Consider the following 53,842-nt stretch of genomic DNA (forward strand, 5'->3'; position numbering starts at 1 on the left):
CCCATTCTTGCCATGTTTTGAGTCGATGGTTTCCATCATCCCAGAAAATAAGCATCTTCCCAACCATGTGTTGCCATCCTTCTGCCTGCTCTAGTATCGTGTCAATCTCTACTGACAACGATAGGTTGTGAATCGATTACACTTCGACAGTCGAATGGAAAGGGCTCTTAGCAAGGGAATCCCTCAAAGACAATGAACGCTACCATTGTCAACTGGTATGTGCTCTCTTCCATGCTTTTAATTAACCCTTCGATGAAATCCTCATTCGTAGGGATTGTCAGGTTTGCAACAAGGAGGTGACAAAGAGGCACTCTAGGAAGGCAGTTATGATTATCAACCAAGTGGTCCTCCACCTAATTCGTGGAGATGTGTCGATCAACCACTTGGTCGAAACTCTCCTTTATGGACTCCTCTTCTAGAGAGAGAGAGAGAGAGAGAGAGAGAGAGAGAGAGAGAGAGAGAGAGAGAGAGAGAGAGGAGAGAGGGAGAGAGGAGGGAGAGGGAGAGAGAGAGAGAGAGAGAGAGAGAGAGAGAGAGAGAGAGAGAGAGAGAGTGTATGTGTGAGAGAGAGAGAAGGGGGGAGAGAGGAGAGAGGGAGAGAGGAGGGAGAGGAAGAGAGAGGGAGAGAGAGAGAGAGAGAGAGAGAGAGAGAGAGAGAGAGAGAGGAGAGGGAGAGAGAGGAGGGAGGGGAGAGGGAGGGAGGAGGGAGGAAGAGGGAGAGGGAGGGAGGAGGGAGGAGGGAGGGAGAGGGAGAGGGAGAGGGAGAGGGAGGGAGGGAGGTGAGACGCAGAGAGACACAAAGAGAGAAGATGGAGGAGAGAGAGAGGGAGAGGGAGAGGGAGAGAGGAAGAGAGAGAGAGAGAGAGAGAGAGTTACTTGTGCCTCTAGAGGAAGCCTCTAATCATGAGAGGGAGGAGTTCTATATAAGTGAGGACTCACTTTCAGCCAATTACTTCGCAATAGTTAATGCTTCATTAAACTCAAACCCACAACCAATAGCCATCTTAGATAGCCCGCCCAGAGGACTTCCAGCTCAGTTTAATGTGGTATATTTATGCAACCCCTTACAAGATAACAATAAAAATGGTGCATCAGACTTGTCCACTATTGCAAGAGGAGATGGTAAGAGCATTTTGGAATACTTTAGAGCATGAAGAAGGGAAACACATTAACAAAGATTTTGTTAAATGTCAAATAGGATATCAAGGCTGTGGAGATTCCTAGGCAATATTATCGTGATATTGCATTTGAGTTCTCACCAACCATAGGAACACATTCAGGAGTATACTCCATGAAACATAAGTATGATCCTCACTGGTGGTCAAAGCCGCAAACGTTTGAAAAGTGTGAATGAAATTTGCCTGTCTTTAAAGAACCACAGGGTGTCAAATACATCACATTTTACTAGAAGCATGCTAAAGGCACCGGCTGGAGAGGAGTGCAGCAATGCATTTGGAAAGCTCTTTTGCCATCACTGCTCAGTGTCGGCATGTGCATTGCTACATGCAATTGCTACATCTATTATGTGATGCCCTCCAATGAGACAATGAGTTGATTAATGATGCACATTAGTTTCCATTGACATAATGTACGGGCAGGCAAATCAAAGGCACTAACTGAAAGGACAAAGCAAATGGTGTCCAGGGTGCTAGGAGTAGATTGTAATGCTAGGGAAAAAAAGGTACAAATGTGTGTAGCTAAAGAAATCGTAATGGAAATGCTAGTGCAAGAAGGTGGTTCCTCACATTTCATTGGGGAATAAGAGTTCATCAACATTGCAGAGGAGATGGGACTACTAGTGGAAGGCATATGGTAGGCTAATTTGTTTGGGAAATTATGTTTTTGTAAAAGAGTTATTAAAGTCTAGATAAGTAAAGTGTGAAATTTGAAGGTGGTTCCTCACATTTCATTGGGGAATAAGAGTTCATCAACATTACAGAGGAGATGGGACTACTAGTGGAAGGCATATGGTAGCCTAATTTGTTTGGGAAATTATGTTTTTGTAAAAGAGTTATTAAAATCTAGATAAGTAAAGTGTGAAATTTGAACAATTTGATTTTTAGGTTTCGGAGGTCACTGCAGCCTGGCATGGGCTTCAGAGGAGAGCTTTGGCTTGGATGCACTTCTAAAGCTAAAGTGAGAGTGCACTTATGACTTCTTCCACGGAATCAAGTTCCCGGGACAAGGGTCCTCAGGTGAGAAGTGCTTTGTTTTCAAGATTTCCACCATTGGACCCACTTTCAGGGTTGGATTTGGTGAATCAAATGCAACGGATCGGCTCTGGTGACTTGCAACATACATGGATATAGTTCGACCACACTCCATGAACATCAGATTGGGTGACCATGGCTTGTCATGTGTATGATCCAAGGTAGCATATTATGAATGTAGAGTGTCAGAGCTAGTCAAGTGTGTTACATCCCCTATAGTTTTCACGTAACATGCAAGATCTTCTAACAATTATAACATGTGAAATAAAAGAGGAAGATATGGAGGGTCAATGTTTGTTCTAGGAATGCATTAATGAAGTGATGGCAAACCATGGTTGTGAAAGAGCAGATTTATTTAGTTTCATGGCGCAGACGAGGCTCGGGCTAACTGGAATGTAGTTTGACATGTGTTCAATGGTGGGAAAAATAACATCTTAACAAATACGGAGAGGTCTTGTCTATTTCATTGGGAGCAAAGCATGGTTGCCCACACAACAAAGTATGTGTGCATTATATCTCAAGGACTGAACAAAGTGCATGGATCCTACGAGTAAAGTTGCATCAGTGGAGGCTCGATTGATAGGTCAATGGTGGCGCAATGGTCATGTGATGGATAAGAATATGTCAGCAATGGACTCTTAGTTGAGTTGGTGGGAGGTGCACATAACACATTGGGGTTCAGTCATGACAATAATAAAGAGAAGCAATGATGGTTCAAATACCCCAATAATAAACCTAGCAGAAAGCAAGCATGGAAGTTGGCTTGCAGGGGAAGGATGTAGATGCAAGATTTCTCTTTACGATGTATATACTATCGATATGGCAAATGCAATTTTGCAAAGCACTAAGGCAGTCTCTTACTCTCAAGGCAAGCACATAGGGAGAGGACCAAGGTTGGAGAAACTAAAAGAACGGTTGTCTACAAGCCTAGCCCAAGTGATTCGAACAGTTAATTGGGCAACTGAAGGAACACCCATGTATAAGGCACCTACCTCTCTCACCGGTGAGACAAAGAAAGTGCACGTCACAAGAGATCAGCCCTGTTGTGGTCATTGATATTGATGATGAGGCCACATATTGACCATAATATAACACACATGCACGAGATCACAAGTATGCTGGGAGGTCACGAAAGATCATTTTTAAAGAGCACGATACAAGCAGTACTCCAGAAAGAACAGCGAAAGCCATAGACTCTAGTGTCATTGAGTGCAAGGTGAATGAAGCAATGTGGGAAATCCAAAGAACATGCATTAGCACAGCAAGGTCACATGCAACGAAACGCCTCGTGGGGGTAAGAGATGTGGACAACACTTAGCCGAATCTGCGAAGGGTGTGCCTACACCATCTTTTGAAGGCTATCGCAAGCACCCTAATGGTCTCATTAGACAATGGATGTGGTTCTACATTGACCACTTGCTTCATTGCTATATTGTGGACACTAACATACACCCAAAGCCCAATCCACCACCCAAGATATGGCCGGTTTTTATAGGAACCAACCTCATAGACAAGAAGGTATATTCATTATGGGGGAAGGTGGATACCAAGTGGAGAGCAAGAATGCAGAAGGTGTTACACCTACCCCACCGAGTAGCAGTGGGGCTTCAATGTTCTTTACAACTGCAACTTCCAAAGAACTACCATATGGGTCCACTACTAACACATAGTGTTATGCCCACCCCACGAGTAGCGGTGGGACTTCAATGTTCTTTACAATTGGAACTTCCAAATAACCACCATATGGGTTCGCTACTAACACATAGTGTTACGCGCCCACCCCATCGAGTAGCGGTGGGGCTTCAATGTTCTTTACAATTGGAACTTCCAAATAACCACCATATGGGTCCACTACTACTAGCATAGAGGCTCATGGCTCAGGCATGCGAAACGGCATAAAAGTTAAGAACTGCATATCGATATCAGAGGAATTGACAAGAAAAAATAAAGGCCGCTTTGAAAATGAAAGGTACGGTGGTAGAAGAAGTGCAAAGGTTGGAGCACAAGTATGAAGTTTTCAAGATTGCATGCACAAGGATGATGCACACGTGGGAAAATATGACATGCATGTGAAAGACAAACCATGTTGTACATGTCCAGATTTTGCCGATAGAGAATCCAAGAGAAGAAGCTGTATCTTGCATGCAAGCTCTTGTACCTCATTTATTTGTGTGTGCGCCCACCATATGGGTCCACTACTAACATAGAGGATGGTGGCTCAGGCATGCAAAATGGCATAAAAGTCAAGTACTGCATATCGATATTAGAGGATTCGGTTTTTAAAAAAAAGGCCACTTTGAAAATGATAGGTACGGTGGTAGAAGAAGTGTAGAGGGTGGAGCACAAGTATGAAGTTTTCAAGATTGAATGCACGGGGATGATGCACACGTGGGAAAATATGATGTGCATGTGAAAGACAAACCATGTTGTACATGTCCAGATTTTGCAGATAGAGAATCCAAGAAGAAGCCGTATCTTGCATGCAAACACTTGTACTTCATTTATTTATGTGTGCTAGACTTGAGCCAGAACAAGAATATGTTTAACCACCAACCTATCCTATTGAACCTTGAGCTTTATAATGCCTTGTCTCATAGGAGAACCTACCCTAAGACAATAGAATGCATGGATTATCAGTTGACCTGTAGTATTTTGGGATTTTTGTAACCTCTGTGGAAGCAACCTCATTGTAGAGGGTTCGATTGTGCAATATCGTTCTCCCCCCTTCCCTCCCTCTTCCCCTCTCGCCTATGGGTTGTGCATTTTTAAGCAGGTATGGTATTGTAGTGGGTGGTCACGTATTGATGAATGGTATTCACGCTACGAGCATTCAATGGTTTGAAATCTTACAGAAATGAGAGGGGAATGGTGAGCTAGAGAGAGAAGAGAGAGGATCAAGGTGCTCCGCAAAACACACGACCCCTTATCTGAAATTGCATGTATATAAAAAAAATCCAATACATACTAGCTCTTCCCCAAAAAAGTACAAAAGATGCCTTTATTATTGTGGTGTAGAAATTCAAGGAAAGATGCCTTTATTATTCACATTAAAAAAGACAAAATGTGTTTTTAATTTTGTTTGTTGCAAAAGTAGAGTACACCTCTCCCACTACTATAAATATAGAGATAAGCTCCAAAGCACTTTGTTAATTACCATTGTTAATTAGTAGAGTACACCACCCTAAACCATCGTTTGTATTGTTTGTGATGGCCTCATCAAATATTAGCATTGAAGTTGTTGCTGCTGCGCGTATCCAGAGAGAGGCCACCAATGTGGAGGTCAAGAAGAAGACGATAGATGATGTAGAAATTTGAGGAAATATGTCTTTATTATTGACATTAAAAAAGACAAAATGTGTTTTTTATTTTGTTTGTAAAGTAGGGTACACCTCTCCCACTACTATAAATATAAAGATAATCTCCAAAGCACTTTGTTAAGCCCCATTGCCACCAAGCCTTGTTGATAGAGTGCACCACCTTAAACCCACCTTCGTATTGTTTGTGATGGCCTCATCAAATATATTAGCATTGAAGTTGTTGCTCTGCGTGTATCCAAAGGGAGGCCATCAATGTGGAGGTCAAGAAGAAGATGATAGATGGTGCACAAGCATGGAAAGGTCTCACATTCTTTCCACTTTCTGGTAATGATGATGCTATTTCTCAAGTGATGGCCAAAGTGGTGGGCTTAATTGCGATATGGCGGGCCCATGGTTTTATTCATGAATTGTCTGAGCATGTCTTGCTAGAGGAAGTACGGAAGGGTACGGACGCTATTCGCTTACTTTGTGCCTTCACCCCAATCATAGTAGTAAAGATGATGCTTTTCACATTTATGTTTTTGAAGTTGTACGTGAATGAACTTGATTTTATTTTCAGTTTGAAGCAATAATCTCAATGTAGAGGATGTGATGTATCATGTTTTTCTATTTTCACTCCCTCTGGCTATCTCTCACCCTCTCCTCTTAAATAATTATGTCATGAAACTCTCTCCAACTCTCTTCGCCCCTCTCTCTCTCTCTCTCTTGATGGAGGGAAGGAGGGTATCTTTTTGTAATCTACTCACCTGATTCCCAAAAAGCGCTCGCTAGAAAATTCTCACCATAAAAATCCCCCACTCTACTCATCCATGAGAAGATGAATATTGCGGGAGGTTCATCCTCAGAAAATGCACGTGAATAATGCCTTCTACTTAGATACAGGTAGAGGTAGAGGCAAGTTGTCATCTACAAAGACGAGGTGGTGGTCGGTTTGGAAATGAAAATCAACCGTAGCAAAAAAACAGCAAGCAAATTAATCTCATACAAATGACAAAGGCCACTCTAGAGATAGGGGGAGCCAGAGGGGCCAAGGTACTTGGTTAAAGAAATCAAAGTGAAAATAGCATGGAGTGTTATTACTGTGGCAAACCATAGCACATTACAAAGGACTACTATAAAAAATAGAATGATATTAAAAATGGTAAGCTACGTAGCAAGGCAACTATGCATCATCAAGTAGATAGGGTGATGACAAAAGTGAGTAGCTATTTGTGATGCAACACATGCTCAATTTCATAAGATAGGAGATATGTCGGGATTAGGAGATATTTGGTATGTGGATTCTGCCACTTTTGACCACATAACCAATCATAGTGAGTGGTTTAAAGATATGCAGAAAATAAAAAGTGTAGAAATAGGTGAAGATACTACATACCCCATTATGCATGTTGGTATTGGTTATGTAGGATAGCAAAATGAAGTACTTGGCATATGTGCTTCATGTTTCGAAAAACCTAGTTTCTATTTGATAGATGGTTTAGCAGGGTTTATGTATATTTACATGACCAATGCGCTTATGCCATATGTCAATATCTGCAACAATGACACATATCTTGTGCTGCGCAAACATGGTTGCCTTCCTCATGCATGTTAACATAAATATCCAATTCATTTTTGCTACCCTTTGTAACCAAGTGGCACCGATTTTTGAAGTCTTCCATAAAGCACCCTTGAGGATTGAACCTCATTGCAAGAGGCTGAAGTCTATGAATGCCCAAAATATTATTACAGGTTTGAAGACCATATTAGGGAGTTTGGAAAAATCCCATTACTTTGGGAATTTTCTTTTCAGTCTAGTTTTTGGTGTATCTTGAGCATACTAATTCCAAAGTTGTCGGAGAATGTCGATTTAGAACCTACTCTTTAAGAGCTTTCCAATGATATGTCACATGAGGGGGATTTGAAAAAGATTTACCATGCCCCCATTTTTGGATCTTGCAAAATGGGAGTTGGGATTTTTCCAAACATCGTAATATGGTCTTTTTGCCAAAGTTTAATGTTGATGATATGCATTAAGTATGTGAAGCATGCCAGCTTGGTAAGTAGGCCAAATATACTTTCCCACATGAAAAGCACGTTAGTGCAAGGCCATTGAATGATATATATTCGGATGTATGGGGACCGACCCAGATTGCAACAATTATAGGTTATAGGTATTATGTTATATTCATTAATAATCACACTAGATAAGTGTGGTTAATTTCCTAAAGGAGAAAAGCGAGGTGTTTGCTTACTTTTAGAGATTTAAAGCCTTGGTCGAGAAGGAAAAATCTATGCAAATAAAATGCCTGAGTTCAAATGGTGGGGAAGAGTATTTTTCTAATGAGTTCAGTTATTTTATGAGAAAGTAGGGAATCAAAAGATAGTTTATATATAGGTACAATTTGTAAAATAGAATGGCATTTTAGAAAGAAAAAATAGGCACACTGCAGAAGTGGCAAATGCCTTGATGTCTAAAAAGAATATGCCTTAATATTTTTTGGGCTAAAGCAGGCCACTGTTCGTTTTATAATGAACAGAACTCCCACTACTTCTGTTCATGGGTGGCATGACACCCGAACGTACGTTTATAGGCATAAAACCAGATGTGTCTCACTTGAAAGTATTTGGATGTATTGCATATGTGCATGTTCGTGAATGATGAAGTGAGAACAAAGTTGGATCTAAAGGCATAGAAATGCATCTTTATTAGTTTTCTTTTAGAGTAGAAATATTATAGATGTTATAATCCTACCACTCATGAGATACAAGTAAGCAAAGATGTTATCTTTGATGAGATGAGTAGCTGGAATGCACCAATGAAGGTAACTAAAGATGTAGATGTTAGGAGTAATGATGGTGTCCCACATGTAAAGTAGCAACCATTCACATAACATGTGCTTAGTAGACTTGAAGAGTCCTCCAGCAGTGGATCTAATGTTAGTCCATGGTTAGGCAAGTTGAGGATAGATGTAGGTACACATGTATCATGTAAAGGGAAGGAAAAGATAGATCGCTCATATGTTAGTGGCTCCAAGGAGAGCTTCGCATTGTGTTAGTGGTGGTTACTTCTAGCTCTTATGTCTGATTTGTAGTAGATTACTCAGATGTTAGTGGCTCCAAGGAGAGCTTGGCATTGTGTCAGTGGTGGTTACTCCTAGTATAAGGAGAACCAGGGTTGTTTTGAGGACACATGGCAGTGATCCAGGTGTATTCAAGTCTATGAGGGTTAGATACTCTATTTATAGGTTGAGATATGATGGATATATAGCCTATCATTATGCTTACATGGTCAAAGCAATACAAGAGTTGGAGCACTTGGAAATAAAAAATGGGAAAATATCGTGGATGAGGAGATGGCAACATTGGATGCAAATGTAACATTGGAGTTAGTGCCTTTGCCTAAGGAAATAAAGGTATTTGGATGTAAGCGAGTCTATAAGGTTAAGCATAACTCAGATAGATCAATGTGCGTAGGTATAAAGCAAGATTGGTTGCCAAGGGTCATGGGCAGACCTATGACATTGACTATGATGAGACATTTAGCTCGGTTGCAAGAATGGCAACAACTATGAGAGCTGTCATTGGTATGGCTATACCGAGCGAAGGGTTGGTCTTTACATCAAATGGATGTAAAGAATGCTTTTTGCATCAAAATGGATGTAAAGAATGCTTTCGTGCATGGTGATTTACAAGAAATATATGTGATGTAGCTATGGGTTATGAGAGTGATGTATACCAAAATTTTATGTGCAGGATACGTAAGCCTTGTAGAGCTTGAAGCAGACACCTAGAGCATGGTCACACAAGATCACGAAGTATCTTGTTATCATTGAATTTCATATATCCAATGTAGATTTTTCATTTTATGTAAAGGGATCATGCTATTAGTCATTTATGTGGATGACTTAATTATCACTAGTGAATATGATGATGACATACATGATGTCAATATGCTTTTGAAGTAGAAGTTTAAGATAAAGAATTTGGGTGAGCTATAATATTTCTTAGGTATAGAGGTGGTGAGATTACCTCATGGCATTTTGTTGTGTCACCTCCTGGCATATAGAGGCAGTATTGCTTGGATATATTGTCCAAGTATGGTCGTATGACAAGCTGTAAGCCTGTTTCAGTGCATTAGAGCAAACCACTAAGCTTTCTACAGATACATGTGATCTTTTAGAGAACCCCACTATGTACAGGCACATAGTGATAGCTTGATCTACATGACCATTACTAAATACATAATGGTAGCTTGATCTACATGACCATTACTAGGCTAGACTTGCCTACGCTGTTGGACTTATGAGTTTGTTTATGTAGGTTCCCAGGAAGCCACACTTGGATGTGGGCTAGATGGATTCTCAAGTGCATAAAATCTCGGGGGTATACTACTAAGACACCCTATGTATCACGTGTGTTTAAGGGGTTTAAAAAAACCCCTTACTTGTGAATTTTTCATGAATAAAATGACCCCTTTTCTTTTATAGACTTATGGGGTTTTTTTTTCAAAACTGATTTAAAAAATCCCTTTTGTAAATGTATTTCCATAAATTTATCTTAAAATTTTGAATTAAAAAATCTGAACCCCTTGAGCATAAAGTCCAGAGTTGATTATAGACTTTTCTATGAGGCTAGCACAGAGATAGAGTTACATGGGTACAAAGATGCTGATTGGGCTGGTAGCGTCGCCCACAGCATCATAGTAACAAGAAACAATCGACAATTGTCTTATCGAGGTCCCTAGGCAGAGAACAGGGATGCTATTGTGGTAGGTTGTGAGGTTGTTACCATATTATAGTAGTGATGTGTGTGAACACACTTAGGACCGCCGGGGCACTTTTTCCCTCACTAGGAGGTTTTTTCCCCCGTGCATTGTATATACGCCCATTATCTTCTAGGGCTTGTTATCTTTCATTTTTGGCACTCATAATACACTACTGTGTTGTGCTCAAGCTTCCTCATCTTCTTGAAGTTGTGTGTGCATTCCTGCAACCCTAATTCCAACAATTGGTATCAGAGCAGGCTTCCTCCTCCCGGGCAGCATCACCGGCACCTGCCGCTTCATCTCCTCCGATTGCGACGAGGTTTCACGAGCGTCTGCAGGTTAGTATATGCCGTGGGAGAGCCCGTAGGGCTGGGTCATTTCAGAATTTTGATCTGAAGTCATTTCGCCCTCCGTTTTTGCATTCCAAGTACTGCGCAGGCAAAATCGTCCTACTGTGCAGATTTTCTGTCAAGATTAAAATCTGCAGGACAGGTGCCCATTCGTCTGTTTTGGGCTGTGCTACATAGCACAGGTCAATTTTATACAGGTTTTCCTCTTACAGACAGCATTTACATCTAGTAGTACAGTCATTGGCCATGGCTGACAACAATGATGTATTCCGCATGTTGGCTGCTGAGGATAAGTTGGATGGCACCAACTATCCATTGTGGGCATATATGATGCGACATGTATTGGTAGCAAAGGGGTTATGGAACATTGTGCAGGGTATTGATGCACGTCCTATTGTGGCTGGGAATGCTGCAAACACATCAGAAACAGGTACTGTTGATGATGGTGCAGGCACAAGTGCTGTAGCAGCTGTTCGAGAACCACCACTTTCAGCAGAGCAGATTCGTTGGGATGGTAGAGATGCGCAGGCTCATGCCTTGATTGCGCTGTCTGTCAAACGTACCATTATCCCACATATTCGCTCCTGCAGGACTTCTAAGGATGCTTGGGATGTACTTGCCACATTGTATCAGGCAAGAAATGAGGCTCGTGTTGCTTACCTCCGAAAACAGTTGGAGAGTGAGCATATGAACGAAGGTGATTCTATGGATAGCTTTTTGACAAAGATCAAGGATTTCAAAGAGCAGCTCATTTCTGCAGATGAAATCCTGTCAGACAGTTCTCTTGTGCAGACTGTTTTGAATGGTCTACCAGATTCTTATCAGGGTTTTGCTTCCACTCTTCGCTTGATGATGAAAGGCAATCCCAATGCCTTATCATTTGAGGAGTTAGTTTCTGTTTTGCTGCAAGAAGACCAGTCAAGGCAAAACAGGAATATTATGCGTGTCGCAGATCAAGCTTTCGTTGCTGGTCAGAGAAGCGGGAAAGGTAAAGCTGGCTTTTCTTCTAGTAAGCAGAAATCTGCAAATGCTGCGCAACCAAAGAAGGAAGACAAAGATGAGAAGAAGGGTGACAAACAGAAAACATTTTGCAAGTACTGTAAGGGAAATGATCATGTCATCAAAGCGTGTCCTAAGCTGGCTGCGAAAGAGGCTAAGAAGAAAGAGGCTGGTATGGCTGTTGCAGATGCCTCTCCTTCTAACAATGAATCTGCTAATGTTGTGCTAGATACAGAATGGGCATTCAATGCGCAGTGCAGTTATGACCCATCTTTGCATGACACATGTATGTCTGCAGTAGATTCAGATGTATGGTACTTTGACAGTGGTGCCACTAAGCATATCACCTCGCAGCGCAGTTTATTCACTTTCCTTGAGTCTGCTCCCACAGGGAATACTGTCACTTGTGCCAATAACTCCTCTTATCCCGTTAAAGGAGTTGGACAGATTGTGCTGAATGTTGCAAATGGCAACACCTTTACACTTTTTGATGCATTGTATGTGCCAGGGATCAAAAAGAATCTGCTGTCAGTCTCCGCATTTGCCAAAACAGGTTTGGTTGTAAAATTTGTGGATGACAGATGTACTGTTCATGATCTCTCTTGTGGTGACATCATTGTAGCATCTGGTTCACTATGTCGAGGGCTGTATAAGCTCAATATGGATGGCAAATGTGTAGAGGATTCAGCATGTGCTATTATGGATACGCAGGCTATTTCAAATGCAAAACTGTGGCATGCACGTTTTGGTCATCTGAATTTTGCAAGTTTGCTGCGCTTGCAGAAATCTGAAATGGTGTCTTCTTTGCCTAAGCTTGAGGCACCTGTCAAGCATGTTTGTGAGGGCTGCATATTGGGTAAAATGCAGCGTGCTTCCTTTCCCAAAGATGGATCAGTGAGAGCTGAACGCAGATTGCAGCTTGTTCACAGTGATGTTTGTGGTCCCATGCAAACTCCATCATTTGGAAACTACCTTTACTTCGTGACTTTCATTGATGATTTTACCAGGCATGCATGGGTATATCCTTTGAAGGCAAAGTCCGAAGTGTTTTTGTGCTTCAAACAGTTTTTGGTTATGGCTGAAAATGTGTCAGAAAGTAAGATGGGCACCCTCCGTTCAGATCGAGGGGGGGAGTATATGTCTTCAGAATTTAATGCATTTCTGGCTGAGCGTGGGATAAAACACCAATGTACAGTGCCGTATACACCACAGCAAAATGGTGTGGCTGAGAGAAAAAACAGGTCTCTCATGGAAATGGCAAGATGTATGGTTAAGAGTCAAAGTCTACCACATGGTTTTTGGCTTGAGGCTGTCATGTGTGCCACTTATGTACTAAACAGGTGTCCCACCAAAGCATTACAGGTTGTCACTCCATATGAGGCTTGGCATAGCCGCAAGCCATCTGTTGGCCATTTACGTGTTTTTGGTTGCCTGGCATATGCATTAGTGCCTGTGCAACACCGCAGAAAATTGGATGACAAAGCTGTCAAATGTATTTTTGTTGGATATAGTGCTGAGAGCAAAGGCTATCGTTTGTATCATCCACAGACAAAGCGCATTTTGGTTAGCCGTGATGTTGTATTTGTGGAAGATGCAGTTCAGCCCTTGGTTTCATGTACTAAGGAGACAGATATCAGCTCACGTGATGTCTATGATACATTGTTGCCTCTTTTCAGTGGTGCACAGTCAAGTGCAATACCTCATGAGGCAGTTTTTCAGCCTATGCAGGTTTTAAATGATGGCACAGATCAGCCTATATCTGATGCAGATGTGCATGATGCACTTGAGGATGAGAGACAAGAGATTGAGGGCTCTAGGAACATGCCTAGATGGCTGGTGCAGACTTTGCGTGACAGCAAGTTGGATGCCCCTTTGTCTAGTCGCACTCGTTCTGGCTCTCATGGTGCCTCTTATGCGTCAGATTGTTATGCATTGGCTGTTTCTAGTATGTGCGATGAAAGTGAGCCTGTTTCATTTGATGAGGCACAAAGTTCAGAAAATTGGATGGCTGCTATGCAAGCAGAATACGATGCTATTATGAAGAATAGTACATGGTCTTTATGTGACTTGCCCCCTGGCAAGAAGGCCATTGGCACTAAGTGGGTATACAAATTGAAGCGTAAGCCTGATGGCACAGTGGATCGCCATAAGGCTAGGCTTGTTGCAAAAGGTTATGCTCAAGAGAAGGGCATTGATTTTGATGAGACCTTTGCTCCCACATGTCGTATGACCACTGTTCGTAGCATCTGTGCATTAGCAGCTCATAATGGTTGGAATGTACATCAGCTGGACATAAAGACTGCGTTCTTAAATGGAGATTTGCATGAGGAGGTGTATGTATCGCAGCCTCGTGGTTTTGTTCAAAGAGGGCAGGAAAACAAAGTGTGCAGGTTAAAAAGGGCTTTATATGGTTTAAAGCAAGCTCCACGAGCTTGGTATGAAAAAATACATGCATATTTGACTGCACATGGGTTTCAGAATAGTCCAACAGAAAGCACTTTGTATGTTAAACGTGTGGATGGTGTACATCTAATCATTGCTCTCTATGTCGATGACATGCTGCTCACAGGACCAAATGAGAGTCATATTGCTGATTTTAAGGCTGATTTGAATGCCTCTTTTGAGATGTCAGATTTGGGGCATTTGCATCATTATTTGGGGATACAATTTAAGCAGTGTGATGGAGGTATTGCTTTGTGTCAGACAAAGTATATTGAAACATTGTTGCGGAGATTTGGCCTTGAAGACTGCAAGCCTATTGCTACTCCAATGGAGACAGGTTTGAAGTTGAGTCTTCATGATGCTGGAGATCACTTTGATGTCACACTCTATCAGACAGCTGTTGGTTGCCTCATTTATGTATGCATTACGAGGCCAGACATTCAGTTTGCAGTCTCACAGGTGAGCAGATTTATGCATAGCCCAGGCATTAAGCATTGGCAGGCAGTGAAGCGTATCTTTCGCTATTTGAGTGGTACTCGGCATCTTGGGTTGTTTTATCCCAAGGGGGGATCATTGCCGCCAGATTTACATGTTTTTTCAGATTCTGACTGGGCTGGTTGTTATGACACACGCGTGTCCACGAGTGGTTTTTGCTTCATGCTTGGAAGCTCATGCATATCATGGTTGAGCAAGAAGCAGCCTACTGTGGCCACTTCTAGTTGTGAAGCTGAGTACAGGGCAGCTTTCACAGCTACGGTTGAGTGTGTGTGGCTCAGACGCCTTATGGCTGATTTGGGTGTTGGGCAGCCATCTGCCACCACCATCTTCACTGACAGTCAGAGCGCATTGGCAGTTGCGCGGAACCCAGTGTTCCATGCTCGTACGAAGCACATTGAGGTGCACTACCATTATGTCAGGGAGAGACTCTCTGCAGGAGAGATCAGTTTGGCTTATGTGCCAACACAGGATAACCTTGCAGACCTTTTCACAAAGGCTCTGCCTCGTGAGAAGTTCGAAGCTTTTCGCAAAGCTTTGGGCTTACTCCCTTTTGTGGATTCGTCCACATAGCTAGACACTTCCCTATACATGAGTGCTAGCTCTTGTTCACCGCATCACTCCAGGGGGGATTTGTTACCATATTATAGTAGTGATGTGTGTGAACACACTTAGGACCGCCGGGGCACTTTTTCCCTCACTAGGAGGTTTTTTCCCCCGTGCATTGTATATACGCCCATTATCTTCTAGGGCTTGTTATCTTTCATTTTTGGCACTCATAATACACTACTGTGTTGTGCTCAAGCTTCCTCATCTTCTTGAAGTTGTGTGTGCATTCCTGCAACCCTAATTCCAACAGAGGTAGCTTGGTTTCAAAAGCTGCTTGGTGATATGGGTGAGCTCATGGATAGGGCCGTTGTCATGTATTGTGATAACATCAGTAGCATACAATTGGCTTATAATCCAATCTATCATGCTAGGGTGAAGCACATTGAGATACATTATCACCGAGGGGAAGTGTTGAGATATCGAGCTCAACTAGTGCTACAAACATTGATGACCCGCCTAGGTGTGATAGCTTCGACCCTAAAATCACTGGCACGAAGTATATTATTATTTGGTATATGCTCTATAACAATTAATTGTTAATTAATTGTTAATTAATTGTTCTGCTCCATTTTCAACTCTGGAAGTACTTTATCTAAATCTGATTATAATTTTAAGAGGAGACTTGTGCCACTTCATAACCTTATGTATGGTCGTTTTAGCACTCACGGACAAAACGCACAAGAATGGGTAAATCCAAGAAGACCAGGAAGTTTGCGCAGATGAAGCGCATGCTCACACCAGCATCTCTGCGTCAGTAAGCTTCCAATTATGTCAGCATTTTTGATCTCCTTTACAGATCCTAGCAATCTGCATCTGAAAACCCTAGTTATCAACAAAATTTGGAATTTTCTTTGATCATGTGGGTAATTAAATTCTAGCTTCAGATTTGTCTAATCACAGTAACAGGCAATCCTAGCGTTAAGTTTGTGCTTGTCATCACATTTGACAAAGCACAGTCCCTTTTGGAAAGAACATAGCCATTACATTTACATGTGAAAAAGCAGAGTGTTTGATGTACATGCCCTACTTTCACAGGATTATTCTTTTCTTTTTTTCTTTATTGAGCAAATATTTTCATTTTTAGAATAGCTTTTAAAGCTGTGCATATACATATATTTTCATAATATAAGACATTCTAAATGCTTTCGTTCCTCCTCCTTCTAGGCATAAGCGAGATGTTCTGAATGTTGGCAAGGAGGACCCAGAGAAGGAGAAGCTTCCTAGAAACATGTAAGATTTTATGTGCCTGTTTTAAGTATTCGTTTAGTTTTTGAAGAAGCACATCATATTATGCCTATTATGCAATTATGCTACATTTGCGTAGGTAACATATATGATATAATTCGTATTATTTGTGTTTTTTGCAGACCGAACGTATCGTCGGCTTTGTTTTTCAAGTACAATACTGCATTAGGCCCTCCTTATCAAGTGCTTGTGGATACCAATTTCATCAATTTTTCTATTCAAAACAAGGTCAGATGATTGCATGTTCTATTTCATAGTTTCACTAAACATCCTGTATATGCATGCATTCTCACATGAATGCACAATCCAGTGGTGGTAGAGGTTGAAGCGGTAATGATAGTAGGTCTAGACTGGGTGTGCCATAATGTAGTGAGGGTTTTTTTTTTGAAGGACATGTAGGATTGGTTGGCTCATTGGCATGGGTTGGGACACTTGGTAGTTGCCAATTTGGTTTAGCAAAGCTTGGGACCCAAGTGGGTAATTAGCCATATTTTGTCCACCAACAAGTAGAGCTGGTCGGTTGAGGACAACTGTGTAGAAGCCGGGGGGTGTAACTGCCTCCTAATTATTTAGGATTATATCACTAATCTTTTCACATGCATTTACATGAGTTGCATCTTGGAGACCATGGCCATGAAGGGGCATGTGAACATGGCCACGTGAGTGAGTGCGAGTTGCATCTTGGAGACCCTGGCCACAAAGATGCGTGTAAAAGCGGCTATGGACATTTGATAGATCTTGGGGAGCCAAATGCCATAGTCTGTAAAGATTTCAAGTACATGTGAATAGATGGGCTTTCTTCCAAAATATGTATGAAGATGCATACATTGTGTGCATGGTTTATTTTAATTTGTGTGTACTATTTTCTATGCCTGGATTTCATCGCATGTGGGGCCCATGGATCCGGGGATGCTTGGATTGCACCCGTGGGCCACTATGTTGCACAAATTCTCTTTTGTTCACTTGTAGTGTGTGGCCAATGAAGAATTATAACCAAAGGTGTCACATTCATTAATAATGAGGCTGGGTATTCACACTCATTAAGATGAGGCCAGGCACCTTTGTTGAAGTGCGGGGCCTTTCATGGAGCTGGTCACCCTCTTGTATAAAGCATATGAACCATCAGAAGAACTTGTGGAGATTAGAGGAGGAGGGGCTGTCCACTCTCTACTTTCAGGGCTGTCCACTCTTTGCTCATGCATGTGCATGCCTACCTACATGCATGCATGTCACATGCAAGCCCACCATGCTACATGCAAAGTTATCTACATGCATGCATGCAACATGCAAAGCTACCTACATGCATGCATGTCACATGCAAAGTTATTTACATGCATGCATATAACATGCAAAGCTATCTTCATGCATGCATGTCACATACAAGACTAGTCACTACCTACCTGCATGCATGTTACATGCAAGCCCATGCAACCATGCAAGTTCATGGAAGCCCATGCAACCATACAAGCAATACAAGCTCATGCAACCTCACCTTTTTGCATGTTATCTCATCCACTAGCATGTAAAGCCATCCAAGTCTACAAAAGAGCACTTACCAACTAAGAGAAGCAATCCTCATTCCATTTTTCTCACGCTTGAGCTGGGTGCCCCACTTCAGCCCTCTCCTGGCCCTGCTCTCAGCTAGGCGACCTGTTTTCAGCCCCCTCCTGGCATAGCTACTGCTGTACAACCTGTTTTCAGTCCTTCGTAGGCAGCCCTAAGCTATGTGGCAGCATTAGAGCTGTACAACCAGGAATTCCAGCCATTTCTCTACACATTTGCTATGCGTGGGAGCTCTCTATTGTTGCCAAACTGCTGCTAAACCTGATTTGTTTCCCTTTCTGGCATGAAACCACAAGAGAAGGGTATTATCGAAGCTTGGAGGTGAAGAAGAACAAGGCTTGTACCTGCTGCTGGTGTTTTCTATGAAGAATCAAGTGGGGAGACTATTTGGAAGTGCTGGGCACTTGCGTGATGTGATGCTACTGATGAAAATGCTGTAGACGGTGTAGATAATGCTGCTACATTGATGATTAACTTAACTGATGATTAGTCAGGGATTAAGACAGTTCCTACAGATGATTAACCATTCCCTTTTACTAAACTTGATGACGGGGTGGACACTCTGTCATCCTTTCTCCTTGGATTGCGACTAACTTTAAACTGCTATTGACTTTTACTTTTACTTAAGTGACTTTGACTGATCTTTTTGTCTGAACACCTTCACTCCTGATCTCCACTTCCAAGTCTTGCTGAAGAATTGAGCACCTGTTCAACTGCTGTCCCCATGCTTGCTTTCCCTTACCCTTAACACAGTGTTGAGTCACTTGGCGCAATTGATCACGCCTATTGCTAGGCCTTTGGAGTCTGGACTGATCTGAGAGCTTAATAATGTATTGGTTATGCGTACATACCCTTAGGGAATGCCTCCTTTGGCTTTGCCTGTTGAGCAATCCACTCCATTTGCTACCCTGCTGCATTCCTGTTGGAATTGTGCAACTTCCTTGGGACATTGCTTAGTGGGCTGAGCCTAAATGCTCTGATACCAATGTTGCATGCACAGAAGCCTTGCTGTACTGATCCATAGCCCTAAGCCTGATTAAGAACAAGATACTGAATAAACATGATTAAGAAGACAGAGGAGAGAGAAGAAGAGAGAGATTGGTGTCAGGGTTTTCTGTATTTTAATATGGTACAAAAAGGTTGCATAAATGCTTGTACATGTCTTAGATAGATCCATAGAGATTTGCCGAGATATGTCCGATCATAATGGTTGTGCATTATTAGGATCCATGGGGTCTCCTGCCTTATGGATAGGCGCAATAATGTGTGATGAACCGGGTGGGGGGAAAGCCCTCTGAGAGGGCCTTATTATAACATATGGGCTAGGAGGGGTGCCCGGGTGTTGCATGCATCAGGTGCTCCGCCATAAGCCCCTCATGATCTTGTGATCGGCCGTTCTGAAGCTTGTGTATAGCCTTCACCACTGTCTCCCGTGAAGAAGGTGGATGTGGTGGGACATGTGAGGTGGATGTGGGAGGGGGGATTGGGGTATGTGGTATAATGCGTGTGCATTTGAGTGTTAGATGTGTGGGTTTGTGATGGGGGTGGGTAAGCGGCGTTCCCGGACCCTATGCCAAACCTCATTAGAATTCCCACTCAGGAAGAGCTGGTATAAGTCCTTGTGTTGTTTACGACAATGTGCTCGTTTCTTGTGGCGAGTAAGGTACCGGCTAGTCTGTTCAGCTTCACGCTTCTGGTTTTGGCCGGTAGCTAACTTACACAAAAGAGGTGCAGGTGAGAGAGAGCGTAATATGAACGTCTATAGAAGACCCCAATGATCTATGAGACCATAAGTAATACGTTGGTACTATGGATATACTGAGCCATGGAAATGAAAAAATTGAGATAACACCAATGTGTGTATACATCTAGATAGCAGATGATTATCCGATGATCCCTCCGCAGCTAGCACCAATCTTAGGGTAGAGAGAGAGAGAGGTTTATGTTAAAATATTGCATGTTATTATGCTGTTGTGGAGGTCTTGTTGGCCTGTTTCTACAGCCGACGTGGTTCATGCAAAAGTATATAAGAGTTGCTCTCTTTTATTCATTAAATCATCTTACACTGTCCTATTTGCTGGCTCTTGTACTCTGTAACCTCAAGCTAATAAAGCTCTTGTTCTTGCTTGCAATCTTTCTCTCTCTCATGTTTATTTGCTTCCGCTTGTGCACATTCTTTCATGGTATCATACGCTTAGGCTTTGGCTGTTGCACAATCTGCTCCTCTCCGTTTTTTGCTTCCCTAGATTCTCCAGGCTGTAGATCCTTCAAACATTGGCTGCGTTTTCTTCCTTAGCTGCGTTTTTTGACCTACAAGTCCTCCTACTGCTGTCAGCCAGCCCCCAGGCTGTGTTTTCTTCTTCAGAGGCAAGTGGAGGAGTTCTAGCTGCAAATTCAGTAAGTGCATCAGACAAGTGGCACATCAGCTCTTCTCCCTCCAAGATCCCCTCCCCCTTCCGGTAGGAGGTTCTCGGTGGTGTGTTTTGGGTTTCTTTTGCTGCTGTCCAGCCTACATCTTCAGAGGGGGCTACTAGTCCCTAGTTGGATCCTGTGGGAAGGTGCTTGAGAGAGCACGTGGATTGCTTAGCTACAGAGGTTGTTTGAGACATAGCTTCTTTGAGGCAGACATGGGTCCCCCCTGCACGAACAAGGAGGACAAGCTCAATGGTTCAAACTATGATCACTGGAAGCTACAGATGAAGGTTTGGTTCACACACAAGGGACTCTGGGAGATTGTTCAGGGCCACGAACGAAAGCCCGAACGCCCTACCAGCTCTAGGAAGTGGACTCAGGACCAGGAGGATGCCTTTCTCGCAGAACTTTCAGCTTGGGAGAATCAAGAATCAAAAGCTCACTCTGCACTTGTACGAGCCATCTCACCCGAGGTCTCCGCCGCCGTGCAAACATTGGATTGTGCTGCTTTTGTTTGGAGAAAGTTGACAAATCTATATGCACGGGACTCTACAATGCGGTCTGTCAACCTATTGGGTCAGCTCTTTTCTCTGGAGTTTACAGCAGGGACTTCCATGCAGTCGTTTGTGATGAAGGTTAAGGTAATCCATGACCAATTAGTGGCAATGGGTACTGCCCTGACCTCTTCTCAGTTAGCTGCTCTCCTCCTCATCAGGCTTCCTGCAGATTATGACATGGTTTCCCGAGCTTTGCGGGTTCAGATCACAATACGTTCCCTCAAGTTTGATGATTAGTGTATTCTCCTCTTGGAAGAGGAATCCATCCTAGTTTCACAGGGGAAATTGAAAGTTTCATCGTCTATTGGACTTGATCAGGCACTCGCGACGGTGCATAAGAAAGTTCGGAGTCAGTTTTACAAGTGTGGGAAGAAAGGCCACCTGTCAAAGGATTGTCAGTCAAAGGACAAAGGCAAAGCCAAGGACAAGGGCAAGTCTTCAAAGAAGGGCAAAGACAAGTCACAAGACACTGACACAGACTTGTCTAGTGATAACCCCAGCTCTCCCAAGGCCTTACAGACTGGAGAGAACATGATTGGTGCCCTGCTTTGATCCTAAGGGCATCCCCCCGCGTGCTGTCTTCCAGAAACGGCTTGTGGGCGGGAGAGGGGGCTTTCAAAAGCTCTTATATTAAATCTGGAGCGTGGGACCCGTATGTCGGAGTTCCAAGTATAAAGACAGGCAAGTTCACTTGATGGTCCGGATGAGTTCCAGGATCAACCAAGTTTCCTTCATGGTTCGGATGAGTTCTAGAACTATTGGTCAGCAGAGACTATGGACAGCATGTGTTCCATGTTCATGTGTTCGAGGTTATTAGATGTGATGTGTTCACAGTTCTACTTTGAGTTTGGAGCCAAGCAGATTTTCTTTTGCTCTTTACAGTGGCATTATGTTTTCTGAAGACAACAAGCTAACATGTGCATTTTCTTAGGTGTACTCAGTACTGGCCATGCTGAGGTGTCCATGGTCGCACCTTCGTCATCAGTTTTCTTCTAACTTTTTTGCACACTTCAAGATGCAAAGGGAGTGTTAAAATATTGCATCTTATTATGCTGTCGTGGATGTCCTGTCGGCCTGTTTCTACAGCCGACCTGGTTCATGCACAAGTATATAAGAGTTGCTCTCTTTTATTCATTAAATCGTCTTACACTGCCCTATTTGCTAGCTCTTGTACTCTGTAACCACAAGCTAATAAAGCTCTTGTTCTTGCTTGCAATCTTTCTCTCTCTCATGTTTATTTGCTTCCGCTTGTGCACATTCTTTCAGTTTAGAGAGAGAGAGAGAGAGAGAGAGAGAGAGAGAGAGAGAGAGAGAGAGAGAGAGAGAGAGATTTTATTAACGTCTTCCAAAAGACCGAACTCGGCCTACGAGACAAATCGGTGTACCTGTGTGGGGTATCCTCTGTCATTCCAACAAAATGAAAAAGTACTGAACTAAAAAGCTGAATCTGGGTGTGCAATAAGTACAATGAGTGGGGGAGGGGATGGAGCTCTACTACTAGGAGAATGCAAAGCTATATGCATGGAGTATACAATCATGATATGCAACCTAGCTAGCTCCATCCTGTACCATACTGGGGGTATAAAATGGTATACATCAATGAAGGGGGTGTCCACAGCTCGCTCCCTGAAGAACATGCCTGGGTCTGCTCTGAAGCGAGCCAGTCGCTCCGCACCCTCTCTGCGAAACTGAGCTCTAATCTCTGTCATCTCTCTTTGGTATAGGCGTGGTGTCCGAAAGCCAGGTGTCCTCTGTCTCCTGCGGGCTCTGAGTGTCTCTGCTCTCTGGAGAGTAATTCCCTGCTGTGTAGGGGCTGGGAGTGGGGCGGATCTCTGAAAAAATGTAGTAATCTGTGTCTGTCGTCCCCCCTCTGGAGCTGTCTGAGCCTGTAATGATGTCTCTCTGTGACGCTGTATGTCTAGAATGAATCTCCCCAGTATGCGCTGGTCTGCTGCCTCAAAGCGCTGGCGTAGGGAATGTGGCTCTCTGAATAAAATGGGATCTCTCTCTCTGATGGCTGTATATGCTCTGCATCTGCATACATAATGCTCCTCACTCTCCACCTCCTCTCTGCACAATCTGCATACCCTCTCCTCTCGGGGGATCCGTGCTGCTCTGCCAGTCTCGATCTCCAATCGATGTGATGAGACTCTAAGCTGACCAATAGCTACTCGGGAGCCGTGTGGTAAAAAGCCCTCCATGTATCTAGGCCTCTCTATAAATCCATCATCAGTGATACTCATGAAGTGATCTCTGTAGTACAGCCTCTTCGGTGGAAGAGGCTGTGTAGGCGATATCCATGTCTCTCGTGTATAGAGCTGCCATAGATCCTGTCTCAATACTCTGTTCCTCTCACTATGAGAGAGACGAATATGTGGTGCATCCCTGTCATACTGGAATGGTGGTAGATGATCCATGTCTAGGCCATGCTGTGAGAACCAATGTGTGACCTGTGCATACCATGATCTTGTGTCTCCTGCCTCAGCCAGCTGTCTAGATGCCTCAAAAGCTCTGTATGACAATCTGTCCTTGGGCATCTCTCTGAATTTGTCTAGCAGGCATATAGTCTGGAATATGGCCTCTACCATCATAGGAGGCGCAGCAAACTCTGCTTGGATAATGTCATGAGGTACTGACGGTTTGCTATGTATCATGCGTGCCATCATGAGGGCTTGTGGTCTCTCTATCTGTGTCCACCAATGGGTAGCAAGGCCTGGTGCCCATACTGTTGCTCCATACATCAGTGCCGGTGTGACTAATGTGTCAAATAGCCACCCCTTCGTCCGGGGCTCCTGAAAATGCGCCTGGTGGCACGTCTCTCTAGCATAGCCAATGATGCATATCCCCGTGTCAATCTAGCTCTGGCTGTTGAACCCATGGTGAAGCGCGTGGCTGTTGTTGCAGAGAAGGTAACCCCTAGGTACATGTATGATGTCACCACCTCCACCTGGCGTCCTGCGAGAGTGAATGTCAGCTGACTCCTGCCCTGTCTCGATGTATGAAAGACCATAACCGTGGTTTTCCCAAGGTTCATAGTAAGGCCCCTCTGTGTGCAGAAATCATCGAGTGCATGTAGATGCTGCTGTAGACCTCCTGGAGACTCAGACACTAATACAATATCATCAGCATAAAGCATAATATGTACTGAGGTACCTGCTAGATCAACTCCATCTCTGCCTCCCCGTGTAATGAAGTCAGCCACCTCATCAATGTATAACCCAAATAGCGTGGGGGAAAGTGGGCATCCTTGCTTCACACCAATGGTGCTAGCAATAGTCTCAGACATACCTCCTGGGCATCTGACTCACCCAAAACCCTGCTCATATAATGCATAGATGCCCCATGTCATATCCGCTGGTATGCCAAGAGACTGCAGGCATTGAAAGAGCCTCTCTCGTGGTACTGTGTCAAATGCCTTGCGGAAATCCACAAAGCAGCAATAGAGCTTTCTCTTCCTCACTCTGGCCTGATCAATCATACATCTCAAAGTGAATACATGGTCAGTGGTAGAGAAAGCTCTCCTGAAGCCTGCTTGCCCTGATGAGTGTAAACCTGCTTGCTCAGCATATAAGCTAAGCTCTTGCTCCAACACTACACCATAGAGTTTGGCCAACACGTGGCCAACCATAACCATCCTGTAGTTGCTCGGATCGTCCCCTGTTTTGTGGATCGGCACAATGGTGTGCATCGTCCACTCCGCAGGCAAAAACCCTCTGCTAGTGCCCTGTTAAACATGTGTGCAAGAAAAGGAGCCAAAGAATCTACTGCATATATGAGATGCTCACCCTGTAGGCCCATACGGTCGGTGGCCCGTCCATGCTGTAGGCGGCGGATAGCTTCCTTTACCATCGAGTGGGTAAAGAAGCTAGCTGTGGTAGGTCGAGGCTCCTGTGGCTGAGGTATAGGTGGCTGCTGTGGGGCGTGTTATCGGCCCTCTGCATATGTGTGCCATGTCTGTGGGTGCCATGTCGATGTACCTCAGAGAGATAGAACCCTAACACTTATGTTGCTGCCTTGGAGGCCTGAGCAAGCGAGGGAGGGTGGTTGGGGAAAAGGTAGTGGGGAAAGGGTAGCGAACATAACCTGGATTGGGCTGCGGCTTCACATGGCGGCAGCAGCAGCACAGGTGGCGACCAAAACGAAGCGACGGGGAGGGGATGCGCAGGTGACGGGGAGAGAAAGAGAGAGAGGCGACGGGAGAGAGAGAGAGAGAGAGATGAAATGAAATGATATATTAACATCTTCAGAAGGCCAAAATGACCTATGAGACCAAAAAGGTTACAACAATTGGTGGATCTGATACAATGTCTGTGTAAGAAAAGCTAAAAACAACCAAACAACTAACTGAAACTGAAACAACTATGAGGAAAAGTAAGGTACGAGAGAGAGAGAGAGAGAGAGAGAGAGAGAGAGAGAGAGAGAGAGAGGGGTGGGAGGGGATGCGCAGGTGGGAGGGGGCAGGGGGGCTGGCGGGAGGGAGGGCTGGCGCAGAGGGGGGGCAGAGGGGGCTGGCGCAGAGGGGGCGAGGGGCTGGTGGGAGGGGGCGCAGAGGGGGGCTGGCGCAGAGGGGGTTGCTGGCGGGAGGGGGGGGCAGAGGGGTCTGGTGCAGAGGGGGGCGAGGGGCTGGCGGGAAGGGGGCGCAGAGGGGGCTGGCGAGAGAGAGAGAGAGAGAGAGAGAGAGAGAGAGAGAGAGAGAGACATGTGCAAAAGACCCAAAGAGCCTATGAGACCAAATGATTACAGTCAGTCAAGAAAAACTGGTATAAAAAGGAGCCAAGTGCTCTTACTAAAAATTTTAAGAGGTAGAAATAATCTATGCAAATATCAAATGACACTCTTAGAATTGGTACTAGTCCAGTTCTGGATGAAGTTTGAGGAGATGCAGTTGTTTTGTAATAAGACTCCTTGCACATTGGGAGCTGAGGGTGCACTCTGTTGAGAGAGAGAGAGAGAGAGAGAGAGAGGGGGGGGGGGGCTTGCTAACAATGTTGTTTCCTTGCAGTTGGACTTGGAGAAAGCGATGATGGATTGCTTGTATGCAAAATGTGAGATTTTTTTTTCCCTATGGAGTGTTTGCGTGCTTGTGGATAAGCCATGCTTTTGTTAACGACATTGGATTTGGTGATACACTTATAAACTACAAATAGTTGAGGTTTCTTTTCAAGAAAAAAATTGGATTTGATTGGCTTATAAGCCATGCTTTTGTTAATGACATTGGATTTGGTGATGCGCTTATAAATAGTTGAGGCTTCGTTTCAGGAAAAAAATCACTCTCTTTTTGTCGCAGGCCCTCAGATACTTTGCTTGTTTGTTGTTTTTTTTTTGCTTTTTCAAACTTGAAGCTAGAGTCTTCTTAGGGAGAAGCTCCATGAAAGGAACATGGATGATTCATATAGATTGCTCGACGGTAAGTGCTTGGTTTGGACCCAACGAATTATCATAAATCCTGTTAGCATTTATAAATAAGCAGAGATTGACTACATGTGAATGGAACTTCAAGGTCACTTTGTTTTCCAAATATCAAGTTCTATTGGGATTGAACACCTTTGACTAAAATTAAACGTGAGTTGGACATGTTCTAAGGGATGTGAACTCAAACTGGATGTTATCATCAACCATAAATTCTCTTCTTGATGATCATGGAAGACATATTGGCCTCATTCCTCTGGCAATGCCACAACGATTACATAGGTAGACAAACTTTGATGACATACACAACCTGCAAGTCACATTATCTTTGAGTTTATCCAAGAACCAAGTTGGTTTAGCTTGTTAGAAAGATATTTTCCCCCACATCTGACGTACTAGGTTCCAATGCCCCTCTTTCTCTTTCCTTCTTTTCTTCTCTCTCTCTCTCTCTCTCTCTCTCTCTCTCTCTCCTAAGGCTGATGCTCTAGCGCTATGCAAGAAACTCAAAGTGGAAGGGACCCCTTATGTGGACACATGGCATGTGGGACGGGACACCTCACAGGAGAGCCCTCTCATCTTGAAATTCTTGGACCTTGCTAGCCGAGAGGTCTTCATGGACACACGGACAGCTCTCTGAGGGGAGAAGATGTACCTAGGGGATGGTCTTACCCAAACCCAGGTAGAACATAGATGAGTGAACATGCCCAAGGTGCACGAGGTCCACAAGGTGGGGAAGTGGGTAGTATGCAGGGACGGGCAAGTCATCATCACAGAGCGCATCCCAAATAGAGGAGCGCGGGGTTTGTGGGACCATACACAACTATAGCTGGTAGTTTGGAACTGCAATGGGACTTTATGGTTGGACATTGGAGGACTTGGGGAAGTTTTTAGAGAGAGGGACATTATCTTCTTCACAGAGACCTACCAGAGCCCGGAGAGAGGGCCACCATGCATTTTTGGGTATAAGTGGGGATCCGCCCACCCAAAGGAGACACGCTGATACGTTTTTTTGTGCCCAAACCTTTGAGCCCAACAGATGTGTCCACCCCAACCCGAGAAACTGAAAAAATCGTCGAGCATGGTTAGAACCTTAGGAAATAAGTGGTCTTTGCATGGCGACCTTCTAAATAGAACTAATTGATGTCATGCCAGCTAAGTGGAGGGAGAACTGCTGCATGTGTAGGGAATGGAGAATAGCCGACAAGGAAGTGAAAAGTTGCGGGGAAGCACGGTGGAAAAGAGTTGCATTGGGGAGAGCATAGTTGAGAGAGAAGTGTGAGAGAATGAGGGGGTGAATTGGTTGAGAGAGAGCTCTGTGGAAGCTTGCTGGGTTGTTTGTTTTGTTTGGGAAGAAGGCAACGCAGGAATTGCTTGAGGAGGTTTGGGTCTGTTTGAAGCAGAGGGTGCATGAGATAGAGGGTCTTGTAGGAAGTTGTGGTGCCCTAGGACCTTTGGGTGTTGCAACTTTGTTAGAACTTGGACTAGTCCAAAGCTCTGCTCAACAATTCTTTGCTGTATTTGATGGTGGAAGCCTGCAGGGTGTAGTTGCAGTTCTTTTTGTTGTTACTAGTTTTTGTGGAGTTGAAGATACAAATTTGAAAGGGTTTTTGTTTGGGATAATCGTGTGGAGCGTCCTGGTTTCATGGTGTTCTCTCTTTTCTATTTAATCCCCATGTCTCCGGGTTGTTGAGACAAGCTCTTTTATCATCCATATGCGGAAAGTTTCCTATAGTTTTGATTGATGAGTTGTTTATGCTCTGGTTTATGTTGTGCTACTTGAGATTGGTAAGAGAAATCATGTGTGAGTAAAGATCTGAGTATTGCTAAGTCAGGTCTATGTCAGAAAGCTTTAAGTTGGAGTCAACAGGGTTTGACAGGGCCAGCTGTGTGTTTGGTTTAGTGAGCTGATGTTGTTGAAGTGTAGATTTGGACTTGTTTGAAGTTTGTGGAGTCTGGTTTGATAATCTGAGTATAGTCGGAAGTCGGTCTGATAGGTTGTGGGTTGGATTGTGGTCTAGGTGTCAGCTAGGAGTGTTTTTGGTTAGCTGAGGGGTTTTAAGTGAAGATTAGAGCTATTGGAGGTCAAGACTAACTTGGGAGGATAGTTGGAGGAGTCAGCTGAATCGGTTTGAGAGGTTTTGAGAGCTTTTCTATGTCACAGCGGAAGGACAAAGGTATCGGCTGAGTGGATTGGTGCCCTGGATCTGTGTTGTGCTGGCGTTGTGGTGCTAGTTTATAGAGTGTGTTCGGACGAGCTATAGAGGTAGGTCTCCCCCGGCCCATCAACGCACATGCGGTGGGGTACACGGGTCTGGCGGAGTTGCGGTACTATTCAGGAGACACCTACAGTCCATGATCACCATAGTCTGCAAGGACACAGATGCACACTTTATGTGGGTGAGGTCACAGGTCACAGTGGAGAGATGTATACACATTGCAGTATGTTACTTCCCACTTAGGAAGTCCTCATATGCTATTCTGGAGGAGGGAGTGTAGACATCATTGAGTTCTCATGCTTGGGCGAAGTTCTCCTTTTTGGGGACTTCCAATGTTAGGACTCAGAGCGAGGAGGCATCTGTATACGAGCAAGAAGAGTCGACCATGCAAGGGATAGACTGGGAGGAGATTGGCATTCAACAGGCATCATGGACATTACAACATGAGAGAGAGAGTTCCTCGTGGTGGGGACCACACATGGCTTAGCCATCTTCAACGGGATGTCCCGTTGGCCTTCTTTCGAAGCTCTCACATGCTTCCCACATGGAAAAGGCTCGAGTACAGTGGATTACTTGATGGGATCTCCGGCTTTAGCCACATCCATACATACCTTCACCACTCCCACTCGCCCCCTTGGAGCCGGCCATGCATCTCTTCTTCAGCCTGAGTTTCTCCCGACCATCCTCACCACCACCACCCATCTCCCACTACACTCAGATTCACTTCCACCATGATGGGGACTCGACTTTCTCCGACTATCTCTATTGACATCTAACATAGATCCCAATCTCCCACTAGCCAACCTCACCTCTTAGCTCACCACAATCTTACACAGCTCTGCCATAGCTGCATTTCCATCCGCTAACCGATCCACCTCTAGACCCCCTACCGTCACCATGCCCCAGAACGATTGGTATGATGAGGAATGCCCCACAACTCGTGAGCGTCTCCTACGCGAGCTTGCAAAACTGGCCAAGTCCGAGAGCGATATGCTCAAAGGATTAACCAAGACACAACCAAATGTAAGAAACAAACACATTTTAAGGGCCAATACAAGGACTTATACCAATCTCTGAAAGGTACGAGGGCTGGAAGAAAGTCCGGGAGGAACACCCACCCACACCCATCACATCTCCATCCATATGGCACACATATGCACGATCCCTTTACGAAGTACGAGATCAGCCCCCCATCCCACCACCATCACATCCACATCCCATCATATCCACCTTTTTCACACCCACCATGGTAGCTCGAGCCATGCAGGGACTCAAAAATGGTAGATCACAGGACCACAAGGGCTCTCTTGGTAGAGCACATCTCCCATGCGGGGGAGACTTTGGCACCCCTCTTGGCCCATATGTTCAACTGGGCTCTTTCGGAAGGCTTCCCACCCACTTGGACACACCCACCTAGACAGCCCACCATCCATAAAGCCGAAGATCCCATGGGACCCTACTTGAGATGGAGCTTAGCACACTAGCAGAGAAACATGGGCACAGAGCATCAAGGTAGGTAGGCTTCCGTAGGTCATTCTCCATTTTGGATCACATCTTCACCCTCCGAGCCATTATAGCGGAGGCAAGAGCATGACACCGATGGATTTACCGTTGCTTTGTGGATTTCCACAAAGCCTTTGATAAGGTGCCTTGAGCCAGACTGCTGCAAAGACTCTAGGATTTGGGTGTACCATCAAACATGAGTGGGGGATCATTACATTATATGAGTCGGTCATTGGGTGGGTGAGATGCTCAGGAGGATTATTAGAGGTGATCTCCAGTACCATCGGAGTGAAGCAAGGATGCTCATTGTTGTGAGAATATGTGAATATGAAGCGGAAGCAAATAGAGATCACACGAGAGAGTAGACAGCAAAGAGAAATCCAACACTTGAGCCAAGAACTGAAAAGTATTGAATGTATTGAATGAATTATGAAGGCACAATGGCTATGCTTATATACATGTCATGTAGAGCAGTCGGTTAGTAGCATTGGAGGACAAATGTCCATGATTGATAAAAATGCAAAAAATAGCCTAAGAAATATGGGAAAAGATAAATATCTGGATAAAAAGTGGCATAAAATGAAGTAAAAAAGAGCTGGAGATGACATGTCCAACACCTCTTCTCAGCTCCAGCATGGTCCGACTCCCATACGGGTAAGGAGCTGATCAATAGTATCTCGAGGAAGAGGTTTGGTGAAGAGATCAGCAACGTTGTCCTGAGAAGGACACAATACTCTAGTGTAATGATGCCGTCGGCAATCAGCTCATGAACGAAGTGAAAGTTGACCTCAATATGTTTGGTCCTGCCATGGAAGGATGAAGTTTGAGCCAACGTCAAGGCACTCTGGCTGTCCGTAAGAATACGGATCAGAGAATCCGAGAGTACATCAAGATTGCTCAACATTTGGAACAACCATAACAACTCATAGTTAGGTATTAAGATAAGCACGGTACTCAGCCTCAGTAGTAGAAGATAATGAAACTGTATTCTGCTTCTTGGATCTCCACGAAATAATACCGGAACCAAGAGTGAAGCAATAACCAAAAGTGGATCGTGGAGTATCTTGATCACTTGCCCAATCAGCATGAGTATCCAACAAGCTTAGTGCCTCCTTTGAAAGAGAGACCATAGTCCAAGGTACTGGATAAGTATTGGAGAACCCTCAGAGCGGCTGCTGTAACTCGTGGTGGTGAGTGCCGGGGGGACTAGGGCCTTTGACACACTTGTTGATACCATCAATGCATATTAAAACATTTAAACATGGCCACAGCCTTAACACATATCCATCATCACTTTGCATAAAATATAAAGCTGGACAAAACATCCACAAATGCTGAAAATGGAGCTTGCACGTGTGACACCGCATAGAGGCCGGAATGGGCCGACCCCCCCCCCCCTTGGAGTATTTTATTACCCAAGGAGAATAATATCATGTACAAGCTTTGAGGGCCTTACTCTCCCCACGGGAGGTGCCGGATTTTTATTACCCAAGGAGAATAATATCATGTACAAGCTTTGAGGGCCTTACTCTCCCCACGGGAGGTGCCGGATTATCCATATACAAATGCCATAACACAGCCCAACACGAGGCAACCAAGCCGGAACACAGGCTGTAGAAATGTTGAACCAACAATATAATCCATATACCTCCGTGTGGGTACTGATTCTTCCCCAAAAACCACGGGTCTTCATGCAATAGAGTTGGTATAGCAAGTACAACTCTCCATTCAGCCGGTATAGCTGGTACAGTGGGTGGTACAGCAGGTACAGTGGTTGGTACAGCCGGTACGGTGGTTGGTACAGCAAGTATAAATGCTGGTATAGTATGTACAGTGACTAGTACAATAGGTACAATGGTTGGTACAGTAAGTACAGAAGCTAGTACAGTTGGTACAATGGGTGGTACAGCAAGTACAGAAGCTGGTATAGCCGGTACAAGGGTTGGTACAACAAGTACAATGGCTAGAAATCATAATAAATGATTAAATGCCCTTGCCTTCAGTATTTCTTCGCGATGGAACCCTCCAAAACAGTCCCCAACAGCCGGTATTCTTCATGGGCAGCCTTCAAGTGAGAGAGAAAGAGAGTAGCCATCATTAGGGCAGCCTGTAACGGTGGTAGAGGCTAGTGTGTAGCAAGAGAGCCTCTATTAATGAAGAGAGAGGGCTCCAATTTATAGATTTAGGCCTCCCATGAGCTAAAATGGCAAGAGAAGGCTACAATGACAAGTGGAGAGCCACACAATAGCTGAAGTGACAAGTGTGAGGCCACTTGTCTCACTTTGATCCACTTTCTAACAAGTGTCAGGCCACTTGTCTCACTTTGGTCCACTTTCTTGTCACATGTCCCAATCTAAGAGATGGGTCCTTCCATAAACTTTATCTCTAAAAATATCCCAACTGGTAGACATTCTGTCATAGGCACTTTGCCAACTCTTGGTATGTGCTCAATTCCAGATATAATGACGCAAACAGAATTTCCATCGGAGTCGGGCCAAAATTAGCAACTCTCCTAAATTTTAGGAGTGTGGTCCCTTTGTATTCTAGGATAATCCCCCATTCCCAAAGCTTGTACTTTTCAAATATTTAGACATCCTGGAGTCCACCAGACTCCTTTCATACTGGGAAATGTCCAGGCTGGTGACATCCTCCCCAACTTCTTAAAAGTTGTCCGCAACTTTAAGCTTCAAGCCATATATTCAAGATATAATCATGTCCCATCAAGTGGGCGAGACGAGACAGTCTCAAAAATCCAATATAATTGAAGAATCCATGTCTCAAAGAAATGGGTGAGAGACTAAATAAGTCTCCATAATACCAATATGAAAATCATGTCCCAAAATAAATGGGCGAGAATTCCATGGAAGATATGCTAGACACAGGCACAAGAGCCAATTGTGTCTCAATCACCAATATCAATGAGATAATCATATGCCAATGAAAATCACCAACCAGGTGCTAAGACACTTAAATAAGTGCCATGCACAAGAAACTAGTACCTCGCACAGAAACATGTGCTATGCACACAAACTGGTGCCATTCAAGAGCACAAACCATGATGACAGAAAAGTTGGTTCTCCATAGTTCTGGCAATCCTTTCTCCCAATCCCAACAGTTCCCATGTTCTCCCATACAATCCCAACTCTGATCAACAAGCATGGTGTGGAAACAATGAAACACTCACTCCACAATCGCAACACGAATCCACGTGTATGGTGGAGTGTTCTTTGAATTGCCCTCACAATCCCAACATGAATCCACATGCGTGGTGAGATGAACAATGAACCTCTTGGCCTCTGTATGGGGAGATAGTGATTCTAATATGGCTTTAAAAAAAATAAATAAATCCATGTCCCAAATAAATGGGCGAGACAATACAATCCCATAAGTCTAGATATCATAATCATGTCCCAAGTAAATGGGTGAGACAAAATAAGTCTCCTGCCAACAAGACATCGGTCCACATGACCCTTGGCATAGACATAAGTCCCGTGCAAACCAGGTGTCATGTCCACTTTACCACTTGCACTCCGTGTTGGTACTCTGACCACACACCTTGTATGAGAGGTGGGCTCAAGTAACAAGATAAAACAATCACTCGCAGGCATAGATAACTTGGTGTTCCATAAGCATTTCTGCTACACATAGTTTATAGGCATTTCGGCCACCAATAGTTTGTAGGCATTTCGGCCACCAACTCACACTACCCTCTCAAGTGCCCATGTTCCCTTCCATCTGCGCTCTATTGTTCCACCCAGATATGCTAGAAACAATCTTCAAGAGAGCACGTAGGACAAGAGAACACTACACACGGCATGTTGTGTCGACACTACCCTCTGAAGTGCCCATGTTCCCTTCCATCTGCTCTCTATTGTTCCACCCGCACATGGTATAAACAATCTTCACGAGAGCACGTAGGACAAGAGAACACTACACAAGGTGTGTGAACCATGAGTTCCATAAGTCCAATGCATCCCAAATAAAGGGAGCCATAAAGAATAATCCATCCCAGTAAAAGGGAGTCATAAACATAATCCATAAACCCGAGGATGGATCCAAATCCCTAGAAAAGAAGTCCAGGAATCCATAGACCTGTATACCATACCTCTTACCACATACTCCGTGCTAACCACACACCTTAGAGTAGAGGTGGACTTTATCCATAAAAGCATCATATCCATGAGATATCCAAAGATTTTTTTTCTATAAACTCGGACAGATTCGTCCATAGAAATTGCTTGTGAAGCCCAATATCTATATAAATCTCGTCCAAGAAAGAAATCTCCATAGATATAATCCATCCCAATAGAGAGAGCCATAAACAATGTTTCCCTGAAACCATCTCAAGGCAAACAACACCACCTTTCTCCTTGCATGGCTATACAAGGGTTAGTGAACCTCAAAAATACTTCATAGTAAATAGCCAAAGCACCAACTTTGCAAACTCAAAGTATACTTAGCTTTTCTTTGCCAGGTTGGTCATGAAGCCAAAAGAAATATCTCGTCACCATATCCTTAAGATATCCTGAGATATATCTCTGTATAGCTTGCCTGTAAGCTTGATAATATAATCCACAATATCCATATGGAAAGAGTGCTAAATGTGTGCACATAAAGCCAACTCCATACTTCCAAGATAAATTTTGTGAATTCACCAAGCTGTCTATTGCTCATGCTCTTGCTTCATAGGCTATGAAGTGGCTGGCCATGCTTAATAGCAATGATGGTAAGTGTGGTCCCCACTTGAGATCTTTTCTCTTCCTTATTGATAGAAGGAAGCCTCCGCTTCCAAGAAAGCCTATGCTCTAATACCAATGTAACTCGCGGCGGTGAGTGCCCGGGGGACTAGGGCCTTTGACACACTTGTTGATACCATCAATGCATATTAAAACATTTAAACATGGCCACAGCCTTAACACATATCCATCATCACTTTGCATAAAACATAAAGCTGGACAAAACATCCACAAATGCTGAAAATGAAGCTTGCACGTGTGACACCGCATAGAGGCCGGAATGGGCCGACCCCCCCCTTGGAGTATTTTATTATCCAAGGAGAATAATATCATGTACAAGCTTTGAGGGCTTTACTCTCCCCACGGGAGGTGCCGGATTATCCATATACAAATGCCATAACACAGCCCAACACGAGGCAACCAAGCCGGAACACAGGCTGTAGAAATGCTGAACCAACAATATAATCCATATACCTCCGTGTGGGTATTGATTCTTCCCCAAAAACCACGGGTCTTCATGCAATAGAGTTGGTACAGCAAGTACAACTCTCCATTCAGCCGGTACAGTAGGTACAATGGTTGGTACAGCCGGTACAGTGGTTGGTATAGCAGGTACAATGGCTGGTATAGTAGGTACAGCAAGTACAAATGTTGGTATAGCATGTACAGTGACTAGTACAGCAGGTACAATGGGTGGTACAGCAAGTACAAAAGCTGGTATAGCCGGTACAAGGGTTGGTACAACAAGTACAATGGCTAGAAATCATAATAAATGATTAAATGCCCTTGCCTTCAGTATTTCTTCGCGATGGAAGCCTCCAAAACAGTCCCCAACAGCCGGTATTCTTCATGGGCAGCCTTCAAGTGAGAGAGAAAGAGAGTAGCCATCATTAGGGCAGCCTGTAATACGGTGGTAGAGGCTAGTGTGCAGCAAGAGAGCCTCTATTAATGAAGAGAGAGGGCTCCAATTTATAGATTTAGGCCTCCCATGAGCTAAAATGGCAAGAGAAGGCTACAATGACAAGTGGAGAGCCACACAATAGCTTGAGTGACAAGTGTGAGGCCACTTGTCTCACTTTGGTCCTCTTTCTTGCCACATGTCCCAATCTAAGAGATGGGTCCTTCCATAAACTTTATCTCTAAAAATATCTCAATTGGTAGACATTCTGTCATACAGCAGGTACAGTGGCTGGTACAGTCGGTACGGTGGCTGGTACAGCAAGTACAAATGCTAGTATAGCATGTACAGTGACTAGTACAATAGGTACAATGGTTGGTATAGCAAGTACAGAAGCTGGTACAGCTGGTACAATGGGTGGTACAGCAAGTACAAAAGCTGGTATAGCCGGTACAAGGGTTGGTACAACAAGTACAATGGCTAGAAATCAGCATGAGTGATTAAATGCCCTTGCCTTCAGTATTTCTTCGCGATGGAAGCCTCCAAAACAGTCCCCAACAGCCGGTATTCTTCATGGGCAGCCTTCAAGTGAGAGAGAAAGAGAGTAGCCATCATTAGGGCAGCCTGTAACGGCGGTAGAGGCTAGTGTGCAGCAAGAGAGCCTCTATTAATGAAGAGAGAGGGCTCCAATTTATAGATTTAGGCCTCCCATGAGCTAAAATGGCAAGAGAAGGCTACAATGACAAGTGGAGAGCCACACAATAGCTGAAGTGACAAGTGTGAGGCCACTTGTCTCACTTTGATCCACTTTCTAACAAGTGTCAGGCCACTTGTCTCACTTTGGTCCACTTTCTTGTCACATGTCCCAATCTAAGAGATGGGTCCTTCCATAAACTTTATCTCTAAAAATATCCCAACTAGTAGACATTCTGTCATAGGCACTTTGCCAACTCTTGGTATCTGCTCAATTCCAGATATAATGACGCGAACAGAATTTCCATCGGAGGCGGGCCAAAATTAGCAACTCTCCTAAATTTTAGGAGTGTGGTCCCTTTGTATTCTAGGATAATCCCCCATTCCCAAAGCTTGTACTTTCCAAATATTTAGACATCCTGGAGTCCACCAGACTCCTTTCATACTGGGAAATGTCCAGGCTGGTGATTGACAGCTACCAATGAGAATGTCAAGGAGCGGGAGAGAACTGGTTGAGAACACTAACACTGTAAGAAATGTTGGGCCTGTTGTAAGTCAAATAAATAAGAGAACCAACAAGCCTCTAGTACTGTGTACTCTCCTCGAAGAGGGGAGAGGGATCATCACAGGAGAGCTTGGAATTAGGATCCATCAGTCAAGAAACTAGATGGCACTAGGTCATCCCAGAAACTGCTGCAAATATTTGTATTAGCTAAGAAGGGATCATCACGGGAAAGCTTGGAGTTAGGATCCACCGGTCAAGAAATTAGATGGCTCTCGGTCATCCCAAATGTCTCAAGAAGATGCTGCAAATATCTATACTGGCTAAGAAACATTCCATTAGAAGACTGATAGACCTCCATCCCAAGAAAGTAGTGGAGAAGTTCTAAATCACTCATCTCAAAGGTGAGAGCTAAATCTAACAGGAGTTGTTCAATCTTGGCAAGATGTGAGCCAGTGATCAATAAATCATCAGCATATAAGACAATCAAGCAGAGCAAAGCAAGACATAGAGATTGCTCTCTCTCTCTCTCCACCAACCGACCCCAAAAAAAAAAGGAAAAAGGGGAAAAAAGAAAAAGAAACAGAAAAAAGAGAAGCTGGTTGGCCCAGCAGCCTCAAGTAGGGTGATATTCTCTAAATTGGGTGTTTTTTCCCTTTGCATAGTAAACACGCTTAGGCCCTAGCTGGGCCTTGGTGGATGCTTGGCAGGTGAGCTGCCTGTCTGCTACAAAACATGCCCAAGTCATACCCTAAACCTGCATGTATATGTGCCCATAGTACATACCCTCCAATGCTATTCAGTCCTGCACCATTGCTCCTAGTCTGCTCATTGTTCATAGGCCATTGCCTTGAAGACATGGAAACTCTTTGTAGGCGCACAGTTATTTTACTGTCTAGTCTGCCCTCTGTCCCATTATCAATTAGGGCTCACAAATGGCACACACATCTAATCTTTCATAGCTTGTGGTATGGCACAGGCATCCATGCTGGAGATAATGAAATTGACATTGCTTTGGCCAACTTGGGAACAGTGGGGAAGAGAACCATCCCCCATTCACAGCTGGTCTGCCTGTTGTGAACCCGAATGGGAGATCTCCCTAAATTGTTCTCTTGGCTCTTTGACATGCCCAGCCCCGGCTGATGCTTGGGTGCTTGGTTGGGGCTGCTAAACATGCCCTAAACCTGCTCATATTCGTCAATGCTCAAACCTGCCCCACAAAAGAGACATGGTGTTGTCAAATGACACTAAAGTCAAATAGACCAGTGAGGTAGGATTGTTGGTAAGGACGATGTTAATAAACTTGTTGTGCTTGGAGTCTCATTCCACTGGTACTAAGGCCTGTGTTTTTGTGAGAAGCCTCCCATCACAGTTGGATTCTCATTTGCAACATAGAATGGTGTTCTAAAAAAAAAGCATCCCATCACACTTTGAATGCCAATTACAACACAAGCCTTCTGGTTACTTTCCTGCAAAAAGAAGAAGTCAAGGCAAGGTGTTCTCCAAACACCTCTACTTGAAGTTGTTTGCTCCACCGTTTTTTGCTCAACTCAAAGCTTCCTGCCCTTATTGTTACTTTTGCTATTTAGCAAGTACTTTGTGATACCGTGCTTATGTTAAGTAAGTCAGATGTAAATAAGCCATTTAAACTTTTGTTTGGAGTGTTGCACCCTGATTTATATTTCCTCCCTCAGGTACTCCTTGCATTACGGATTGTGTCATGGCAGAGTTAGAGAAGCTGGGTCAAAAGTACCGTGTGGCTCTCAGGTTGAAAAAAAACTTCTGATTACTGTGTGTTTAGGGTTTGCACAATGTGAACTATGAACATTCTAAGCCCACTTTTGAAATTGCATCGAAAATGGTTAGGAGAGCTCAAGGGAGAGGAAAGTGTGTTTGACATGCATTCAATCTTGATTTTCATGCACACATATAGATGTGTGTGTGTGTATTATTTATGGAAATGTTTATATATTATTATCCTACGTGGTGCAAATGATTCTTGTCACAGGATTGCGAAGGATCCAAGGTTTGAGCAACTGCCATGCACACACAAGGGAACTTATGCAGATGACTGTATTGTTGAAAGGGTTACTCAGGTAAGTTTACTTTGATCATTTACCACAAACACATTTGATTTTTGGGTTTCAACTGAACGAATGTTCCAGCTCACTTACTCAGTTTTTTTTTTTGGGCAGCATAAATGCTATATTGTGGCCACATGTGATAGGGATCTGAAACGGCGCATTCGAAAGGTGGATTGGTTTTTTAAATGTTCCAAAGTGTTGCTATTAGTTGAATTAGTGCAGTTTTTTGCTAACCAAATGCTGAATTAAGGCCAAGCTTTACATGGCATCGTAACCCCAACTTGCCGAGCTTAATGTTACATGGCATTTTAACCATTGTGGCCTTCCAATGCTGTTAATGGACTCCGAAAGGGTTGGCTAGCACATTAGGATGCAATTGTCTCAACAATGGCTCCTCAACAAGCAAAATGTGAGAACGGGGTTGGGACTTTGCCAGTGCCATGCTTTGACTACCATGCCTAAAAGTACGGCAAAAGGAGTGGACTTTACATGCCAGGAGGGTCTCACTTAAGTATTTGGGGTTGAGTCATGTGCGGCTCATAGGAGCTATGCCTGGGAAGGACCAAAAAATGTGCTGCATTTCCTCTGTATCCACCTTGCGTCTGACACCACCACCAGTGCCCAGCCTCTTGGCCAGCTTTACTGCAACTGGGATTGCTCCCATCATGACTGAGCAAAAAAACCTTGCAGGGCTGGATCCCTACTCCAAATCTCTGCTTTCTGAGTTATCCTCCAGCTCTTGTGAAGTGTAGTTTCTCCTGCAAGTTCAAGTACACCCTGATGAGTCTGCAGACTCACCAATTTAATAGACCCTCCACATGTCCAACACAAATGTCTCAAGACTTGCCCTCTCTGCACCTCTGGCATCCTTCTGCTCCACGGACCACAACATAAGTTCCCTGCCTCAAGACACTGAAGTTGTTACATCCTTGCCATGGGCCAGTTAACACCATCGTGTAAAGATCTGAGGCCAACTTACATCCAAAGATGCACGCATACGCATAGAGAAGGTAGTTTGTAGTCTCTACACTTGCAATTTTTGCCCAAGCACACAAAGCAAAGGGTTTCTTCCCTGTATCAAAGTCCTCCACAAGGATGCTCTAATGGGGGCCTACGAATCTATCCGGATGGCTTTTCTTCCAAGGCACCACTGGCAGGTAGAACTGAAGGTAAGAGAGCATGATTGTCCTGTTAACAATCACTTTCACATGCAATGTCAGCAGTTTAGATACGCATCTTTTCATTTTGTGCAAGAATCTGTGGTAGACCCAATTTACCAGGTCATTAGCTTTGCTAGCAGAAACTCACCAACCTGACTACAGCTCTGTACTACCCTCAAGCATAGTTTTTTCATACGGCAACCATACGACATACGCATATGAGTCTGGAAGCATGAAATAAGTATGGTTCAAACCTTCAAGAAATTCCATACATGGATTTCATACTTGATTCTTAAATTCAAGGGTAGACATGCCATTTTCAAAGGACTTTCACACATTGACAATTAATCTCTGATATCTATGTCTAGAAAAGATGCAAAATCTTTTTTGGCTCGAGTATGAAAAGTTTTTCCATACGAAAGTGCCTCAATACATTTTTTAAACTTTTGCACATTGCAAATCCTTCGTGTACTGATCATCTCCATGAATTGGAAATTGCATGACATTAGCAAAGGCGCCCCTAAATAGTACACAATCATTACGGTATGCATAAATTCGAGTAATCCATACCAAGCTTAGAAAGTATTTTTTGAGCATAACTTCTTATTGAGGCATCAAATTGTTTATTGGAAACATCTTCTTTAATAATCAGAGTAGCTTAATCACACTATTGGCCTCCACCTTGCCCGTGGATGACTTTATAACCACCGGGGTGAGAAGTGTCCCCTGCTAAGTATGTTTCTAAATTTGGAATGATAAGTGGGGTGAAAGCCCAACTTTGATGAGGTTTGCAATCAATGGATTTTCTTCATAACTCAAGGGACATGTCCACAAGGATCTGATGTTGTAACACTACTTTGGATGTATATGGCTTTGGAGAGAGTGTATCATGTTCTTGGTGAATTTGCAGATACCAGGTGTTCCGATAATGTACATTACGCAGCACAGATATTCCATTGAGAGATTGCCAGAAGCGACTATAGGTGGAGGTATGCTCAAAAGCAATGTGTTGTATATATCAAGTCATTAATGGGGCACGACGATGTTCTTTGACCCAACTGTTGCATGCAGCACCTCGCATGTGAGCCCATAGAGGAGGAAGCAGAGTTCTTGATGGTGAAAATCAGAGGCCCATTGCTTGATGATGATTGTCAAGAACAGGGCGGCCTTTCTGCGGAGAGATTCCTGTTGGAATTTTGAGAGGGGTTATGCAGGATTTTGGTTCTTGGGCAAGCCACATTGCTCTTTTTCTATACATGGACATGTGCAGCTTGATCATAGGAAACCTGGAAACCATTGTAGCTAGTTATAGTTTCGTTGAAGTATAAAGATGTCCTGACAAACCACTTGCGGGTGGCTTTTTGTGTCATGGTCTTGAACCTGCACACCAATCCAATTTTGTCATCTCAATTCCTTAGTTTAAGCATGACCGGAGACCTTTCAACAGATTGAAGTTCTACAACAGCAAAGGTGCTCACAAGCTGGCTGCTCTTGAAGAGTTAGAGATCGACGAGCTTATGCGCAACACGTGTGTGGGTCAGGTGAGTTTCAGATACTCTTATGGTGACTTTGGGGCAACGTGCATTTTATAAGATTATGTGGTGCACTAGGGAGAAGTAATCTCTAAGAGAAGCTCAGGGAGTAAAAGCCTATATGCACCTTTCTAATTATCATGAGGATCAAATACTCAGATGTCTGAAATACCCATGCTGTCTTCTAAAACCCATAATGGAAACAAATCTTACAAATTGTGGACGTGTGATTTTGTTGAAAGATTGTCTTATACAACATGCCCATGTTGCCATTCATGTAATGTTTATCTACATTCAACACCATTTCGTTCATTAATCCCTTTATCTATCATTAACTTTGCTTGTTTTTGGTTTGTAGTTTTGAATGACAACTAAAAAACTCGACATAAACTTTAACTAGCGTGGAAACTTTTGTTTTCACACCTCTACTACTAGTACTGAGCTAAAGTTTTTAAGGATTGCATCTAGAACTTTTACTAGTAGAAAAACTTGGAGGCAGCAAATCCCCATTTTTCATGTGTAGAAGCTTCTTTCACACACTTGCATTTGAGAGAATTCAATATATATATATATTTTTTCATGTGCAAGTGCTTATTTTGAAATAATTGAGTTTGTTAACAAAGTTATTGGTAAATCTCAAGTCCAGAACTAATTAGAGATTTCTCCCATGGCCCGTACAAAAGGTGAGTGCTATTCAAGAAAAATGAGAAATCCAAAACCATAGGAAATTTATATAGATTTTTTGGAGTACAGCAGTGTTAATTTAATCCCTATGAGAAATCAGACTCACGAACTATATATTTCTACAAGGAAAAAGCCATTATGACTCTTAAGCTAGCTAAAATAAGATTATCTTGATTAAAACTAATAAATTGATTTGCAACAAGGAAGGTTTGATTGCTCCTAATGAACAAGAACCTTGGATATAACAGCTAAAAAATATGTAGAGGTCAACAGAAGGGGTTTGTTTTATTTGTGGAGTTAAAAAAGAGAGTATACATACGCAAGTGGCTTTTTTTTATATGATCACTTAAAAAAGTGTAATATCTTGTAAAGGATTTTAGCTTATGCCAAAAAAATATATTGGGCTTGTGTTGTGTGCACCTGGTTTTTCTGTGTGTGTGTGTGTGAGAGAGAGAAGCTTGTTGACTCTCTCTCTCTCTCTCTCTCTTTCTCTCTCCAACTTGCTGTTTGTGCTGTGTGCACTTGGTTTGTGTGTGTGTGTGTGTGTGTGTGTGAGAGAGAGAGAGAGAGAGAGAGCGCAGCTTCTTGTGCCAGTGGGGCACCCCAAGCATGCTGGCTTCTCGTGCTGCACGCCAGTCACCTCCTGTCGACGATTACTTGCTTGTTGCCCTTGGTCATTTCTCTACCAACTCTGTGCGCTGGGTGTAGCTACACGTGAGGTACATCACGAGGTTGCTTTAGTCAATTTTGACCCCACAGACTGTTTGCCTCAAAAGCTCCCATTTTTAATCAAATGGAAATTCGTCCAAAAATCTATTTTCACAAGCATAATTTTAGAGAAATCCAGACCTCGGGGAAAAAAAGAAAAGAAAATAGAGACTATTTTGTCCAAAACTGAATTTCTTCTCTTTTTTCTCTTTACTTGTCACCACCACCCCTGTGGGAAGTGCTGAGCATTTTTGGACCTTGATGTCACTCTACCCATTTCAGCCCTCACATCACAACTCTCTTCTATCATCCGTTATTTAGCCCAATCCAATTTCACCTCCTATAGGGCCACATGCATGTGGGTGGGATCTCCACATGAAAAATGTGCTGATTCTTAAGCCACCTTATCTACTCAAAACTTAAATAAGCTTAAATGTGAGATGGAGTTGTACCAACTCTTCTTTAGCATGGACAACTCAGGTGCTTGGTGCATTTTTAAGAAAGGAGACCACCTACGCCCATCAAAGATCATCTTACATGGGAATCTTATTTGCAACATCTTAAGACATGCCAAATCAGCCCACACCACGTATCCCATGCCCCACTTTTGCCATCCTCTTCAACACTTCTACCAATGTCTTCAAGGCCCAACTAAAATTGCATAATGATTGGGCTAGGGACTATGAGAGTCTTTGGGTGGAACACTTTGCACATGGGAATAACATTGTGGTCCCATTTTCTCAAAAAAGAAATGGTTTGAAGACTTCCCCTCTTCTTGGACCCCTAACATCATTGTCTCATTGGGAATAACATCATGGCCCCATTCTCTCAGAAAAGGCCTTGGTGAAGGCTTCCCCTCTTCTTGGACCACCAACATCATTGTCTCCATCCATAAAGTAGGAGATGCCACCGACCCAAATAATTATAGGACCATCATGATAGACCACACAATGGCCAAGCTCTATGGAGCACTTTTGGAGGCTAAGACTAGTTTTTGAGCACAGAGTCCCAAGCTAGGCATGACTCAAGAGGAACAGCATGATTGAGGAGGACTTATCTAAATCACATCGTCACTCTTTCATCCGTTTATCAAGGAGAAAAGGGAACAACATCAACATGTGTAGTGACAATTTGGACTCTTATCTTTTGATCCCAACTTTTGGATTGCTTTTACAGGAGCTCCAATTTCCATTAAAAATGATGAAGGGGGGTGATGGTGTTGTATGAGGTGGTGATTGGTAGAGCACGAGCACCATGAGGCCCTTCAAGGTATGTTATCAGGAGAACTATCGGGCTCAAATAGGGATGCCCATTGTCTCCTACACTGTTTAGGGGGATAGTTGGCTCAAGCAATGGTGCCCATCTTATTGTATGAAAATCACATAGTCTGGATCTTAGATTTGGCAAAAGGGTAACAAAGACACCTTGATGCACTGAAGAGGTTATGTGTTGCGAGAGACCTCACAATTAATCTCGGAAATACCTTGATCTTAGATTTGATAGAAGGGTAACAAAGACACCTTGATGTAATGAATAGGTTACGTGTTGAACCGGCTAAGAATTGGTCAATATTTTTCTGTATAGAGGAGGCCAAGTGGAGATTATCTCATCTTATGTTTACCTTGGAGTGACCTTTAGAGGCTTGATCTTTTCCATGAGACCACAACTCCCCAGGAGGCCGACCTATTAAGATACAATTTTGGCCCGTTTGGAGAGAATGTTTTTAGGGGAGACTGGCACTTTGACACTTTGGTGCACCCTCTAGTGATTACCATTGATTAAACACTTCATTGAAGTGATTGTGCTTATATTATAGGCTATGTCAATAGAGAGAGAGAGAGAGAGAGAGAGAGAGAGAGAGAGAGAAAATGTTTCTATGAAGGCTCTAGTGGTTTAGTTTAGTAGGCGATCATGGCTAGATACACAATCCCACCACTACTCGCCCACAAATCACCATTCTCATTAGCATCTAAAATTTACCGTCTATTAGATCCAACTCTAAGTGTGTATGGTACTATGGAAAGTATTCAAGATGTGGCACTCACCTTATCCTTCATTTGGGAGCTACTTATGGTTGCCCCACAATAGCCGGTCTCTCAAACCACAAAGTTCTTCTTCTGGTGATTACGATTCTAGTCACGAGGATGACAATGGTGAGTTTCTAGCAATTCTCAAAAACGATTTGCCATGATGAATGGAATGCAACTAGGTATAATAAGGTCCAACTGGTGATTGGTTTCCTTGTGGAAAATTGCTTTGAAGGAAGGATAGAAAGCTGAAGAGCCCAAAAAGAGGGCTTCTATGGGTCATTTCGGTTTGAAGGACATGCTTTAAGATGGGCAAGGTGGTATGGCTATAGAAAAACCCACGTGTTGACAACTTATTGAGGCAAGGATTCCATGCCAGTTTAGTGCAATTGCGTCCCAATTTCTGGTGAGCATTTAATCTAATAAGGTACCTACATTCAATTAGTTTACTTTATTAAGTAAGAATGTTCCCAATGGTAGGATTCATATATTGGTGAGCTCCAATCATGTCCAATTAAGGTAAAAAATTGGGTTTTGTTTCTGTTGGTATGATCCTTGTGATTATTACATGTAAGTAGCATAACATAGGTGTATGAGGGGGGTGTTTTAATTGAGAGTATACATGTAAGAGGGGATTAAACAAATAAATAATCAACATAATTATTTTATTTAAATAAGGACACTATAAAGTGCTATGCTATATAATGCTTTTATTAGTACTCCATAAAGTACTAAACAAGTATTATAAATAAGCATTGCAAAAAAACATCATGGTGCCTTGATTTATCTACTCCTTGTTAGTAGGATTTTTAATTGTGCCATACTCTTTAATGTCCAAATCCTTAAATTGCCATACAAGCATTATAAATAAGCATTGCAAAACAGTGTATTGCAAGCCACTATAGAGTGTCTTGATTTATCTACTCCTTGTTACAAGGCTTCTTAATTGTGCCATACTCTCTATTTTCCAAATCTTAAATTACTACGAATGCCTTGATTCATCTACTCCTTGTTAGGCTTCTTAATTGTGCCATACTCTTCTCTAATGTACAAATCTTTGTCCTTCTAAATGTTAGTACCATCTTCTAAGTGTGGCATGACAAAACAATACTAAGGAGATGTTAGCACTAGTGTTATAAGAAAATGGTAATTTTTGTGGCTTTTAGAGACTTTTTTTTAAAAAAAAATCCTCTTTGTAACTATAATGCCACAAAGAAATTTCTTCTAGGAAACTAGTATAAGCACAAGATATTAGTTGAAAAAAATAATCTACCACCAAAAAAGTTTATAAAACATATTTTTCATTTAGGTACTTTTTGTGAAAGATTTGTATTTTTTATATTCTACTTTAAAGATAATTTCAATATGATTTTAAGCATGCTTTAAATGCAATACAAAATTAAAGAGACTTTTTACATGGTTCACCTCAAAGGAAAGACTATTACATTATTTTTATGTTATGCTAGATATATAATTTTGTGTTATGCTAGATATATGATTTTATTTTTCCAGAGTCTTTACTAGATTCTATATATGTGTGCTAGCCAAGTATACTTAAGCAATTTTTCTAGAGTTATTTTTATGTTATGCTATATATATGTTTTATTTTTTTTAGAGTTTTTACCATTTATATATGTGTGCTAGCCAAGTATACTCAAGCAATTTCATGGAATTTTGAGTCTATTTGCCTTTCCATTTCTTCAAAATTTGTAAATTGACCTTGACCTTTGTGGATGAAGCCAATGTTATGGCTCATTACACAAGAATAATATTAAACAAAATTATAAGCTAATAATCAAAATGGGGCCTTAAAATCTGAATATTAACATGCTTGGAAGAATCAGAGATGAGTCTCCCTTTTTCCATATTCTAAAGACTTACTCTCGTGGTGGGCGCTCAAAATTGTTTAGCACAAATTCTTGCATTATCTCTTTTCCTACCTCAATATAGTCCCATGCTTTCCTAGAGGCTTACTCTTTTGGGCACTCAAATTGTTTAGCACAAATTCTTGCATTATCTCTTTTCCTGCCTCAATATAGTCCCATGCTTTCCTAGAGTCTTACGCTTGTGGGCACTCAAATTGTTTATCACAAATTCTTGAATTATTGCTTTTCATACCTTAATATACTCCCATGCTATTCTAAACATTCCCTTGTTTCCTTATATTACTTTTTTATGTTACTTCTTCTCTTGCTCTATTTACCTCTAAAAGGATGTCCTTATTTCCTTTCGTTGAATTTTTTATGTAACCTATTCTATTCCTCTATTTATCTATAAAAGGATGTCAGAGTCCTATGTAGTATCTCATACCTTTGAATTCCCATAATCCATTGTAGTATGGAAGGAAAGTCTCAAGATTCATAATCTATTTTGTAGTATGAAAGGCAAGTCTTAAGACTCATATTGAAATCCAAAGCTACTTACATTTATTATAGCCCAAGGACTCGTGGGTTGGGCATACAAGCGGCTTAAAGACTTTAGGCTAGGGATGCAAGTGAGTCCCATAATTTGGACTCAATTCCAAAACTCCTCACATTGATTTAGGTATAATGACTCTAGGTTGGGGGTGGAAGCCAAGTGCCAAGTTTCTTAATGGACATTAAAATCCAAAACTACTTATATTTATTATAGCTTGAGGACTCATGGTTGGGCATATAAGCAGCTTGAGGACTTTAGGCTAGGGATGCAAGCCAGTCCCATAAACTCCTCATATTGATTTGGGCATGAGGACTCTAGGTTGGGGATGGAAGTTAGGTGGGAAGATTTTTACTAGGTTATGGAACTCCTATTAATCCATTTTGGGATTATTAGGTGGTTGCCACTAATATTCTATAATTTTGTTAACCCATTTTAATTGAGTCTTTGAACACCCAACCCATTTTGGGATTAATAAATGCTACCACCACTAATATTCTACATCAAGGGAGTAAAGAAGGACACACTAAAAGGATAGACAATCAAATGGTGTGTCCAATTTAGAACTTGGACGGGTGCTTGTAATGATCTTATGGAATACTTATGGTGGCAATTCTCGCTCCAAGAGTGTGGTAGCAAGTTAGGATGAATTCACTATGAATATTCATGCATGTATTATGAGATTAAGTATTGTATAAGCAATAGGCCACTTATGAGACTTGGGTGGTGCCCAAGGTATCGACCACAATTTACATATGTGTGAACCCTTATGACCTTATATATAAATCAGTTTTCTCTCTCATAATACTATTACACTTTCCCATTCTCCAATTAAGTGTACAATTGAGTCTTGCTCGAGAGCACCATCATGCTTTTATAGTTTTTCTTCTTGATTTATTCTTAGGAGGAGTATTTCATAATACAGTTTTCTCTCTCATAATACAATACACTTTCCCATTCTCCAATTAAGTGTACAATTGAGTCTTGCTCGAGAGCACCATCATGCTTTTATAGTTTTTCTTCTTGATTTATTCTTAGGAGTATTCCATAGCCTAATGTGGTGATGTGTTCACTTCCCGCATATATAGTGAGTGAAGAAACCCTTTACATTTTGGGGTTACACCATTTTTAGAAACTCCAAGGTTAAGTGTGCTTTTTCAAGAACACAACTGGGATGGGAGACCTCCTCGGAGCTTTTTTCTCCATATAGTTTTGAACATTTTTGCTTACACATTGTTTGGAGTTGTTGAGAGCAAGGAAGGCTGGGCTATTTGGCCATGCTTAGGCCTAACTTAGGGACTTCATAATGCATGTAGGTGTACCCAAGGTCCCTCTTGCATGCATACATACATAGAAACAAAGAGAGACAAATTGTTTCAAATTCAAGCCATGTGCATTCTTAAACAATTGTGGTTAATTTGGGCAACCTAAATGGGATTGCCTAAACATTTGCACTTCACTTAAGAGGCTACTTGCACGTAAATAAGTCTCTTATACTGCTAAGCCAACCCCCAAAAAATAATTAAAAACATCTATAACCTATAAAAAAACCAAACAAAATATAAAACCCAAAAAAATTAAATTCTAACAAATCAAAAATTATAAAATCTAAAAATAGTTTCTACTTGAGAATTCTGCTAGCTTATCAAGGATTATACTAGCTTATTCTACCATAATGTAATCCATGGCCAACTCAGTGGAGATTAATTATGCTCTTGATGAAACTAAATCCAATTGCTAAAATCTACACCCCTTGAGGTCCATGCCTCAAATATAACTCCCAATCACATCTTCCATACATTGGACTCATCATATGTCTCCAAGTGTGCCAACAGGATTCACACCTTTGGTGATTCCTATTCTCCCAATGTCTAGTCCATATAATGAGTCCCAATCTCTTACAGATGCTCAGACTCAACACTCAATAATCCTTACAACCCTAGATGCCCAAACTTTAGAAATATTGAATAAAGGAGGAAGGGAGGTTGCACAAGAAATGAACAATGCTTTAAACCCAAGAGAAGCCACACATAGCCTAAGGGATTTATAAAAACTATGGCCATAGAGATTCCCAAGCTCTACCAATCCTGTTCAACTCATGCAATTGAGTAGTAATGTGAAGCTTTTGGAAATTTGAACTACCCCCTATTCTTAGTGGGAAAGGCCACTTGACTCATCACTTTGATACCTCTGATTAAGGAAAATGTGAAAATTTTCAAGATAGCCTTTATATATGGATTCTCTAGAAAAGCCCTAGGTGGAGTGTAGCAAGTGAACTCTACTTGATAGGGAAAAAACTTGAGGAAACAATAAAGGATTAAATCTTGTACATGAAAACCCTAAACTCACAATGTGAGGGTTGGGAGAAACTCAATGATGCACAAATTAAATGATGTTTTGTAATGGGATTGAAGAGAAACACTTTGCACAAACTAATCATGGTCTTTGATCAATTTTGTAAAGAAGAAATCCATTTAGATGACAACATGATGTATAATACTTGTGAAGTAAACTCTTCCTTGTCTAAACCACTAGAACAAGGGCTAGAGAGAAATTGTGAAATCAACTCTTCCTTGTCTAAATGAGTAGAACAAGGGCTATAGAGAAATTGATCTCTGTTCATCATAAAATTCTTTACCACCTTGCTTGAAAACTTTGGGAAGAAACTCCAATAAGAGGATCAGCTTCCACTTATAGAGAAAACATGTTATGTACATTGTAAAATCTAGAAAGTCAATGACTAAAGGTGTTGCTACACCTTATTATAGATCTGTACTGGGGGAGACACACTCTTACCCTGTAAAGCTAATGATATAGCTTCCATCTTTGCACCCCTACAATCTAATCATGTGCCTTATATCTAGAACTAAAAGGCATCATACAAGGTTATTTTAATGCTAGCTCATTCAGCCACTCTTATGTAACCCCTAATCCACAAATAGTACTCTTGACCTAAAATCCCCTGGTGCACCTTTAATATATAAGTGGCGAGCACACATATAAAATATACAATACATGGTTTTGAAGTGAATTCTAGCCATTTTGGTACCTCTAGCCCAAAGGTGGTGAAAATGGACATCGACGTCATCATAGAGGTCTCCGCCGGTAGGGTTAACATACCCCCCTTCCTGATGTAGATTCTATCCTCAAAATATATTGATGAAGATGTGTTGAGGCTGTATGCTAGATGCATGGTGGCATTAAAAATGTTAGAGGTCTTGTAATGTCTACAAGGCAACATGGTATAACCAATAAGGTGTTCTTGTGGAAAATAATTGAAAATGAAGCCCAATGCAAAGACCTAATTAAGCAGTGAGAAAATATTGTTGTGACTAGTCACATTTTTCTCGTTTTAAGACGGATAATATTAAGGTTGGTCCAAATTTGATCTAAAGTATGATGGAGCAAAGAGCATGCCTTGGGTTATGATCCTAGTCTCTACACACTTTTACTTTGCTGAAACCATCTCTAGCTCTTATCTAGCCTCATAGATAAAATTACTAAGTGATTATTACAATCTTTCACCTTTGATTTATTATTATGATGATGATTATTATTTATTTTTAATTTAATAAAAGATAAAAATATAAAAGCAGGGCACCACCCTGCAAAGATCCAATCAATGTCCTGGAGACCTCATACAAAAGTATCTAAGAACCGCTAAGTACCTCTACAACAATGGTTTTTTTAAAATTTTATAAAGCCCTTAATTGGTAGGTTTTTAGCCACAAGTTTCCATCCCATGGAGATTAAGGTTACGGTCCCAAGACTCCATCACTAAGAGCCAAAAGTCCTACCTAGAGTACACATGGTGATGGTTGTCTTCTTGGGTCTTTCTTTTCTTTATTTTCTTATTTTTTTATTTTTTGGTTTGTTTTTTGGTTTTTGTTTTTTGTTTAAACTACTTTCACTTTCACAATTCACCTAGAAGGCTCTAACTAAACAGGGCACACTAAGGAAGGTGGAGTACTTGGCATACTCCTTTGGCATATTGTAAAGTCGATTCTCAGTAAGGATTGAACTAGGACCAAATCCAAAATGGTTATCTAAGTAATAACTAGAAAAGTGATAGACCAGTCACATAGAACGATGCAAGCAATAACTCAAATAAACATTGAATGGAGAATTATAAAAAAGATTGAAATTGAAAATAATAGCATTAGTTGAGGATGAGTTTAGAATGCACTTGGTTAGTTTTATGGTCGGGAAGTCGGTCTTGTCGAATTGTACTTTTAATGTTGAGAAATTCCCTTGTGCTTCCTATGAACCTTAAAAAATCTTCAAAAATTAATGCAACAAGTCATCATCAGATAGCCATAACTCATATGCTAGGTCAAACTTAGCCTCACAATTTAATTCTAATATATATGCCTCATCTGGTGTATGATGCAATGGGCCGAGTATATCCTCACTGTAATTTGTCATGGGAGTACGATAGGCAAGTGAGCTATGTAGCTACTACTAGCTAAACTCTCTAGGAAATGACCCACCATGCTCTAGAAGGGACAAGGAGTCCGTAACATTATTTCATAGAATGGCGATGTACGTGCGTAAGCTCTTGCCCTCCTCCCTTTTTCTACAAGCTCTTCCTGTACATTCCTTACTTGATATGTCTCCATTTGCAATAGCCCAAGAACCTTGGTATTCCTACCGTGGATACCTTTCACCTTTAAAGAGGTATTAACAAGTTGAGGTTTTTCCAACTGGTTCCATGCGCATTGAAGGAAATTAGATTGTGACTAGCCCCCACATGAAGCAATGCATTGTAAAACACTTTACCATAAGGGCTAGGCAATTGAATGGATGTTTGTAGAGGTGCTATGTGCTCCTCTGTGTCTCCTTCAACTTCTCCCATAAAGGCTTGTGCGGATCCAAGGATAGCTTCTTGTCATTACTGCTGTCGAATTTGCCTTTCTTTAGCTTCTTGTCAAGCTTGAGCTTTCTTTAGTTTTGCTTTCTCCTTGGCTCCCTTTTTATCATGTGCGACCTGCCGCAAGGCTTCCTTGGTAAGAGGACCATAATACTTTTTTAATTTACTACCATTAAGGAAACCTACGATTTCAACCCCCTCAAGGGTTTCAACATACATGGTAGCTGGGTATCATGAATTCCCAGGGCATTATTGCCTCAACCCCATATACCATCTTAAATGGTGTGCAACCAATTGAAACTTTGTAAGAGATTCAATAAGCCCATAAAGCTACTATGAGCTTGAATTCCCAATCATTGTGTTGAGTTTCAACAGTTTTTGTTAATATGGAGATTAGGACTTTGTTGGTATTCTCAGCTTAATCATTTGCTTGTGGGTAGTATGGAGTGGACTTGTAGCGTGAGATCATAAACATTGTGGTGAGATGTTGGATTACATCATTATAAAATGTTTCCTTTGGTCACTCACCATCTCAAAAGGACAACCAAAGTAGGTAATGACTTAGCTATAGGCACATCATCTGCTTTTCGTGAAGCTCTTGCTTCAACACATTTTGTGACATAGTCCATAGCTATTAAAATGTACCTTGCTATGCAATCTGATTGATGGGTCTCACAAAATCAGATTGATGGGTCTCACAAAATCAATGCCCCATTTCATAAAACGTTCCATAACTTTAATAGGGTGCAAGGGCATCATGTCTTTCGTTTGTGGTTTAGCACATCATTGTGGCACTCGTCACATCCTCTGACAAATAGTACATAGCCCTTGAAGAGCGTGGGCCAGTAATACCCCAATTGGAGTATTTTTCTTGCCGTAACATCTCCTGCGAAGTGTCCACCGGCTACCCCTTGGTGTGCTTGTTCGATGATGTATGAGTATTTATCCTCCCTGGGGCAACGCCTTAATATGTCATCCTTACCGCTTCTATAAAGAGTTCCATCAATCAATTGGTAAGGTTCTGCTTCTTTAAACAACTTCCTTGCTAGATATTTTCTTAACTTCTTTGCCTCTGGAAAACCATTAGCTATAAAGTTAACAGTTTTCTCACTCCTCTACTATAGCCTCAACTTTAAACAATGTAGTGTCAGGTAGATCATTATCTATTCCAGTTGGTGCTTCACCATTAGGTACACGAGATAGATGATCAGCCTTGAGATGTTTCTTGCCAGACCGTACCACCTTTGTGAAAACAAATTCAAGATGAATCAACAACCACCTAGTGATTCTCCCTCTAGCAAGGCTTGATGATCAACACAGAAAATAAATTTATTAGCTATAGAAGGTAATGTCGAAATTTCTTCACAGCATATACCATTCCTTAACCTTCACGCTCTATGGTGGTTTAATTTATCTCAACCTCACATAACTGTCGAAGACGAAGACTGGCAAAACTTAT

At 42.4% G+C, this 53,842-nt stretch overlaps 1 protein-coding gene across 2 annotated transcripts; it reads left to right on the top strand.

Moving 5' to 3' along the window:
* The first annotated feature begins 15,781 nt into the window (after positions 1-15,781).
* Positions 15,782-43,205, top strand: LOC147624452 (uncharacterized). 2 transcript variants are annotated; one of them, XM_086819440.1, is made up of 9 exons: positions 15,782-15,923; positions 16,334-16,399; positions 16,537-16,642; positions 25,949-25,991; positions 38,598-38,670; positions 38,912-38,999; positions 39,099-39,155; positions 41,058-41,136; positions 41,219-43,205. In XM_086819440.1, the coding sequence occupies exons 1-9, from the start codon at positions 15,853-15,855 to the stop codon at positions 41,230-41,232; spliced, it is 597 nt and encodes a 198-aa protein (XP_086675566.1). In that variant the 5' UTR covers positions 15,782-15,852; the 3' UTR covers positions 41,233-43,205. The 2 variants fall into 2 exon arrangements, with proteins under 2 accessions (XP_086675566.1, XP_086675567.1); XM_086819441.1 differs by having other exon boundaries at positions 15,867-16,028.
* The last annotated feature ends 10,637 nt before the right edge of the window (positions 43,206-53,842 follow it).

The sequence above is a fragment of the Cibotium barometz genome, chromosome 25 (assembly GCF_041138505.1).
Source record: "Cibotium barometz isolate CiBa-2024 chromosome 25, ASM4113850v1, whole genome shotgun sequence".
Classification (NCBI taxonomy): Eukaryota; Viridiplantae; Streptophyta; class Polypodiopsida; order Cyatheales; family Cibotiaceae; genus Cibotium; species Cibotium barometz.

Excerpts from the sequence above, each read along its gene's own strand:
- LOC147624452 (XM_086819440.1), top strand. The coding sequence starts at position 15,853 with ATGGGTAAATCCAAGAAGACCAGGAAGTTTGCGCAGATGAAGCGCATG. Across the intron at positions 15,924-16,333 it reads ACACCAGCATCTCTGCGTCA|GCATAAGCGAGATGTTCTGA; the intron begins GTAAGCTTCCAA and ends TCCTCCTTCTAG. Across the intron at positions 39,000-39,098 it reads TTGTTGAAAGGGTTACTCAG|CATAAATGCTATATTGTGGC; the intron begins GTAAGTTTACTT and ends TTTTTTGGGCAG.